Raw genomic sequence first — 72,089 nt, 5'->3', positions numbered from 1 at the left:
ATTGACTTACATTTGTGTAATTCTGTTTCATTTGTTCCCAGGGGGGAAGGGGAAGGCACCTAGGGAGTGTTTAGGCAAGAGGCCCGCGGGCATACATATACCCGTAGTAGTTTGCTGTCTATGCACACTAGGAAAGACCTGGGCGGACCATCCCCTGTATTTTGGTTAGTGCACCAGGTGGTGCTAGATAGGTAAGTAGTGGGTAGTCAGGTAAGGTAGGAGAGGGGGCTTTGATATTTACTTTCTTTGCTTTGGTTCCGTCCAGCCCCTTTTTCCCAAACCTTAACAGGGAATTTATTCCTTCACGTGATAACGGTATTCTCTGCCTATTCGTCATACTTGTTCACACCTACACTTCCCTACCTTATTCACAACAAGGAGAGTTGAGTTGTAGCAGGGTGTTGCGTTCCCTCTTTCTAGAGGCGTGCGTAACAAATCCCCAACATGATATAGAAGCATCACTGTAGAATCCCCAACATGATATAGAAGCATCACTGTAGAATCCCCAACATGATATATAAACATCACTGTAGAATCCCCAACATGATACAGAAACATCACTGTAGAATCCCCAACATGATATAGAAACGTCACTGTAGAATCCCCAACATGATATAGAAACATCACTGTAGAATCCCCAACATGATACAGAAACATCACTGTAGAATCCCCAACATGATACAGAAACATCACTGTAGAATCCCCAACATGATATAGAAGCATCACTGTAGAATCCCCAACATGATATAGAAGCATCACTGTAGAATCCCCAACATGATATAGAAGCATCACTGTAGAATCCCCAACATGATACAGAAGCATCACTGTAGAATCCCCAACATGATACAGAAACATCACTGTAGAATCCCCAACATGATATAGAAACATCACTGTAGAATCCCCAACATGATATATAAACATCACTGTAGAATCCCCAACATGATACAGAAACATCACTGTAGAATCCCCAACATGATATAGAAACATCACTGTAGAATCCCCAACATGATACAGAAACATCACTGTAGAATCCCCAACATGATACAGAAACATCACTGTAGAATCCCCAAAATGATACAGAAACATCACTCTAGAATCCCCAAAATGATATAGAAACATCACTGTAGAATCCCCAACATGATACAGAAACATCACTGTAGAATCCCCAACATGATACAGAAACATCACTGTAGAATCCCCAAACATGATACAGAAGCATCACTGTAGAATCCCCAAACATGATACACAAACATCACTGTAGAATCCCCAACATGATACAGAAACATCACTGTAGAATCCCCAACATGATATAGAAACATCACTGTAGAATGCCCAACATGATATAGAAGTATCACTGTAGAATCCCCAACATGATATAGAAGCATCACTGTAGAATCCCCAACATGATACAGAAACATCACTGTAGAATCCCCAACATGATACACAAACATCACTGTAGAATCCCCAACATGATATATAAACATCACTGTAGAATCCCCAACATGATATATAAACATCACTGTAGAATCCCCAACATGATACAGAAACATCACTGTAGAATCCCCAACATGATATAGAAACATCACTGTAGAATCCACAACATGATACAGAAACATCACTGTAGAATCCCCAACATGATACAGAAACATCACTGTAGAATCACCCAACATGATATAGAAACATCACTGTAGAATCCCCAACATGATACAGAAACATCACTGTAGAATCCCCAACATGATACACAAACATCACTGTAGAATCCCCAACATGATACAGAAGCATCACTGTAGAATCCCCAACATGATATAGAAGCATCACTGTAGAATCTCCAACATGATACACAAACATCACTGTAGAATCCCCAACATGATACAGAAACATCACTGTAGAATCCCCAACATGATATATAAACATCACTGTAGAATCCCCAACATGATACAGAAACATCACTGTAGAATCCCCAACATGATACAGAAACATCACTGTAGAATCCCCAACATGATACAGAAACATCACTGTAGAATCCCCAACATGATATAGAAACATCACTGTAGAATCCCCAACATGATATAGAAACATCACTGTAGAATCCCCAACATGATACAGAAACATCACTGTAGAATCCCCAACATGATACAGAAACATCACTGTAGAATCCCCAACATGATACAGAAACATCACTGTAGAATCCCCAACATGATACAGAAACATCACTGTAGAATCCCCAAAATGATACAGAAACATCACTGTAGAATCCCCAACATGATACAGAAACATCACTGTAGAATCCCCAACATGATACAGAAACATCACTGTAGAATCCCCAACATGATACAGAAACATCACTGTAGAATCCCCAACATGATACAGAAACATCACTGTAGAATCCCCAACATGATACATAAACATCACTGTAGAATCCCCAACATGATACAGAAACATCACTGTAGAATCCCCAACATGATACAGAAACATCACTGTAGAATCCCCAACATGATACAGAAACATCACTGTAGAATCCCCAACATGATACAGAAACATCACTGTAGAATCCCTAAAATGATATAGAAGCATCACTGTAGAATCCCCAAAATGATATAGAAGCATCACTGTAGAATCCCCAACATGATATAGAAACATCACTGTAGAATCCCCAACATGATATAGAAACATCACTGTAGAATCCCCAACATGATATAGAAACATCACTGTAGAATCCCCAACATGATATAGAAGCATCACTGTAGAATCCCGAACATGATATAGAAGCATCACTGTAGAATCCCCAACATGATACACAAACATCTCTGTAGAATCCCCAACATGATACAGAAACATCACAGTAGAATCCCCAACATGATACAGAAACATCACTGTAGAATCCCCAACATGATACAGAAACATCACTGTAGAATCCCCAACATGATACAGAAACATCACTGTAGAATCCCCAACATGATATATAAACATCACTGTTGAATCCCCAAAATGATATAGAAATGTCACTGTAGAATCCCCGACATGATATAGAAACGTCACTGTAGAATCCCCGACATGATACAGAAACATCACTGTCGAATCCCCAACATGATATAGAAACATCACTGTCGAATCCCCAACATGATACAGAAACATCACTGTCGAATCCCCAACATGATATAGAAACGTCACTGTAGAATCCCCAACATGATATAGAAACATCACTGTAGAATCCCCAACATGATATAGAAACATCACTGTAGAATCCCCAACATGATACAGAAACATCACTGTAGAATCCCCAACATGATATATAAACATCACTGTAGAATCCTGTTACGTTCCCCAGTTTCTGTTGTGGTTTGTGTATTATCATGTATGTATTTCAGGAGATGGATTCCTGAAGTTCTCAACGAGCAGCTGATTGGTCAATCAACATTGATTGTTTGGAGAGCTGACCCCGCCCCCCCTCATCAGGACGCAGCTGTCTCCAATTACTAACTTCTTCTGAAGCTATATAAGCCCCAGTTCTGTTGCTCAGAAGGGAGATGATTGCTGAGAGACAAGGCTAATGGCTGAGGGTTATAGCATGTTGGTTGTTTCCAAGAATTTTGGTATGTACTGTGTCCGTTGTTGCTGAGGGAGCTGATTGGTTGTGTGTGTCAATAGGATGCAGTGTTTTGATTATTGACTTACATTTGTGTAATTCTGTTTCATTTGTTCCCAGGGGGAAGGGGAAGGCACCTAGGGAGTGTTTAGGCAAGAGGCCCGCGGGCATACATATACCCGTAGTAGTTTGCTGTCTATGCACACTAGGAAAGACCTGGGCGGACCATCCCCTGTATTTTGGTTAGTGCACCAGGTGGTGCTAGATAGGTAAGTAGTGGGTAGTCAGGTAAGGTAGGAGAGGGGGCTTTGATATTTACTTTCTTTGCTTTGGTTCCGTCCAGCCCCTTTTTCCCAAACCTTAACAGGGAATTTATTCCTTCACGTGATAACGGTATTCTCTGCCTATTCGTCATACTTGTTCACACCTACACTTCCCTACCTTATTCACAACAAGGAGAGTTGAGTTGTAGCAGGGTGTTGCGTTCCCTCTTTCTAGAGGCGTGCGTAACAAATCCCCAACATGATATAGAAGCATCACTGTAGAATCCCCAACATGATATAGAAACATCACTGTAGAATCCCCAACATGATATATAAACATCACTGTAGAATCCCCAACATGATATAGAAACGTCACTGTAGAATCCCCAACATGATATAGAAACATCACTGTAGAATCCCCAACATGATATAGAAACATCACTGTAGAATCCCCAACATGATATAGAAACATCACTGTAGAATCCCCAACATGATACAGAAACATCACTGTAGAATCCCCAACATGATATAGAAACATCACTGTAGAATCCCCAACATGATACAGAAACATCACTGTAGAATCCCCAACATGATACAGAAACATCACTGTAGAATCCCCAAAATGATACAGAAACATCACTGTAGAATCCCCAACATGATACAGAAGCATCACTGTAGAATCCCCAACATGATACAGAAGCATCACTGTAGAATCCCCAACATGATACACAAGCATCACTGTAGAATCCCCAACATGATATAGAAACATCACTGTAGAATCCCCAACATGATACAGAAACATCACTGTAGAATCCCCAACATGATACAGAAACATCACTGTAGAATCCCCAACATGATATAGAAACATCACTGTAGAATCCCCAACATGATACAGAAACATCACTGTAGAATCCCCAAAATGATACAGAAACATCACTGTAGAATCCCCAAAATGATACAGAAACATCACTGTAGAATCCCCAACATGATACAGAAACATCACTGTAGAATCCCCAACATGATACAGAAACATCACTGTAGAATCCCCAACATGATACAGAAACATCACTGTAGAATCCCCAACATGATACAGAAACATCACTGTAGAATCCCCAACATGATATATAAACATCACTGTAGAATCCCCAAAATGATACAGAAACATCACTGTAGAATCCCCAACATGATACAGAAACATCACTGTAGAATCCCCAACATGATACAGAAACATCACTGTAGAATCCCCAACATGATACAGAAACATCACTGTAGAATCCCCAACATGATATAGAAACATCACTGTAGAATCCCCAACATGATACAGAAACATCACTGTAGAATCCCCAACATGATACAGAAACATCACTGTAGAATCCCCAACATGATACAGAAACATCACTGTAGAATCCCTAAAATGATAGAAGCATCACTGTAGAATCCCCAAAATGATATAGAAGCATCACTGTAGAATCCCCAACATGATACAGAAACATCACTGTAGAATCCCCAACATGATACAGAAACATCACTGTAGAATCCCCAACATGATACAGAAACATCACTGTAGAATCCCCAACATGATATAGAAGCATCACTTTAGAATCCCCAACATGATACACAAACATCTCTGTAGAATCCCCAACATGATACAGAAACATCACAGTAGAATCCCCAACATGATACAGAAACATCACTGTAGAATCCCCAACATGATATAGAAACATCACTGTAGAATCCCCAACATGATATAGAAACATCACTGTAGAATCCCCAACATGATATAGAAACATCACTGTAGAATCCCCAACATGATACAGAAACATCACTGTCGAATCCCCAACATGATATAGAAACATCACTGTCGAATCCCCAACATGATACAGAAACATCACTGTCGAATCCCCAACATGATATAGAAACGTCACTGTAGAATCCCCAACATGATATAGAAACGTCACTGTAGAATCCCCAACATGATATAGAAACGTCACTGTAGAATCCCCAACATGATACAGAAACGTCACTGTAGAATCCCCAACATGATATATAAACGTCACTGTAGAATCCCCAACATGATACAGAAACATCACTGTAGAATCCCCAACATGATACAGAAACATCACTGTAGAATCCCCAACATGATACAGAAGCATCACTGTAGAATCCCCAACATGATACAGAAGCATCACTGTAGAATCCCCAACATGATACAGAAACATCACTGTAGAATCCCCAACATGATACAGAAACATCACTGTAGAATCCCCAACATGATACAGAAACATCACTGTAGAATCCCCAACATGATATAGAAACATCACTGTAGAATCCCCAACATGATACAGAAACATCACTGTAGAATCCCCAACATGATACAGAAACATCACTGTAGAATCCCCAACATGATACAGAAACATCACTGTAGAATCCCTAAAATGATAGAAGCATCACTGTAGAATCCCCAAAATGATATAGAAGCATCACTGTAGAATCCCCAACATGATACACAAACATCACTGTAGAATCCCCAACATGATACACAAACATCACTGTAGAATCCCCAACATGATACAGAAACATCACTGTAGAATCCCCAACATGATATAGAAGCATCACTTTAGAATCCCCAACATGATACACAAACATCTCTGTAGAATCCCCAACATGATACAGAAACATCACAGTAGAATCCCCAACATGATACAGAAACATCACTGTAGAATCCCCAACATGATATAGAAACATCACTGTAGAATCCCCAACATGATATAGAAACATCACTGTAGAATCCCCAACATGATATAGAAACATCACTGTAGAATCCCCAACATGATACAGAAACATCACTGTCGAATCCCCAACATGATATAGAAACATCACTGTAGAATCCCCAACATGATACAGAAACATCACTGTAGAATCCCCAACATGATATAGAAACGTCACTGTAGAATCCCCAACATGATATAGAAACATCACTGTAGAATCCCCAACATGATATAGAAACGTCACTGTAGAATCCCCAACATGATACAGAAACGTCACTGTAGAATCCCCAACATGATATATAAACGTCACTGTAGTATCCCCAACATGATACAGAAACATCACTGTAGAATCCCCAACATGATACAGAAACATCACTGTAGAATCCCCAACATGATACAGAAGCATCACTGTAGAATCCCCAACATGATACAGAAGCATCACTGTAGAATCCCCAAAATGATACAGAAGCATCACTGTAGAATCCCCAACATGATACACAAACATCACTGTAGAATCCCAAACATGATACACAAACATCACTGTAGAATCCCCAACATGATACAGAAACATCACTGTAGAATCCCCAACATGATATAGAAGCATCACTGTAGAATCCCCAACATGATATAGAAGCATCACTGTAGAATCCCCAACATGATACAGAAACATCACTGTAGAATCCCCAACATGATATATAAACATCACTGTAGAATCCCCAACATGATATATAAACATCACTGTAGAATCCCCAACATGATACAGAAACATCACTGTAGAATCCCCAACATGATATAGAAACATCACTGTAGAATCCCCAACATGATACAGAAACATCACTGTAGAATCCCCAACATGATACAGAAACATCACTGTAGAATCACCAACATGATAGAAACATCACTGTAGAATCCCCAACATGATACACAAACATCACTGTAGAATCCCCAACATGATACAGAAACATCACTGTAGAATCCACAACATGATACAGAAATATCACTGTAGAATCCCCAACATGATATATAAACATCACTGTAGAATCTCCAACATGATATAGAAACATCACTGTAGAATCCCCAACATGATACAGAAACATCACTGTAGAATCCCCAACATGATATAGAAACATCACTGTAGAATCCCCAACATGATACAGAAACATCACTGTAGAATCCCCAACATGATATAGAAACATCACTGTAGAATCCCCAACATGATATAGAAACATCACTGTAGAATCCCCAACATGATACAGAAACATCACTGTAGAATCCCCAAATGATATAGAAGCATCACTGTAGAATCCCCAACATGATACAGAAACATCACTGTAGAATCCCCAACATGATACAGAAACATCACTGTAGAATCCCCAACATGATACAGAAACATCACTGTAGAATCCCCAAAATGATACAGAAACATCACTGTAGAATCCCCAAAATGATATAGAAACATCACTGTAGAATCCCCAACATGATACAGAAACATCACTGTAGAATCCCCAACATGATACAGAAACATCACTGTAGAATCCCCAACATGATACAGAAACATCACTGTAGAATCCCCAACATGATATAGAAGCATCACTGTAGAATCCCCAACATGATACAGAAACATCACTGTAGAATCCCCAACATGATATAGAAACATCACTGTAGAATCCCCAACATGATATATAAACATCACTGTAGAATCCCCAACATGATACAGAAACATCACTGTAGAATCCCCAACATGATACAGAAACATCACTGTAGAATCCCCAACATGATACAGAAACATCACTGTAGAATCCCCAACATGATACAGAAACATCACTGTAGAATCACCAACATGATAGAAACATCACTGTAGAATCCCCAACATGATACACAAACATCACTGTAGAATCCCCAACATGATACACAAACATCACTGTAGAATCCACAACATGATACAGAAACATCACTGTAGAATCCCCAACATGATATAGAAACATCACTGTAGAATCCCCAACATGATATAGAAACATCACTGTAGAATCCCCAACATGATACAGAAACATCACTGTAGAATCCCCAACATGATATATAAACATCACTGTAGAATCCCCAACATGATACAGAAACATCACTGTAGAATCCCCAACATGATATAGAAACATCACTGTAGAATCCCCAACATGATACAGAAACATCACTGTAGAATCCCCCAAATGATATAGAAGCATCACTGTAGAATCCCCAACATGATACAGAAACATCACTGTAGAATCCCCAACATGATACAGAAACATCACTGTAGAATCCCCAACATGATACAGAAACATCACTGTAGAATCCCCAACATGATACAGAAACATCACTCTAGAATCCCCAAAATGATATAGAAACATCACTGTAGAATCCCCAACATGATACAGAAACATCACTGTAGAATCCCCAACATGATACAGAAACATCACTGTAGAATCCCCAACATGATACAGAAACATCACTGTAGAATCCCCAACATGATACAGAAATATCACTGTAGAATCCCCAACATGATACAGAAACATCATTGTAGAATCCCCAACATGATACAGAAACATCACTGTAGAATCCCCAACATGATACAGAAACATCACTGTAGAATCCCCAACATGATACAGAAACATCACTGTAGAATCCCCAACATGATACAGAAACATCACTGTAGAATCCCCAACATGATACAGAAACATCACTGTAGAATCCCCAACATGATACAGAAACATCACTGTAGAATCCCCAACATGATATAGAAACATCACTGTAGAATCCCCAACATGATATAGAAACATCACTGTAGAATCCCCAACATGATACAGAAACATCACTGTAGAATCCCCAACATGATACAGAAACATCACTGTAGAATCCCCAACATGATACAGAAACATCACTGTAGAATCCCCAACATGATATAGAAGCATCACTGTAGAATCCCCAACATGATACAGAAACATCACTGTAGAATCCCCAACATGATACAGAAACATCACTGTAGAATCCCCAACATGATATAGAAACATCACTGTAGAATCCCCAACATGATACAGAAACATCACTGTAGAATCCCCAACATGATAGAAACATCACTGTAGAATCCCCAACATGATACAGAAACATCACTGTAGAATCCCCAACATGATATAGAAACATCACTGTAGAATCCCCAACATGATACAGAAACATCACTGTAGAATCCCCAACATGATACAGAAACATCACAGTAGAATCCCCAACATGATACAGAAACATCACTGTAGAATCCCCAACATGATACAGAAACATCACTGTAGAATCCCCAACATGATACAGAAACGTCACTGTAGAATCCCCAACATGATACAGAAACATCACTGTAGAATCCCCGACATGATATATAAACATCACTGTTGAATCCCCAAAATGATATAGAAACGTCACTGTAGAATCCCCGACATGATATATAAACATCACTGTTGAATCCCCAAAATGATATAGAAACGTCACTGTAGAATCCCCGACATGATATAGAAACGTCACTGTAGAATCCCCGACATGATACAGAAACGTCACTGTCGAATCCCCGACATGATACAGAAACGTCACTGTCGAATCCCCGACATGATACAGAAACGTCACTGTCGAATCCCCGACATGATACAGAAACATCACTGTAGAATCCCCAACATGATATAGAAACGTCACTGTAGAATCCCCAACATGATATAGAAACATCACTGTAGAATCCCCAACATGATATAGAAACATCACTGTAGAATCCCCAACATGATACAGAAACATCACTGTAGAATCCCCAACATGATATATAAACATCACTGTAGAATCCTGTTACGTTCCCCAGTTTCTGTTGAGATTTGTGTATTATCATGTATGTATTTCAGGAGATGGATTCCTGAAGTTCTCAACGAGCAGCTGATTGGTCAATCAACATTGATTGTTTGGAGAGCTGACCCCGCCCCCCCTCATCAGGACGCAGCTGTCTCCAATTACTAACTTCTTCTGAAGCTATATAAGCCCCAGTTCTGTTGCTCAGAAGGGAGATGATTGCTGAGAGACAAGGCTAATGGCTGAGGGTTATAGCATGTTGGTTGTTTCCAAGAATTTTGCTATGTACTGTGTCCGTTGTTGCTGAGGGAGCTGATTGGTTGTGTGTGTCAATAGGATGCAGTGTTTTGATTATTGACTTACATTTGTGTAATTCTGTTTCATTTGTTCCCAGGGGGAAGGGGAAGGCACCTAGGGAGTGTTTAGGCAAGAGGCCCGCGGGCATACATATACCCGTAGTAGTTTGCTGTCTATGCACACTAGGAAAGACCTGGGCGGACCATCCCCTGTATTTTGGTTAGTGCACCAGGTGGTGCTAGATAGGTAAGTAGTGGGTAGTCAGGTAAGGTAGGAGAGGGGGCTTTGATATTTACTTTCTTTGCTTTGGTTCCGTCCAGCCCCTTTTTCCCAAACCTTAACAGGGAATTTATTCCTTCACGTGATAACGGTATTCTCTGCCTATTCGTCATACTTGTTCACACCTACACTTCCCTACCTTATTCACAACAAGGAGAGTTGAGTTGTAGCAGGGTGTTGCGTTCCCTCTTTCTAGAGGCGTGCGTAACAAATCCCCAACATGATATAGAAGCATCACTGTAGAATCCCCAACATGATATAGAAACATCACTGTAGAATCCCCAACATGATACAGAAACATCACTGTAGAATCCCCAACATGATATAGAAACGTCACTGTAGAATCCCCAACATGATATAGAAACATCACTGTAGAATCCCCAACATGATACAGAAACATCACTGTAGAATCCCCAACATGATACAGAAACATCACTGTAGAATCCCCAACATGATACAGAAACATCACTGTAGAATCCCCAACATGATATAGAAACATCACTGTAGAATCCCCAACATGATACAGAAACATCACTGTAGAATCCCCAAAATGATACAGAAACATCACTGTAGAATCCCCAAAATGATACAGAAACATCACTGTAGAATCCCCAACATGATACAGAAACATCACTGTAGAATCCCCAACATGATACAGAAACATCACTGTAGAATCCCCAACATGATACAGAAACATCACTGTAGAATCCCCAACATGATACAGAAACATCACTGTAGAATCCCCAACATGATACAGAAACATCACTGTAGAATCCCCAACATGATACAGAAACATCACTGTAGAATCCCCAACATGATACAGAAACATCACTGTAGAATCCCCAACATGATACAGAAACATCACTGTAGAATCCCCAACATGATACAGAAACATCACTGTAGAATCCCCAACATGATACAGAAACATCACTGTAGAATCCCCAACATGATACAGAAGCATCACTGTAGAATCCCCAAAATGATATAGAAGCATCACTGTAGAATCCCCAACATGATACAGAAACATCACTGTAGAATCCCCAACATGATACAGAAACATCACTGTAGAATCCCCAACATGATACAGAAACATCACTGTAGAATCCCCAACATGATACAGAAGCATCACTGTAGAATCCCCAACATGATATAGAAGCATCACTGTAGAATCCCCAACATGATATAGAAGCATCACTGTAGAATCCCCAACATGATACAGAAACATCACTGTAGAATCCCCAACATGATACAGAAACATCACTTTAGAATCCCCAACATGATACAGAAACATCACTGTAGAATCCCCAACATGATACAGAAACATCACTGTAGAATCCCCAACATGATATAGAAACATCACTGTAGAATCCCCAACATGATACAGAAACATCACTGTAGAATCCCCAACATGATACAGAAGCATCACTGTAGAATCCCCAACATGATACAGAAGCATCACTGTAGAATCCCCAAAATGATATAGAAGCATCACTGTAGAATCCCAAACATGATACACAAACATCACTGTAGAATCCCCAACATGATACAGAAACATCACTGTAGAATCCCCAACATGATACAGAAACATCACTGTAGAATCCCCAACATGATATAGAAGCATCACTGTAGAATCCCCAACATGATACAGAAACATCACTGTAGAATCCCCAACATGATACAGAAACATCACTGTAGAATCCCCAACATGATACAGAAACATCACTGTAGAATCCCCAACATGATACAGAAACATCACTGTAGAATCCCCAACATGATACAGAAACATCACTGTAGAATCCCCAACATGATACAGAAACATCACTGTAGAATCCCCAACATGATATAGAAACATCACTGTAGAATCCCCAACATGATACAGAAGCATCACTGTAGAATCCCCAACATGATACAGAAGCATCACTGTAGAATCCCCAACATGATACAGAAACATCACTGTAGAATCCCCAAAATGATATAGAAGCATCACTGTAGAATCCCAAACATGATACAGAAACATCACTGTAGAATCCCCAACATGATACAGAAACATCACTGTAGAATCCCCAACATGATACAGAAACATCACTGTAGAATCCCCAACATGATACAGAAGCATCACTGTAGAATCCCCAACATGATACAGAAGCATCACTGTAGAATCCCCAACATGATACAGAAGCATCACTGTAGAATCCCCAACATGATACAGAAACATCACTGTAGAATCCCCAACATGATATAGAAACATCACTGTAGAATCCCCAACATGATATAGAAACATCACTGTAGAATCCCCAACATGATACAGAAACATCACTGTAGAATCCCCAACATGATATAGAAACATCACTGTAGAATCCCCAACATGATACAGAAACATCACTGTAGAATCCCCAACATGATACAGAAACATCACTGTAGAATCACCAACATGATATAGAAACATCACTGTAGAATCCCCAACATGATACAGAAACATCACTGTAGAATCCCCAACATGATACAGAAACATCACTGTAGAATCCCCAACATGATACAGAAACATCACTGTAGAATCCCCAACATGATATAGAAACATCACTGTAGAATCCCCAACATGATATAGAAACATCACTGTAGAATCCCCAACATGATACAGAAACATCACTGTAGAATCCCCAACATGATATATAAACATCACTGTAGAATCCCCAACATGATACAGAAACATCACTGTAGAATCCCCAACATGATATAGAAACATCACTGTAGAATCCCCAACATGATACAGAAACATCACTGTAGAATCCCCAACATGATATAGAAGCATCACTGTAGAATCACCAAAATGATATAGAAGCATCACTGTAGAATCCCCAACATGATACAGAAACATCACTGTAGAATCCCCAACATGATACAGAAACATCACTGTAGAATCCCCAACATGATATAGAAACATCACTGTAGAATCCCCAACATGATACAGAAACATCACTGTAGAATCCCCAACATGATACAGAAACATCACTGTAGAATCCCCAACATGATACAGAAACATCACTGTAGAATCCCCAACATGATACAGAAACATCACTGTAGAATCCCCAAAATGATATAGAAGCATCACTGTAGAATCCCCAAAATGATATAGAAGCATCACTGTAGAATCCCCAACATGATACAGAAACAACACTGTAGAATCCCCAACATGATACAGAAACATCACTGTAGAATCCCCAACATGATACAGAAACATCACTGTAGAATCCCCAAAATGATATAGAAGCATCACTGTAGAATCCCCAACATGATACAGAAACATCACTGTAGAATCCCCAACATGATACAGAAACATCACTGTAGAATCCCCAACATGATACACAAACATCACTGTAGAATCCCCAACATGATACACAAACATCACTGTAGAATCCCCAACATGATACACAAACATCACTGTAGAATCCCCAACATGATATAGAAACATCACTGTAGAATCCCCAACATGATACAGAAACATCACTGTAGAATCCCCAACATGGTACAGAAACATCACTGTAGAATCCCCAACATGATACAGAAACATCACTGTAGAATCCCCAACATGATACAGAAACATCACTGTAGAATCCCCAACATGATACAGAAACATCACTGTAGAATCCCCAACAAGATATAGAAAAATCACTGTAGAATCCCCAACATGATACAGAAACATCACTGTAGAATCCCCAACATGATATAGAAACATCACTGTAGAATCCCCAACATGATACAGAAACATCACTGTAGAATCCCCAAAATGATACAGAAACATCACTGTAGAATCCCCAACATGATACAGAAACATCACTGTAGAATCCCCAACATGATACAGAAACATCACTGTAGAATCCCCAACATATTACAGAAACATCACTGTAGAATCCCCAACATGATACAGAAACATCACTGTAGAATCCCCAAAATGATACAGAAACATCACTGTAGAATCCCCAACATGATACAGAAACATCACTGTAGAATCCCCAACATGATACAGAAACATCACTGTAGAATCCCCAACATGATACAGAAACATCACTGTAGAATCCCCAACATGATACAGAAACATCACTGTAGAATCCCCAACATGATATATAAACATCACTGTAGAATCCCCAACATGATACAGAAACATCACTGTAGAATCCCCAACATGATACAGAAACATCACTGTAGAATCCCCAACATGATATAGAAACATCACTGTAGAATCCCCAACATGATACAGAAACATCACTGTAGAATCCCCAACATGATACAGAAACATCACTGTAGAATCCCCAACATGATGCAGAAACATCACTGTAGAATCCCCAACATGATACAGAAACATCACTGTAGAATCCCCAACATGATACAGAAACATCACTGTAGAATCCCCAACATGATATATAAACATCACTGTAGAATCCCCAACATGATATAGAAGCATAACTGTAGAATCCCCAACATGATATAGAAGCATAACTGTAGAATCCCCAACATGATACACAAACATCACTGTAGAATCCCCAACATGATACACAAACATCACTGTAGAATCCCCAACATGATACAGAAACATCACTGTAGAATCCCCAACATGATACAGAAACATCACTGTAGAATCCCCAACATGATACAGAAACATCACTGTAGAATCCCCAACATGATACAGAAACATCACTGTAGAATCCCCAACATGATACAGAAACATCACTGTAGAATCCCCAACATGATACAGAAACATCACTGTAGAATCCCCAACATGATACAGAAACATCACTGTAGAATCCCCAACATGATACAGAAACATCACTGTAGAATCCCCAACATGATATAGAAACATCACTGTAGAATCCCCAACATGATACAGAAACATCACTGTAGAATCCCCAACATGATATAGAAACATCACTGTAGAATCCCCAACATGATATAGAAACATCACTGTAGAATCCCCAACATGATATAGAAACATCACTGTAGAATCCCCAACATGATACAGAAACATCACTGTAGAATCCCCAACATGATATAGAAACATCACTGTAGAATCCCCAACATGATACAGAAACATCACTGTAGAATCCCCAACATGATACAGAAACATCACTGTAGAATCCCCAACATGATACAGAAACATCACTGTAGAATCCCCAACATGATACAGAAACATCACTGTAGAATCCCCAACATGATATAGAAACATCACTGTAGAATCCCCAACATGATACAGAAACATCACTGTAGAATCCCCAACATGATACAGAAACATCACTGTAGAATCCCCAACATGATACAGAAACATCACTGTAGAATCCCCAACATGATATAGAAACATCACTGTAGAATCCCCAACATGATATAGAAACATCACTGTAGAATCCCCAACATGATACAGAAACATCACTGTAGAATCCCCAACATGATACAGAAACATCACTGTAGAATCCCCAACATGATACAGAAACATCACTGTAGAATCCCCAAAATGATATAGAAACATCACTGTAGAATCCCCAACATGATATAGAAACATCACTGTAGAATCCCCAACATGATACAGAAACATCACTGTAGAATCCCCAACATGATATAGAAACATCACTGTAGAATCCCCAACATGATACAGAAACATCACTGTAGAATCCCCAACATGATACAGAAACATCACTGTAGAATCCCCAACATGATACAGAAACATCACTGTAGAATCCCCAACATGATACAGAAACATCACTGTAGAATCCCCAAAATGATATAGAAACATCACTGTAGAATCCCCAAAATGATACAGAAGCATCACTGTAGAATCCCCAACATGATACACAAACATCACTGTAGAATCCCCAACATGATACAGAAACATCACTGTAGAATCCCCAACATGATATAGAAACATCACTGTAGAATCCCCAACATGATACAGAAACATCACTGTAGAATCCCCAAAATGATATAGAAGCATCACTGTAGAATCCCCAACATGATACAGAAACATCACTGTAGAATCCCCAACATGATACAGAAACATCACTGTAGAATCCCCAACATGATATAGAAACATCACTGTAGAATCCCCAACATGATACAGAAACATCACTGTAGAATCCCCAACATGATATATAAACATCACTGTAGAATCCCCAACATGATATAGAAACATCACTGTAGAATCCCCAACATGATACAGAAACATCACTGTAGAATCCCCAACATGATACAGAAACATCACTGTAGAATCCCCAACATGAATACAGAAACATCACTGTAGAATCCCCAACATGATATAGAAACATCACTGTAGAATCCCCAACATGATATAGAAACATCACTGTAGAATCCCCAACATGATACAGAAACATCACTGTAGAATCCCCAAAATGATATAGAAACATCACTGTAGAATCCCCAAAATGATATATAAACATCACTGTAGAATCCCCAACATGATACAGAAACATCACTGTAGAATCCCCAACATGATACAGAAACATCACTGTAGAATCCCCAACATGATATAGAAACATCACTGTAGAATCCCCAAAATGATATAGAAACATCACTGTAGAATCCCCAAAATGATATAGAAACATCACTGTAGAATCCCCAACATGATACAGAAACATCACTGTAGAATCCCCAACATGATACAGAAACATCACTGTAGAATCCCCAACATGATATAGAAACATCACTGTAGAATCCCCAACATGATACAGAAACATCACTGTAGAATCCCCAAAATGATACAGAAACATCACTGTAGAATCCCCAACATGATACAGAAACATCACTGTAGAATCCCCAACATGATACAGAAACATCACTGTAGAATCCCCAACATGATACAGAAACATCACTGTAGAATCCCCAACATGATATAGAAACATCACTGTAGAATCCCCAACATGATACACAAACATCACTGTAGAATCCCCAACATGATACAGAAACATCACTGTAGAATCCCCAACATGATACAGAAACATCACTGTAGAATCCCCAACATGATACAGAAACATCACTGTAGAATCCCCAACATGATATAGAAACATCACTGTAGAATCCCCAACATGATACAGAAACATCACTGTAGAATCCCCAACATGATACAGAAACATCACTGTAGAATCCCCAACATGATATAGAAAAATCACTGTAGAATCCCCAACATGATACAGAAACATCACTGTAGAATCCCCAACATGATACAGAAACATCACTGTAGAATCCCCAACATGATACAGAAACATCACTGTAGAATCCCCAACATGATATAGAAACATCACTGTAGAATCCCCAACATGATATAGAAACATCACTGTAGAATCCCCAACATGATATAGAAACATAACTGTAGAATCCCCAACATGATACACAAACATCACTGTAGAATCCCCAACATGATACAGAAACATCACTGTAGAATCCCCAACATGATATAGAAACATCACTGTAGAATCCCCAACATGATATAGAAACATCACTGTAGAATCCCCAACATGATATAGAAACATCACTGTAGAATCCCCAACATGATACAGAAACATCACTGTAGAATCCCCAACATGATATAGAAACATCACTGTAGAATCCCCAACATGATATAGAAACATCACTGTAGAATCCCCAACATGATATAGAAACATCACTGTAGAATCCCCAACATGATATAGAAACATCACTGTAGAATCCCCAACATGATACAGAAACATCACTGTAGAATCCCCAACATGATATAGAAACATCACTGTAGAATCCCCAACATGATATAGAAACATCACTGTAGAATCCCCAACATGATATAGAAACATCACTGTAGAATCCCCAACATGATATAGAAACATCACTGTAGAATCCCCAACATGATATAGAAACATCACTGTAGAATCCCCAACATGATATAGAAACATCACTGTAGAATCCCCAAAATGATATAGAAACATCACTGTAGAATCCCCAACATGATACAGAAACATCACTGTAGAATCCCCAACATGATACAGAAACATCACTGTAGAATCCCCAACATGATACAGAAACATCACTGTAGAATCCCCAACATGATATAGAAACATCACTGTAGAATCCCCAACATGATACAGAAACATCACTGTAGAATCCCCAACATGATATAGAAACATCACTGTAGAATCCCCAACATGATATAGAAACATCACTGTAGAATCCCCAACATGATATAGAAACGTCACTGTAGAATCCCCAACATGATACAGAAACATCACTGTAGAATCCCCAACATGATATAGAAACATCACTGTAGAATCCCCAACATGATATAGAAACATCACTGTAGAATCCCCAACATGATATAGAAACATCACTGTAGAATCCCCAACATGATACAGAAACATCACTGTAGAATCCCCAACATGATACAGAAACATCACTGTAGAATCCCCAACATGATATAGAAACATCACTGTAGAATCCCCAACATGATATAGAAACATCACTGTAGAATCCCCAACATGATACAGAAACATCACTGTAGAATCCCCAAAATGATATAGAAACATCACTGTAGAATCCCCAACATGATACAGAAACATCACTGTAGAATCCCCAACATGATACAGAAACATCACTGTAGAATCCCCAACATGATATAGAAACATCACTGTAGAATCCCCAACATGATATAGAAACATCACTGTAGAATCCCCAACATGATATAGAAACATCACTGTAGAATCCCCAACATGATATAGAAACATCACTGTAGAATCCCCAACATGATACAGAAACATCACTGTAGAATCCCCAACATGATATAGAAACATCACTGTAGAATCCCCAACATGATATATAAACATCACTGTAGAATCCCCAACATGATACAGAAACATCACTGTAGAATCCCCAACATGATACAGAAACATCACTGTAGAATCCCCAAAATGATATAGAAACATCACTGTAGAATCCCCAACATGATATAGAAACATCACTGTAGAATCCCCAACATGATATAGAAACATCACTGTAGAATCCCCAACATGATATAGAAACATCACTGTAGAATCCCCAACATGATACAGAAACATCACTGTAGAATCCCCAACATGATATAGAAACATCACTGTAGAATCCCCAACATGATACAGAAACATCACTGTAGAATCCCCAACATGATACAGAAACATCACTGTAGAATCCCCAACATGATACAGAAACATCACTGTAGAATCCACAAAATGATATAGAAACATCACTGTAGAATCCCCAACATGATATATAAACATCACTGTAGAATCCCCAACATGATACAGAAACATCACTGTAGAATCCCCAACATGATACAGAAACATCACTGTAGAATCCCCAAAATGATATAGAAACATCACTGTAGAATCCCCAACATGATACAGAAACATCACTGTAGAATCCCCAACATGATACAGAAACATCACTGTAGAATCCCCAACATGATATAGAAACATCACTGTAGAATCCCCAACATGATATAGAAACATCACTGTAGAATCCCCAACATGATATAGAAACATCACTGTAGAATCCCCAACATGATATAGAAACATCACTGTAGAATCCCCAACATGATACAGAAACATCACTGTAGAATCCCCAACATGATATAGAAACATCACTGTAGAATCCCCAACATGATATAGAAACATCACTGTAGAATCCCCAACATGATACAGAAACATCACTGTAGAATCCCCAACATGATATAGAAACATCACTGTAGAATCCCCAACATGATACAGAAACATCACTGTAGAATCCCCAACATGATACAGAAACATCACTGTAGAATCCCCAACATGATATAGAAACATCACTGTAGAATCCCCAACATGATATAGAAACATCACTGTAGAATCCCCAACATGATATAGAAACATCACTGTAGAATCCCCAACATGATACAGAAACATCACTGTAGAATCCCCAACATGATATAGAAACATCACTGTAGAATCCCCAACATGATATAGAAACATCACTGTAGAATCCCCAACATGATATAGAAACATCACTGTAGAATCCCCAACATGATATAGAAACATCACTGTAGAATCCCCAACATGATACAGAAACATCACTGTAGAATCCCCAACATGATACAGAAACATCACTGTAGAATCCCCAACATGATATAGAAACATCACTGTAGAATCCCCAACATGATATAGAAACATCACTGTAGAATCCCCAAAATGATATAGAAACATCACTGTAGAATCCCCAACATGATATAGAAACATCACTGTAGAATCCCCAACATGATATAGAAACATCACTGTAGAATCCCCAACATGATATAGAAACATCACTGTAGAATCCCCAACATGATACAGAAACATCACTGTAGAATCCCCAACATGATATATAAACATCACTGTAGAATCCCCAACATGATACAGAAACATCACTGTAGAATCCCCAACATGATACAGAAACATCACAGTAGAATCCCCAAAATGATATAGAAGCATCACTGTAGAATCCCCAAAATGATATATAAACATCACTGTTGAATCCCCAACATGATACAGAAACATCACTGTAGAATCCCCAACATGATATAGAAACATCACTGTAGAATCCCCAACATGATATAGAAACATCACTGTAGAATCCCCAAAATGATATAGAAGCATCACTGTAGAATCCCCAACATGATACAGAAACATCACTGTAGAATCCCCAACATGATATAGAAACATCACTGTAGAATCCCCAACATGATACAGAAACATCACTGTAGAATCCCCAACATGATACAGAAACATCACTGTAGAATCCCCAACATGATACAGAAACATCACTGTAGAATCCCCAACATGATATAGAAACATCACTGTAGAATCCCCAACATGATATAGAAACATCACTGTAGAATCCCCAACATGATATAGAAACATCACTGTAGAATCCCCAACATGATATAGAAACATCACTGTAGAATCCCCAACATGATATAGAAACATCACTGTAGAATCCCCAACATGATATAGAAACATCACTGTAGAATCCCCAACATGATATAGAAACATCACTGTAGAATCCCCAACATGATACAGAAACATCACTGTAGAATCCCCAACATGATATAGAAACATCACTGTAGAATCCCCAACATGAATACAGAAACATCACTGTAGAATCCCCAAAATGATACAGAAACATCACTGTAGAATCCCCAACATGATATAGAAACATCACTGTAGAATCCCCAACATGATATAGAAACATCACTGTAGAATCCCCAACATGATACAGAAACATCACTGTAGAATCCCCAACATGATATAGAAACATCACTGTAGAATCCCCAACATGATATAGAAACATCACTGTAGAATCCCCAACATGATACAGAAACATCACTGTAGAATCCCCAACATGATATAGAAACATCACTGTAGAATCCCCAACATGATACAGAAACATCACTGTAGAATCCCCAACATGATATAGAAACATCACTGTAGAATCCCCAACATGATACAGAAACATCACTGTAGAATCCCCAACATGATACAGAAACATCACTGTAGAATCCCCAACATGATACAGAAACATCACTGTAGAATCCCCAACATGATACAGAAACATCACTGTAGAATCCCCAACATGATATAGAAACATCACTGTAGAATCCCCAACATGATACAGAAACATCACTGTAGAATCCCCAACATGATATAGAAACATCACTGTAGAATCCCCAACATGATACAGAAACATCACTGTAGAATCCCCAACATGATATAGAAACATCACTGTAGAATCCCCAACATGATATAGAAACATCACTGTAGAATCCCCAACATGATATAGAACCATAACTGTAGAATCCCCAACATGATACACAAACATCACTGTAGAATCCCCAACATGATACAGAAACATCACTGTAGAATCCCCAACATGATATAGAAACATCACTGTAGAATCCCCAACATGATATAGAAACATCACTGTAGAATCCCCAACATGATACACAAACATCACTGTAGAATCCCCAACATGATACAGAAACATCACTGTAGAATCCCCAACATGATATAGAAACATCACTGTAGAATCCCCAACATGATATAGAAACATCACTGTAGAATCCCCAACATGATATAGAAACATCACTGTAGAATCCCCAACATGATATAGAAACATCACTGTAGAATCCCCAACATGATATAGAAACATCACTGTAGAATCCCCAACATGATATAGAAACATCACTGTAGAATCCCCAACATGATATAGAAACATCACTGTAGAATCCCCAACATGATATAGAAACATCACTGTAGAATCCCCAACATGATATAGAAACATCACTGTAGAATCCCCAACATGATATAGAAACATCACTGTAGAATCCCCAACATGATATAGAAACATCACTGTAGAATCCCCAACATGATATAGAAACATCACTGTAGAATCCCCAACATGATATAGAAACATCACTGTAGAATCCCCAACATGATATAGAAACATCACTGTAGAATCCCCAACATGATATAGAAACATCACTGTAGAATCCCCAACATGATATAGAAACATCACTGTAGAATCCCCAACATGATATAGAAGCATCACTGTAGAATCCCCAACATGATACACAAACATCACTGTAGAATCCCCAACATGATATAGAAACATCACTGTAGAATCCCCAACATGATATAGAAACATCACTGTAGAATCCCCAACATGATACAGAAACATCACTGTAGAATCCCCAACATGATATAGAAACATCACTGTAGAATCCCCAACATGATACAGAAACATCACTGTAGAATCCCCAAAATGATATAGAAACATCACTGTAGAATCCCCAACATGATATAGAAACATCACTGTAGAATCCCCAACATGATACAGAAACATCACTGTAGAATCCCCAACATGATACAGAAACATCACTGTAGAATCCCCAACATGATATAGAAACATCACTGTAGAATCCCCAACATGATACAGAAACATCACTGTAGAATCCCCAACATGATATAGAAACATCACTGTAGAATCCCCAACATGATACAGAAACATCACTGTAGAATCCCCAAAATGATATAGAAACATCACTGTAGAATCCCCAACATGATATAGAAACATCACTGTAGAATCCCCAACATGATACAGAAACATCACTGTAGAATCCCCAACATGATACAGAAACATCACTGTAGAATCCCCAACATGATATAGAAACATCACTGTAGAATCCCCAACATGATACAGAAACATCACTGTAGAATCCCCAAAATGATATAGAAGCATCACTGTAGAATCCCCAACATGATACAGAAACATCACTGTAGAATCCCCAACATGATATAGAAACATCACTGTAGAATCCCCAACATGATATAGAAACATCACTGTAGAATCCCCAACATGATATAGAAACATCACTGTAGAATCCCCAACATGATACAGAAACATCACTGTAGAATCCCCAACATGATATAGAAACATCACTGTAGAATCCCCAACATGATATAGAAACATCACTGTAGAATCCCCAACATGATATAGAAACATCACTGTAGAATCCCCAACATGATATAGAAACATCACTGTAGAATCCCCAACATGATATAGAAACATCACTGTAGAATCCCCAACATGATATAGAAACATCACTGTAGAATCCCCAACATGATACAGAAACATCACAGTAGAATCCCCAAAATGATATAGAAACATCACAGTAGAATCCCCAAAATGATATAGAAGCATCACTGTAGAATCCCCAAAATGATATATAAACATCACTGTTGAATCCCCAACATGATACAGAAACATCACTGTAGAATCCCCAACATGATATAGAAACATCACTGTAGAATCCCCAACATGATACAGAAACATCACTGTAGAATCCCCAAAATGATATAGAAACATCACTGTAGAATCCCCAACATGATACAGAAACATCACTGTAGAATCCCCAACATGATACAGAAACATCACTGTAGAATCCCCAACATGATATAGAAACATCACTGTAGAATCCCCAACATGATACAGAAACATCACTGTAGAATCCCCAAAATGATATAGAAACATCACTGTAGAATCCCCAACATGATACAGAAACATCACTGTAGAATCCCCAACATGATACAGAAACATCACTGTAGAATCCCCAACATGATATAGAAACATCACTGTAGAATCCCCAACATGATATAGAAACATCACTGTAGAATCCCCAACATGATACAGAAACATCACTGTAGAATCCCCAACATGATATAGAAACATCACTGTAGAATCCCCAACATGATATAGAAACATCACTGTAGAATCCCCAACATGATACAGAAACATCACTGTAGAATCCCCAACATGATATAGAAACATCACTGTAGAATCCCCAACATGATATAGAAACATCACTGTAGAATCCCCAACATGATATAGAAACATCACTGTAGAATCCCCAACATGATATAGAAACATCACTGTAGAATCCCCAACATGATACAGAAACATCACTGTAGAATCCCCAACATGATATAGAAACATCACTGTAGAATCCCCAACATGATATAGAAACATCACTGTAGAATCCCCAACATGATATAGAAACATCACTGTAGAATCCCCAACATGATATAGAAACATCACTGTAGAATCCCCAACATGATATAGAAACATCACTGTAGAATCCCCAACATGATACAGAAACATCACTGTAGAATCCCCAACATGATACAGAAACATCACTGTAGAATCCCCAACATGATATAGAAACATCACTGTAGAATCCCCAACATGATATAGAAACATCACTGTAGAATCCCCAACATGATACAGAAACATCACTGTAGAATCCCCAACATGATACAGAAACATCACTGTAGAATCCCCAACATGATATAGAAACATCACTGTAGAATCCCCAACATGATACAGAAACATCACTGTAGAATCCCCAACATGATATAGAAACATCACTGTAGAATCCCCAACATGATATAGAAACATCACTGTAGAATCCCCAACATGATATAGAAACATCACTGTAGAATCCCCAACATGATATAGAAACATCACTGTAGAATCCCCAACATGATATAGAAACATCACTGTAGAATCCCCAACATGATATAGAAACATCACTGTAGAATCCCCAACATGATATAGAAACATCACTGTAGAATCCCCAACATGATACAGAAACATCACTGTAGAATCCCCAACATGATATAGAAACATCACTGTAGAATCCCCAACATGATATAGAAACATCACTGTAGAATCCCCAACATGATATAGAAACATCACTGTAGAATCCCCAACATGATATAGAAACATCACTGTAGAATCCCCAACATGATATAGAAACATCACTGTAGAATCCCCAACATGATATAGAAACATCACTGTAGAATCCCCAACATGATACAGAAACATCACTGTAGAATCCCCAACATGATATAGAAACATCACTGTAGAATCCCCAACATGATATAGAAACATCACTGTAGAATCCCCAACATGATACAGAAACATCACTGTAGAATCCCCAACATGATATAGAAACATCACTGTAGAATCCCCAACATGATACAGAAACATCACTGTAGAATCCCCAAAATGATACAGAAACATCACTGTAGAATCCCCAAAATGATATAGAAACATCACTGTAGAATCCCCAACATGATATAGAAACATCACTGTAGAATCCCCAACATGATACAGAAACATCACTGTAGAATCCCCAACATGAAACAGAAACATCACTGTAGAATCCCCAACATGATATAGAAACATCACTGTAGAATCCCCAACATGATATAGAAACATCACTGTAGAATCCCCAACATGATATAGAAACATCACTGTAGAATCCCCAACATGATATAGAAACATCACTGTAGAATCCCCAACATGATATAGAAACATCACTGTAGAATCCCCAACATGATACAGAAACATCACTGTAGAATCCCCAACATGATATAGAAACATCACTGTAGAATCCCCAACATGATACAGAAACATCACTGTAGAATCCCCAACATGATATAGAAACATCACTGTAGAATCCCCAACATGATACAGAAACATCACTGTAGAATCCCCAAAATGATATAGAAGCATCACTGTAGAATCCCCAACATGATACAGAAACATCACTGTAGAATCCCCAACATGATACAGAAACATCACTGTAGAATCCCCAACATGATATAGAAACATCACTGTAGAATCCCCAACATGATATAGAAACATCACTGTAGAATCCCCAACATGATACAGAAACATCACTGTAGAATCCCCAACATGATACAGAAACATCACTGTAGAATCCCCAACATGATATAGAAACATCACTGTAGAATCCCCAACATGATACAGAAACATCACTGTAGAATCCCCAAAATGATATAGAAACATCACTGTAGAATCCCCAACATGATACAGAAACATCACTGTAGAATCCCCAACATGATACAGAAACATCACTGTAGAATCCCCAACATGATACAGAAACATCACTGTAGAATCCCCAACATGATATAGAAACATCACTGTAGAATCCCCAACATGATATAGAAACATCACTGTAGAATCCCCAACATGATATAGAAACATCACTGTAGAATCCCCAACATGATATAGAAACATCACTGTAGAATCCCCAACATGATACAGAAACATCACTGTAGAATCCCCAACATGATATAGAAACATCACTGTAGAATCCCCAACATGATATAGAAACATCACTGTAGAATCCCCAACATGATACAGAAACATCACTGTAGAATCCCCAACATGATATAGAAACATCACTGTAGAATCCCCAACATGATACAGAAACATCACTGTAGAATCCCCAACATGATACAGAAACATCACTGTAGAATCCCCAACATGATACAGAAACATCACTGTAGAATCCCCAAAATGATACAGAAACATCACTGTAGAATCCCCAACATGATATAGAAACATCACTGTAGAATCCCCAACATGATATATAAACATCACTGTAGAATCCCCAACATGATATAGAAACATCACTGTAGAATCCCCAACATATTACAGAAACATCACTGTAGAATCCCCAAAATGATACACAATCATCACAGTAGAATCCCCAACATGATACAGAAACATCACTGTAGAATCCCCAACATGATACAGAAACATCACTGTAGAATCCCCAACATGATACAGAAACATCACTGTAGAATCCCCAACATGATATAGAAACATCACTGTAGAATCCCCAACATGATACAGAAACATAACTGTTGAATCCCCAACATGATACAGAAACATCACTGTAGAATCCCCAACATGATATAGAAACATCACTGTAGAATCCCCAACATGATACAGAAACATCACTGTAGAATCCCCAACATGATATAGAAACATCACTGTAGAATCCCCAACATGATACAGAAACATCACTGTAGAATCCCCAACATGATATAGAAACATCACTGTAGAATCCCCAACATGATACAGAAACATCACTGTAGAATCCCCAACATGATATATAAACATCACTGTAGAATCCCCAACATGATATAGAAGCATAACTGTAGAATCCCCAACATGATATAGAAGCATAACTGTAGAATCCCCAACATGATACACAAACATCACTGTAGAATCCCCAACATGATATAGAAACATCACTGTAGAATCCCCAACATGATATAGAAACATCACTGTAGAATCCCCAACATGATATAGAAACATCACTGTAGAATCCCCAACATGATACACAAACATCACTGTAGAATCCCCAACATGATACAGAAACATCACTGTAGAATCCCCAACATGATACAGAAACATCACTGTAGAATCCCCAACATGATATAGAAACATCACTGTAGAATCCCCAACATGATACAGAAACATCACTGTAGAATCCCCAACATGATATAGAAACATCACTGTAGAATCCCCAACATGATACAGAAACATCACTGTAGAATCCCCAACATGATACAGAAACATCACTGTAGAATCCCCAACATGATATAGAAACATCACTGTAGAATCCCCAACATGATATAGAAACATCACTGTAGAATCCCCAACATGATATAGAAACATCACTGTAGAATCCCCAACATGATACAGAAACATCACTGTAGAATCCCCAACATGATATAGAAACATCACTGTAGAATCCCCAACATGATACAGAAACATCACTGTAGAATCCCCAACATGATATAGAAACATCACTGTAGAATCCCCAACATGATATAGAAACATCACTGTAGAATCCCCAACATGATATAGAAACATCACTGTAGAATCCCCAACATGATACAGAAACATCACTGTAGAATCCCCAACATGATATAGAAACATCACTGTAGAATCCCCAACATGATACAGAAACATCACTGTAGAATCCCCAACATGATATAGAAACATCACTGTAGAATCCCCAACATGATATAGAAACATCACTGTAGAATCCCCAACATGATATAGAAACATCACTGTAGAATCCCCAACATGATACAGAAACATCACTGTAGAATCCCCAACATGATATAGAAACATCACTGTAGAATCCCCAACATGATACAGAAACATCACTGTAGAATCCCCAAAATGATACAGAAACATCACTGTAGAATCCCCAACATGATATAGAAACATCACTGTAGAATCCCCAACATGATACAGAAACATCACTGTAGAATCCCCAACATGATACAGAAACATCACTGTAGAATCCCCAACATGATATAGAAACATCACTGTAGAATCCCCAACATGATATAGAAACATCACTGTAGAATCCCCAACATGATACAGAAACATCACTGTAGAATCCCCAACATGATACAGAAACATCACTGTAGAATCCCCAACATGATATAGAAACATCACTGTAGAATCCCCAACATGATACAGAAACATCACTGTAGAATCCCCAACATGATATAGAAACATCACTGTAGAATCCCCAACATGATATAGAAACATCACTGTAGAATCCCCAACATGATACAGAAACATCACTGTAGAATCCCCAACATGATATAGAAACATCACTGTAGAATCCCCAACATGATACAGAAACATCACTGTAGAATCCCCAACATGATACAGAAACATCACTGTAGAATCCCCAACATGATACAGAAACATCACTGTAGAATCCCCAACATGATACAGAAACATCACTGTAGAATCCCCAACATGATACAGAAACATCACTGTAGAATCCCCAACATGATACAGAAACATCACTGTAGAATCCCCAACATGATACAGAAACATCACTGTAGAATCCCCAAAATGATATAGAAGCATCACTGTAGAATCCCCAACATGATACACAAACATCACTGTAGAATCCCCAACATGATACACAAACATCACTGTAGAATCCCCAACATGATACAGAAACATCACTGTAGAATCCCCAACATGATACAGAAACATCACTGTAGAATCCCCAACATGATATAGAAACATCACTGTAGAATCCCCAACATGATACACAAACATCACTGTAGAATCCCCAACATGATATACAAACATCACTGTAGAATCCCCAACATGATACAGAAACATCACTGTAGAATCCCCAAAATGATATACAAACATCACAGTAGAATCCCCAACATGATACAGAAACATCACTGTAGAATCCCCAACATGATACAGAAACATCACTGTAGAATCCCCAACATGATACAGAAACATCACTGTAGAATCCCCAACATGATATAGAAACATCACTGTAGAATCCCCAACATGATATAGAAACATCACTGTAGAATCCCCAACATGATACAGAAACATCACTGTAGAATCCCCAACATGATACAGAAACATCACTGTAGAATCCCCAACATGATACAGAAACATCACTGTAGAATCCCCAACATGATATAGAAACATCACTGTAGAATCCCCAACATGATGCAGAAACATCACTGTATAATCCCCAACATGATACAGAAACATCACTGTAGAATCCCCAACATGATACAGAAACATCACTGTAGAATCCCCAACATGATACAGAAACATCACTGTAGAATCCCCAACATGATACAGAAACATCACTGTAGAATCCCCAACATGATACAGAAACATCACTGTAGAATCCCCAACATGATACAGAAGCATAACTGTAGAATCCCCAACATGATACACAAACATCACTGTAGAATCCCCAACATGATACACAAACATCACTGTAGAATCCCCAACATGATACAGAAACATCACTGTAGAATCCCCAACATGATACAGAAACATCACTGTAGAATCCCCAACATGATACACAAACATCACTGTAGAATCCCCAACATGATACAGAAACATCACTGTAGAATCCCCAACATGATACAGAAACATCACTGTAGAATCCCCAACATGATATAGAAACATCACTGTAGAATCCCCAACATGATATAGAAACATCACTGTAGAATCCCCAACATGATACACAAACATCACTGTAGAATCCCCAACATGATACAGAAACATCACTGTAGAATCCCCAACATGATATAGAAACATCACTGTAGAATCCCCAACATGATACAGAAACATCACTGTAGAATCCCCAAAATGATATAGAAACATCACTGTAGAATCCCCAAAATGATATAGAAACATCACTGTAGAATCCCCAACATGATATAGAAACATCACTGTAGAATCCCCAACATGATATAGAAACATCACTGTAGAATCCCCAACATGATATAGAAACATCACTGTAGAATCCCCAACATGATACACAAACATCACTGTAGAATCCCCAACATGATATAGAAACATCACTGTAGAATCCCCAACATGATACAGAAACATCACTGTAGAATCCCCAACATGATACAGAAACATCACTGTAGAATCCCCAACATGATACAGAAACATCACTGTAGAATCCCCAACATGATACAGAAACATCACTGTAGAATCCCCAACATGATACAGAAACATCACTGTAGAATCCCCAACATGATACAGAAACATCACTGTAGAATCCCCAACATGATACAGAAACATCACTGTAGAATCCCCAACATGATATAGAAACATCACTGTAGAATCCCCAACATGATACAGAAACATCACTGTAGAATCCCCCAAATGATATAGAAGCATCACTGTAGAATCCCCAACATGATACACAAACATCACTGTAGAATCCCCAACATGATACACAAACATCACTGTAGAATCCCCAACATGATACAGAAACATCACTGTAGAATCCCCAACATGATACAGAAACATCACTGTAGAATCCCCAACATGATACAGAAACATCACTGTAGAATCCACAACATGATATAGAAACATCACTGTAGAATCCCCAACATGATATAGAAACATCACTGTAGAATCCCCAACATGATACAGAAACATCACTGTAGAATCCCCAACATGATATAGAAACATCACTGTAGAATCCCCAACATGGTACAGAAACATCACTGTAGAATCCCCAACATGATATATAAACATCACTGTAGAATCCCCAACATGATACAGAAAAATCACTGTAGAATCCCCAACATGATACAGAAACATCACTGTAGAATCCCCAACATGATATAGAAACATCACTGTAGAATCCCCAACATGATACAGAAACATCACTGTAGAATCCCCAACATGATACAGAAACATAACTGTAGAATCCCCAACATGATATAGAAACATCACTGTAGAATCCCCAACATGATACAGAAACATCACTGTAGAATCCCCAACATGATATAGAAACATCACTGTAGAATCCCCAACATGATACAGAAACATCACTGTAGAATCCCCAACATGATATAGAAACATAACTGTAGAATCCCCAACATGATATATAAACATAACTGTAGAATCCCCAACATGATACAGAAACATCACTGTAGAATCCCCAACATGATATAGAAACATCACTGTAGAATCCCCAACATGATACAGAAACATCACTGTAGAATCCCCAACATGATACAGAAACATCACTGTAGAATCCCCAACATGATACAGAAACATCACTGTAGAATCCCCAACATGATATAGAAACATCACTGTAGAATCCCCAACATGATACAGAAACATCACTGTAGAATCCCCAACATGATACAGAAACATCACTGTAGAATCCCCAACATGATACAGAAACATAACTGTAGAATCCCCAACATGATATAGAAGCATAACTGTAGAATCCCCAACATGATACACAAACATCACTGTAGAATCCCCAACATGATACAGAAACATCACTGTAGAATCCCCAACATGATACAGAAACATCACTGTAGAATCCCCAACATGATACAGAAACATCACTGTAGAATCCCCAACATGATACAGAAACATCACTGTAGAATCCCCAACATGATAAAGAAACATCACTGTAGAATCCCCAACATGATACAGAAACATCACTGTAGAATCCCCAACATGATATAGAAACATCACTGTAGAATCCCCAACATGATACAGAAACATCAGTAGAATCCCCAACATGATATAGAAACATCACTGTAGAATCCCCAACATGATACAGAAACATCACTGTAGAATCCCCAACATGATACAGAAACATCACTGTAGAATCCCCAACATGATATAGAAACATCACTGTAGAATCCCCAACATGATACAGAAACATCACTGTAGAATCCCCAACATGATACAGAAACATCACTGTAGAATCCCCAACATGATACAGAAACATCACTGTAGAATCCCCAACATGATACAGAAACATCACTGTAGAATCCCCAACATGATACAGAAACATCACTGTAGAATCCCCAACATGATACAGAAACATCACTGTAGAATCCCCAACATGATACAGAAACATCACTGTAGAATCCCCAACATGATACAGAAACATCACTGTAGAATCCCCAACATGATATAGAAACATCACTGTAGAATCCCCAACATGATACAGAAACATCACTGTAGAATCCCCAACATGATACAGAAACATCACTGTAGAATCCCCAACATGATACAGAAACATCACTGTAGAATCCCCAACATGATATAGAAACATCACTGTAGAATCCCCAACATGATACAGAAACATCACTGTAGAATCCCCAACATGATACAGAAACATCACTGTAGAATCCCCAACATGATATAGAAACATCACTGTAGAATCCCCAACATGATACAGAAACATCACTGTAGAATCCCCAAAATGATACAGAAACATCACTCTAGAATCCCCAACATGATATAGAAACATCACTGTAGAATCCCCAACATGATATAGAAACATCACTGTAGAATCCCCAACATGATACAGAAACATCACTGTAGAATCCCCAACATGATAGAAACATCACTGTAGAATCCCCAACATGATACACAAACATCACTGTAGAATCCCCAACATGATACAGAAACATCACTAGAATCCCCAACATGATACAGAAACATCACTGTAGAATCCCCAACATGATATAGAAACATCACTGTAGAATCCCCAACATGATACAGAAACATCACTGTAGAATCCCCAACATGATACAGAAACATCACTGTAGAATCCCCAACATGATACAGAAACATCACTGTAGAATCCCCAACATGATACAGAAACATCACTGTAGAATCCCCAACATGATACAGAAACATCACTGTAGAATCCCCAACATGATACAGAAACATCACTGTAGAATCCCCAACATGATACAGAAACATCACTGTAGAATCCCCAACATGATACAGAAACATCACTGTAGAATCCCCAACATGATACAGAAACATCACTGTAGAATCCCCAACATGATATAGAAACATCACTGTAGAATCCCCAACATGATACAGAAACATCACTGTAGAATCCCCAAAATGATATAGAAGCATCACTGTAGAATCCCCAACATGATACACAAACATCACTGTAGAATCCCCAACATGATACAGAAACATCACTGTAGAATCCCCAACATGATACAGAAACATCACTGTAGAATCCCCAACATGATACAGAAACATCACTGTAGAATCCCCAACATGATACAGAAACATCACTGTAGAATCCCCAACATGATACAGAAACATCACTGTAGAATCCCCAACATGATACAGAAACATCACTGTAGAATCCCCAACATATTACAGAAACATCACTGTAGAATCCCCAAAATGATACACAATCATCACAGTAGAATCCCCAACATGATACAGAAACATCACTGTAGAATCCGCAACATGATACAGAAACATCACTGTAGAATCCCCAACATGATACAGAAACATCACTGTAGAATCCCCAACATGATATATAAACATCACTGTAGAATCCCCAACATGATACAGAAACATCACTGTTGAATCCCCAACATGATACAGAAACATCACTGTAGAATCCCCAACATGATATATAAACATCACTGTAGAATCCCCAACATGATACAGAAACATCACTGTAGAATCCCCAACATGATATAGAAACATCACTGTAGAATCCCCAACATGATGCAGAAACATCACTGTATAATCCCCAACATGATACAGAAACATCACTGTAGAATCCCCAACATGATATAGAAACATCACTGTAGAATCCCCAACATGATACAGAAACATCACTGTAGAATCCCCAACATGATACAGAAACATCACTGTAGAATCCCCAACATGATACAGAAACATCACTGTAGAATCCCCAACATGATATAGAAACATCACTGTAGAATCCCCAACATGATACAGAAACATCACTGTAGAATCCCCAACATGATACAGAAACATCACTGTAGAATCCCCAACATGATACAGAAACATCACTGTAGAATCCCCAACATGATACAGAAACATCACTGTAGAATCCCCAACATGATACAGAAACATCACTGTAGAATCCCCAACATGATACACAAACATCACTGTAGAATCCCCAACATGATACAGAAACATCACTGTAGAATCCCCAACATGATACAGAAACATCACTGTAGAATCCCCAACATGATACAGAAACATCACTGTAGAATCCCCAACATGATAAAGAAACATCACTGTAGAATCCCCAACATGATACAGAAACATCACTGTAGAATCCCCAACATGATACAGAAACATCACTGTAGAATCCCCAACATGATATAGAAACATCACTGTAGAATCCCCAACATGATACAGAAACATCACTGTAGAATCCCCAAAATGATACAGAAACATCACTGTAGAATCCCCAAAATGATATAGAAACATCACTGTAGAATCCCCAAAATGATATAGAAACATCACTGTAGAATCCCCAACATGATACAGAAACATCACTGTAGAATCCCCAACATGATATAGAAACATCACTGTAGAATCCCCAACATGATACAGAAACATCACTGTAGAATCCCCAACATGATATAGAAACATCACTGTAGAATCCCCAACATGATACAGAAACATCACTGTAGAATCCCCAACATGATACAGAAACATCACTGTAGAATCCCCAACATGATACAGAAACATCACTGTAGAATCCCCAACATGATACAGAAACATCACTGTAGAATCCCCAACATGATACAGAAACATCACTGTAGAATCCCCAACATGATACAGAAACATCACTGTAGAATCCCCAACATGATACAGAAACATCACTGTAGAATCCCCAACATGATATAGAAACATCACTGTAGAATCCCCAACATGATACAGAAACATCACTGTAGAATCCCCAAAATGATACAGAAGCATCACTGTAGAATCCCCAACATGATACAGAAACATCACTGTAGAATCCCCAACATGATACAGAAACATCACTGTAGAATCCCCAACATGATATAGAAACATCACTGTAGAATCCCCAACATGATACAGAAACATCACTGTAGAATCCCCAACATGATATAGAAACATCACTGTAGAATCCCCAACATGATATAGAAACATCACTGTAGAATCCCCAACATGATACAGAAACATCACTGTAGAATCCCCAACATGGTACAGAAACATCACTGTAGAATCCCCAACATGATACAGAAACATCACTGTAGAATCCCCAACATGGTACAGAAACATCACTGTAGAATCCCCAACATGATACACAAACATCACTGTAGAATCCCCAACATGATATATAAAAATCACTGTAGAATCCCCAACATGATACAGAAACATCACTGTAGAATCCCCAACATGATACAGAAACATCACTGTAGAATCCCCAACATGATACAGAAACATCACTGTAGAATCCCCAACATGATACAGAAGCATAACTGTAGAATCCCCAACATGATACAGAAACATCACTGTAGAATCCCCAACATGATACAGAAACATCACTGTAGAATCCCCAACATGATACAGAAACATCACTGTAGAATCCCCAACATGATACAGAAGCATCACTGTAGAATCCCCAACATGATACAGAAGCATCACTGTAGAATCCCCAACATGATAAAGAAACATCACTGTAGAATCCCCAACATGATACGGAAACATCACTGTAGAATCCCCAACATGATACAGAAACATCACTGTAGAATCCCCAACATGATACAGAAACATCACTGTAGAATCCCCAACATGATACAGAAACATCACTGTAGAATCCCCAACATGATACAGAAACATCACTGTAGAATCCCCAACATGATATAGAAACATCACTGTAGAATCCCCAACATGATACAGAAACATCACTTTAGAATCCCCCAAATGATACAGAAGCATCACTGTAGAATCCCCAACATGATACACAAACATCACTGTAGAATCCCCAACATGATACACAAACATCACTGTAGAATCCCCAACATGATATAGAAACATCACTGTAGAATCCCCAACATGATACAGAAACATCACTGTAGAATCCACAACATGATAAAGAAACATCACTGTAGAATCCACAACATGATATAGAAACATCACTGTAGAATCCCCAACATGATATAGAAACATCACTGTAGAATCCCCAACATGGTACAGAAACATCACTGTATAATCCCCAACATGATATAGAAACATCACTGTAGAATCCCCAACATGGTACAGAAACATCACTGTAGAATCCCCAACATGATACACAAACATCACTGTTGAATCCCCAACAAGATATATAAAAATCACTGTAGAATCCCCAACATGATACAGAAACATCACTGTAGAATCCCCAACATGATATAGAAACATCACTGTAGAATCCCCAACATGATACAGAAACATCACTGTAGAATCCCCAACATGATACAGAAGCATAACTGTAGAATCCCCAACATGATACAGAAACATCACTGTAGAATCCCCAACATGATACAGAAACATCACTGTAGAATCCCCAACATATTACAGAAACATCACTGTAGAATCCCCAAAATGATACAGAAGCATCACTGTAGAATCCCCAACATGATACAGAAGCATCACTGTAGAATCCCCAACATGATAAAGAAACATCACTGTAGAATCCCCAACATGATACGGAAACATCACTGTAGAATCCCCAACATGATACGGAAACATCACTGTAGAATCCCCAACATGATACGGAAACATCACTGTAGAATCCCCAACATGATATGGAAACATCACTGTAGAATCCCCAACATGATACAGAAACATCACTGTAGAATCCCCAACATGATACAGAAACATCACTGTAGAATCCCCAACATGATACAGAAACATCACTGTAGAATCCCCAACATGATACAGAAACATCACTGTAGAATCCCCAACATGATACAGAAACATCACTGTAGAATCCCCAACATGATACAGAAACATCACTGTAGAATCCCCAACATGATACAGAAACATCACTGTAGAATCCCCAACATGATACAGAAACATCACTGTAGAATCCCCAACATGATACAGAAACATCACTGTAGAATCCCCAACATGATACACAAACATCACTGTAGAATCCCCAACATGATACAGAAACATCACTGTAGAATCCCCAACATGATACAGAAACATCACTGTAGAATCCCCAACATGATACAGAAACATCGCTGTAGAATCCCCAACATGATACAGAAACATCACTGTAGAATCCCCAACATGATACAGAAACATCGCTGTAGAATCCCCAACATGATACAGAAACATCGCTGTAGAATCCCCAACATGATACAGAAACATCGCTGTAGAATCCCCAACATGATACACAAACATCACTGTAGAATCCCCAACATGATACACAAACATCACTGTAGAATCCCCAACATGATAAAGAAACATCACTGTAGAATCCCCAACATGATACAGAAACATCACTGTAGAATCCCCAACATGATACAGAAACATCACTGTAGAATCCCCAACATGATACAGAAACATCACTGTAGAATCCCCAAAATGATACAGAAACATCACTCTAGAATCCCCAAAATGATATAGAAACATCACTGTAGAATCCCCAACATGATACAGAAACATCACTGTAGAATCCCCAACATGATACAGAAACATCACTGTAGAATCCCCAACATGTATAGAAACATCACTGTAGAATCCCCAACATGATACAGAAACATCACTGTAGAATCCCCAACATGATACAGAAACATCACTGTAGAATCCCCAACATGATACAGAAACATCACTGTAGAATCCCCAACATGATACAGAAACATCACTGTAGAATCCCCAACATGATACAGAAACATCACTGTAGAATCCCCAACATGATACAGAAACATCACTGTAGAATCCCCAACATGATACAGAAACATCACTGTAGAATCCCCAACATGATACAGAAACATCACTGTAGAATCCCCAACATGATACAGAAACATCACTGTAGAATCCCCAACATGATACAGAAACATCACTGTAGAATCCCCAACATGATACAGAAACATCACTGTAGAATCCCCAAAATGATACAGAAGCATCACTGTAGAATCCCCAACATGATACACAAACATCACTGTAGAATCCCCAACATGATACAGAAACATCACTGTAGAATCCCCAACATGATATAGAAACATCACTGTAGAATCCCCAACATGATACAGAAACATCACTGTAGAATCCACAACATGATACAGAAACATCACTGTAGAATCCCCAACATGATATAGAAACATCACTGTAGAATCCCCAACATGATATAGAAACATCACTGTAGAATCCCCAACATGGTACAGAAACATCACTGTAGAATCCCCAACATGATATAGAAACATCACTGTAGAATCCCCAACATGGTACAGAAACATCACTGTAGAATCCCCAACATGATACAGAAACATCACTGTTGAATCCCCAACAAGATATATAAAAATCACTGTAGAATCCCCAACATGATACAGAAACATCACTGTAGAATCCCCAACATGATATAGAAACATCACTGTAGAATCCCCAACATGATACAGAAACATCACTGTAGAATCCCCAACATGATACAGAAACATCACTGTAGAATCCCCAACATGATACAGAAACATCACTGTAGAATCCCCAACATGATACAGAAACATCACTGTAGAATCCCCAACATGATACAGAAACATCACTGTAGAATCCCCAAAATGATACAGAAGCATCACTGTAGAATCCCCAACATGATACAGAAGCATCACTGTAGAATCCCCAACATGATACAGAAGCATCACTGTAGAATCCCCAACATGATAAAGAAACATCACTGTAGAATCTCCAACATGATACGGAAACATCACTGTAGAATCCCCAACATGATACGGAAACATCACTGTAGAATCCCCAACATGATACGGAAACATCACTGTAGAATCCCCAACATGATATAGAAACATCACTGTAGAATCCCCAACATGATACAGAAACATCACTGTAGAATCCCCAACATGATATAGAAACATCACTGTAGAATCCCCAACATGATACAGAAACATCACTGTAGAATCCCCAACATGATACAGAAACATCACTGTAGAATCCCCAACATGATACAGAAACATCACTGTAGAATCCCCAACATGATACAGAAACATCACTGTAGAATCCCCAACATGATACAGAAACATCACTGTAGAATCCCCAACATGATACAGAAACATCACTGTAGAATCCCCAACATGATACAGAAACATCACTGTAGAATCCCCAACATGATACAGAAACATCACTGTAGAATCCCCAACATGATACAGAAACATCACTGTAGAATCCCCAACATGATACAGAAACATCACTGTAGAATCCCCAACATGATACACAAACATCACTGTAGAATCCCCAACATGATACAGAAACATCGCTGTAGAATCCCCAACATGATACACAAACATCGCTGTAGAATCCCCAACATGATACAGAAACATCGCTGTAGAATCCCCAACATGATACAGAAACATCGCTGTAGAATCCCCAACATGATACAGAAACATCGCTGTAGAATCCCCAACATGATACAGAAACATCGCTGTAGAATCCCCAACATGATACAGAAACATCGCTGTAGAATCCCCAACATGATACAGAAACATCGCTGTAGAATCCCCAACATGATACACAAACATCGCTGTAGAATCCCCAACATGATACAGAAACATCACTGTAGAATCCCCAACATGATACACAAACATCACTGTAGAATCCCCAACATGATACACAAACATCACTGTAGAATCCCCAACATGATACAGAAACATCACTGTAGAATCCCCAACATGATACGGAAACATCACTGTAGAATCCCCAACATGATACGGAAACATCACTGTAGAATCCCCAACATGATACGGAAACATCACTGTAGAATCCCCAACATGATACGCAAACATCACTGTAGAATCCCCAACATGATACGCAAACATCACTGTAGAATCCCCAACATGATACGGAAGCATCACTGTAGAATCCCCAAAATGATACGGAAGCATCACTGTAGAATCCCCAAAATGATACGGAAGCATCACTGTAGAATCCCCAAAATGATACGGAAGCATCACTGTAGAATCCCCAACATGATACGGAAGCATCACTGTAGAATCCCCAACATGATACAGAAACATCACTGTAGAATCCCCAACATGATACAGAAACATCACTGTAGAATCCCCAACATGATATAGAAACATCACTGTAGAATCCCCAACATGATATAGAAACATCACTGTAGAATCCCCAACATGATACAGAAACATCACTGTAGAATCCCCAACATGATACAGAAACATCACTGTAGAATCCCCAACATGATACAGAAACATCACTGTAGAATCCCCAACATGATACAGAAACATCACTGTAGAATCCCCAAAATGATACAGAAGCATCACTGTAGAATCCCCAACATGATACAGAAACATCACTGTAGAATCCCCAACATGATATAGAAACATCACTGTAGAATCCCCAACATGATACAGAAACATCACTGTAGAATCCCCAACATGATACACAAACATCACTGTTGAATCCCCAACAAGATATATAAAAATCACAGTAGAATCCCCAACATGATACAGAAACATCACTGTAGAATCCCCAACATGATACACAAACATCACTGTAGAATCCCCAACATGATATAGAAACATCACTGTAGAATCCCCAACATGATAAAGAAACATCACTGTAGAATCCCCAACATGATACAGAAACATCACTGTAGAATCCCCAACATGATATAGAAACATCACTGTAGAATCCCCAACATGATACAGAAACATCACTGTAGAATCCCCAAAATGATACAGAAACATCACTGTAGAATCCCCAAAATGATATAGAAACATCACTGTAGAATCCCCAACATGATACAGAAACATCACTGTAGAATCCCCAACATGATACAGAAACATCACTGTAGAATCCCCAACATGATCAGAAACATCACTGTAGAATCCCCAACATGATACAGAAACATCACTGTAGAATCCCCAACATGATACAGAAACATCACTGTAGAATCCCCAACATGATACAGAAACATCACTGTAGAATCCCCAACATGATACAGAAACATCACTGTAGAATCCCCAACAAGATATATAAAAATCACAGTAGAATCCCCAACATGATACAGAAACATCACTGTAGAATCCCCAACATGATACACAATCATCACTGTAGAATCCCCAACTTGATATAGAACATCACTGTAGAATCCCCAACATGATAAAGAAACATCACTGTAGAATCCCCAACATGATACAGAAACATCACTGTAGAATCCCCAACATGATATAGAAACATCACTGTAGAATCCCCAACATGATACAGAAACATCACTGTAGAATCCCCAAAATGATACAGAAACATCACTCTAGAATCCCCAAAATGATATAGAAACATCACTGTAGAATCCCCAACATGATACAGAAACATCACTGTAGAATCCCCAACATGATACAGAAACATCACTGTAGAATCCCCAACATGATAGAAACATCACTGTAGAATCCCCAACATGATACAGAAACATCACTGTAGAATCCCCAACATGATACACAAACATCACTGTAGAATCCCCAACATGATACACAAACATCACTGTAGAATCCCCAACATGATACAGAAACATCACTGTAGAATCCCCAACATGATATAGAAACATCACTGTAGAATCCCCAACATGATATAGAAACATCACTGTAGAATCCCCAACATGATACAGAAACATCACTGTAGAATCCCCAACATGATACAGAAACATCACTGTAGAATCCCCAACATGATACAGAAACATCACTGTAGAATCCCCAACATGATACAGAAACATCACTGTAGAATCCCCAACATGATACAGAAACATCACTGTAGAATCCCCAACATGATACAGAAACATCACTGTAGAATCCCCCAAATGATACAGAAACATCACTGTAGAATCCCCAACATGATACACAAACATCACTGTAGAATCCCCAACATGATACAGAAACATCACTGTAGAATCCCCAACATGATACAGAAACATCACTGTAGAATCCCCAACATGATACAGAAACATCACTGTAGAATCCACAACATGATAAAGAAACATCACTGTAGAATCCCCAACATGATATAGAAACATCACTGTAGAATCCCCAACATGATACAGAAACATCACTGTAGAATCCCCAACATGGTACAGAAACATCACTGTATAATCCCCAACATGATATAGAAACATCACTGTAGAATCCCCAACATGGTACAGAAACATCACTGTAGAATCCCCAACATGGTACACAAACATCACTGTTGAATCCCCAACAAGATATATAAAAATCACTGTAGAATCCCCAACATGATACAGAAACATCACTGTAGAATCCCCAACATGATACAGAAACATCACTGTAGAATCCCCAACATGATACAGAAACATCACTGTAGAATCCCCAACATGATACAGAAGCATAACTGTAGAATCCCCAACATGATACAGAAACATCACTGTAGAATCCCCAACATGATACAGAAACATCACTGTAGAATCCCCAACATATTACAGAAACATCACTGTAGAATCCCCAAAATGATACAGAAGCATCACTGTAGAATCCCCAACATGATATATAAACATCACTGTAGAATCCCCAACATGATATAGAAACATCACTGTAGAATCCCCAACATGATACAGAAACATCACTGTAGAATCCCCAACATGATACAGAAACATCACTGTAGAATCCCCAACATGATACAGAAACATCACTGTAGAATCCCCAAAATGATACAGAAGCATCACTGTAGAATCCCCAACATGATACAGAAACATCACTGTAGAATCCCCAACATTATACAGAAACATCACTGTAGAATCCCCAACATGATACAGAAACATCACTGTAGAATCCCCAACATGATACACAAACATCACTGTTGAATCCCCAACAAGATATATAAAAATCACAGTAGAATCCCCAACATGATACAGAAACATCACTGTAGAATCCCCAACATGATACACAATCATCACTGTAGAATCCCCAACTTGATATAGAACATCACTGTAGAATCCCCAACATGATAAAGAAACATCACTGTAGAATCCCCAACATGATACAGAAACATCACTGTAGAATCCCCAACATGATACACAAACATCACTGTAGAATCCCCAACATGATACAGAAACATCACTGTAGAATCCCCAACATGATACAGAAACATCACTGTAGAATCCCCAACATGATACGGAAACATCACTGTAGAATCCCCAAAATGATACGGAAGCATCACTGTAGAATCCCCAAAATGATACAGAAGCATCACTGTAGAATCCCCAACATGATACAGAAGCATCACTGTAGAATCCCCAACATGATACAGAAACATCACTGTAGAATCCCCAACATGATACAGAAACATCACTGTAGAATCCCCAACATGATATAGAAACATCACTGTAGAATCCCCAACATGATACAGAAACATCACTGTAGAATCCCCAACATGATACAGAAGCATCACTGTAGAATCCCCAACATGATACAGAAGCATCACTGTAGAATCCCCAACATGATACAGAAACATCACTGTAGAATCCCCAACATGATATAGAAACATCACTGTAGAATCCCCAACATGATACAGAAACATCACTGTAGAATCCCCAACATGATATAGAAGCATCACTGTAGAATCCCCAACATGATACAGAAACATCACTGTAGAATCCCCAACATGATATAGAACATCACTGTAGAATCCCCAACATGATACAGAAACATCACTGTAGAATCCCCAAAATGATATAGAAGCATCACTGTAGAATCCCCAACATGATATATAAACATCACTGTAGAATCCCCAACATGATACAGAAACATCACTGTAGAATCCCCAACATGATACAGAAACATCACTGTAGAATCCCCAACATGATGTATAAACATCACTGTAGAATCCCCAACATGATGTATAAACATCACTGTAGAATCCCCAACATGATACAGAAACATCACTGTAGAATCCCCAACATGATACAGAAACATCACTGTAGAATCCCCAACATGATATAGAAACATCACTGTAGAATCCCCAACATGATACAGAAACATCACTGTAGAATCCCCAACATGATACAGAAACATCACTGTAGAATCCCCAACATGATACAGAAACATCACTGTAGAATCCCCAACATGATACAGAAACATCACTGTAGAATCCCCAACATGATACAGAAACATCACTGTAGAATCCCCAAAATGATACAGAAGCATCACTGTAGAATCCCCAACATGATACACAAACATCACTGTAGAATCCCCAACATGATACAGAAACATCACTGTAGAATCCCCAACATGATACAGAAACATCACTGTAGAATCCCCAACATGATAAAGAAACATCACTGTAGAATCCCCAACATGATATAGAAACATCACTGTAGAATCCCCAACATGGTACAGAAACATCACTGTAGAATCCCCAACATGATATATAAACATCACTGTAGAATCCCCAACATGATACAGAAACATCACTGTAGAATCCCCAACATGATACACAAACATCACTGTTGAATCCCCAACAAGATATATAAAAATCACTGTAGAATCCCCAACATGATACATAAACATCACTGTAGAATCCCCAACAAGATATATAAAAATCACTGTAGAATCCCCAACATGATACAGAAACATCACTGTAGAATCCCCAACATGATACAGAAACATCACTGTAGAATCCCCAACATGATACAGAAACATCACTGTAGAATCCCCAACATGATACAGAAACATCACTGTAGAATCCCCAACATGATATAGAAACATCACTGTAGAATCCCCAACATGATACAGAAACATCACTGTAGAATCCCCAACATGATACAGAAACATCACTGTAGAATCCCCAACATGATACAGAAACATCACTGTAGAATCCCCAACATGATACAGAAACATCACTGTAGAATCCCCAAAATGATACAGAAGCATCACTGTAGAATCCCCAACATGATACAGAAACATCACTGTAGAATCCCCAACATGATATAGAAACATCACTGTAGAATCCCCAACATGATACAGAAAAATCACTGTAGAATCCCCAACATGATACAGAAACATCACTGTAGAATCCCCAACAAGATATAGAAAAATCACAGTAGAATCCCCAACATGATACACAAACATCACTGTAGAATCCCCAACATGATACACAAACATCACTGTAGAATCCCCAACATGATACAGAAACATCACTGTAGAATCCCCAACATGATAAAGAAACATCACTGTAGAATCCCCAACATGATACAGAAACATCACTGTAGAATCCCCAACATGATACAGAAACATCACTGTAGAATCCCCAACATGATACAGAAACATCACTGTAGAATCCCCAACATGATACAGAAACATCACTGTAGAATCCCCAACATGATACAGAAACATCACTGTAGAATCCCCAAAATGATATAGAAGCATCACTGTAGAATCCCCAACATGATACAGAAACATCACTGTAGAATCCCCAACATGATACAGAAACATCACTGTAGAATCCCCAACATGATACAGAAACATCACTGTAGAATCCCCAACATGATACACAAACATCACTGTTGAATCCCCAACAAGATATATAAAAATCACAGTAGAATCCCCAACATGATACAGAAACATCACTGTAGAATCCCCAACATGATACACAATCATCACTGTAGAATCCCCAACATGATATAGAACATCACTGTAGAATCCCCAACATGATAAAGAAACATCACTGTAGAATCCCCAACATGATACAGAAACATCACTGTAGAATCCCCAACATGATACAGAAACATCACTGTAGAATCCCCAACATGATACAGAAACATCACTGTAGAATCCCCAACATGATACGGAAGCATCACTGTAGAATCCCCAAAATGATACGGAAGCATCACTGTAGAATCCCCAAAATGATACAGAAGCATCACTGTAGAATCCCCAACATGATACAGAAACATCACTGTAGAATCCCCAACATGATATAGAAACATCACTGTAGAATCCCCAACATGATACAGAAGCATCACTGTAGAATCCCCAACATGATACAGAAACATCACTGTAGAATCCCCAACATGATACACAAACATCACTGTAGAATCCCCAACATGATATAGAAGCATCACTGTAGAATCCCCAACATGATATAGAAGCATCACTGTAGAATCCCCAACATGATACAGAAACATCACTGTAGAATCCCCAACATGATACAGAAACATCACTGTAGAATCCCCAACATGATATAGAAACATCACTGTAGAATCCCCAACATGATACAGAAACATCACTGTAGAATCCCCAAAATGATATAGAAACATCACTGTAGAATCCCCAACATGATACAGAAACATCACTGTAGAATCCCCAACATGATATAGAAACATCACTGTAGAATCCCCAACATGATACAGAAACATCACTGTAGAATCCCCAACATGATACAGAAACATCACTGTAGAATCCCCAACATGATACAGAAACATCACTGTAGAATCCCCAACATGATACAGAAACATCACTGTAGAATCCCCAACATGATACAGAAACATCACTGTAGAATCCCCAACATGATACAGAAACATCACTGTAGAATCCCCAACATGATACAGAAACATCACTGTAGAATCCCCAACATGATACAGAAACATCACTGTAGAATCCCCAAAATGATACAGAAGCATCACTGTAGAATCCCCAACATGATACACAAACATCACTGTAGAATCCCCAACATGATACACAAACATCACTGTAGAATCCCCAACATGATACAGAAACATCACTGTAGAATCCCCAACATGATAAAGAAACATCACTGTAGAATCCCCAACATGATATAGAAACATCACTGTAGAATCCCCAACATGGTACAGAAACATCACTGTAGAATCCCCAACATGATATATAAACATCACTGTAGAATCCCCAACATGATACAGAAACATCACTGTAGAATCCCCAACATGATACAGAAACATCACTGTAGAATCCCCAACATGATATAGAAACATCACTGTAGAATCCCCAACATGATACAGAAACATCACTGTAGAATCCCCAACATGATACAGAAACATCACTGTAGAATCCCCAACATGATATAGAAACATCACTGTAGAATCCCCAACATGATACAGAAACATCACTGTAGAATCCCCAACATGATACAGAAACATCACTGTAGAATCCCCAACATGATACAGAAACATCACTGTAGAATCCCCAACATGATACAGAAACATCACTGTAGAATCCCCAACATGATACAGAAACATCACTGTAGAATCCCCCAACATGATACAGAAGCATCACTGTAGAATCCCCAACATGATACAGAAACATCACTGTAGAATCCCCAACATGATACAGAAACATCACTGTAGAATCCCCAACATGATACAGAAACATCACTGTAGAATCCCCAACATGATAAAGAAACATCACTGTAGAATCCCCAACATGATACAGAAACATCACTGTAGAATCCCCAACATGGTACAGAAACATCACTGTAGAATCCCCAACATGATATAGAAACATCACTGTAGAATCCCCAACATGATACAGAAACATCACTGTAGAATCCCCAACATGATACAGAAACATCACTGTAGAATCCCCAACATGATACAGAAACATCACTGTAGAATCCCCAACATGATACAGAAACATCACTGTAGAATCCCCAACATGATACAGAAACATCACTGTAGAATCCCCAACATGATACAGAAACATCACTGTAGAATCCCCAACATGATACAGAAACATCACTGTAGAATCCCCAACATGATACAGAAACATCACTGTAGAATCCCCAACATGATACAGAAACATCACTGTAGAATCCCCAACATGATACAGAAACATCACTGTAGAATCCCCAACATGATATAGAAACATCACTGTAGAATCCCCAACATGATACAGAAACATCACTGTAGAATCCCCAACATGATACAGAAACATCACTGTAGAATCCCCAACATGATACAGAAACATCACTGTAGAATCCCCAAAATGATACAGAAGCATCACTGTAGAATCCCCAACATGATACAGAAACATCACTGTAGAATCCCCAACATGATATAGAAACATCACTGTAGAATCCCCAACATGATACAGAAACATCACTGTAGAATCCCCAACATGATATAGAAACATCACTGTAGAATCCCCAACATGATACAGAAACATCACTGTAGAATCCCCAACATGATACAGAAACATCACTGTAGAATCCCCAACATGATATAGAAACATCACTGTAGAATCCCCAACATGATACAGAAACATCACTGTAGAATCCCCAACATGATACAGAAGCATCACTGTAGAATCCCCAACATGATACACAAACATCACTGTAGAATCCCCTACATGATACAGAAACATCACTGTAGAATCCCCAACATGATACAGAAACATCACTGTAGAATCCCCAACATGATACAGAAGCATCACTGTAGAATCCCCAACATGATACAGAAACATCACTGTAGAATCCCCAACATGATACAGAAACATCACTGTAGAATCCCCAACATGATACAGAAACATCACTGTAGAATCCCCAACATGATACAGAAACATCACTGTAGAATCCCCAACATGATATAGAAACATCACTGTAGAATCCCCAACATGATAAAGAAACATCACTGTAGAATCCCCAACATGATACACAAACATCACTGTAGAATCCCCAACATGATACAGAAACATCACTGTAGAATCCCCAACATGATACAGAAACATCACTGTAGTATCCCCAACATGATACAGAAACATCACTGTAGAATCCCCAACATGATACAGAAACATCACTGTAGAATCCCCAACATGATACAGAAACATCACTGTAGAATCCCCAACATGATACAGAAACATCACTGTAGAATCCCCAACATGATACAGAAACATCACTGTAGAATCCCCAACATGATACAGAAACATCACTGTAGAATCCCCAACATGATACAGAAACATCACTGTAGAATCCCCAACATGATACAGAAACATCACTGTAGAATCCCCAACATGATACAGAAACATCACTGTAGAATCCCCAACATGATACAGAAACATCACTGTAGAATCCCCAACATGATACAGAAACATCACTGTAGAATCCCCAACATGATACAGAAACATCACTGTAGAATCCCCAACATGATACAGAAACATCACTGTAGAATCCCCAACATGATACAGAAACATCACTGTAGAATCCCCAACATGATACAGAAACATCACTGTAGAATCCCCAACATGATACAGAAACATCACTGTAGAATCCCCAACATGATACAGAAACATCACTGTAGAATCCCCAACATGATACAGAAACATCACTGTAGAATCCCCAACATGATACAGAAACATCACTGTAGAATCCCCAACATGATACAGAAACATCACTGTAGAATCCCCAACATGATACAGAAACATCACTGTAGAATCCCCAACATGATATAGAAACATCACTGTAGAATCCCCAACATGATATAGAAACATCACTGTAGAATCCCCAACATGATACAGAAACATCACTGTAGAATCCCCAACATGATACAGAAACATCACTGTAGAATCCCCAACATGATACAGAAACATCACTGTAGAATCCCCAACATGATACAGAAACATCACTGTAGAATCCCCAACATGATACAGAAACATCACTGTAGAATCCCCAACATGATACAGAAACATCACTGTAGAATCCCCAACATGATACAGAAACATCACTGTAGAATCCCCAACATGATACAGAAACATCACTGTAGAATCCCCAACATGATACAGAAACATCACTGTAGAATCCCCAACATGATACAGAAACATCACTGTAGAATCCCCAACATGATACAGAAACATCACTGTAGAATCCCCAACATGATACAGAAACATCACTGTAGAATCCCCAACATGATACAGAAACATCACTGTAGAATCCCCAACATGATACAGAAACATCACTGTAGAATCCCCAACATGATACAGAAACATCACTGTAGAATCCCCAACATGATACAGAAACATCACTGTAGAATCCCCAACATGATACAGAAACATCACTGTAGAATCCCCAACATGATACAGAAACATCACTGTAGAATCCCCAACATGATACAGAAACATCACTGTAGAATCCCCAACATGATACAGAAACATCACTGTAGAATCCCCAACATGATACAGAAACATCACTGTAGAATCCCCAACATGATACAGAAACATCACTGTAGAATCCCCAACATGATACAGAAACATCACTGTAGAATCCCCAACATGATACAGAAACATCACTGTAGAATCCCCAACATGATACAGAAACATCACTGTAGAATCCCCAACATGATACAGAAACATCACTGTAGAATCCCCAACATGATACAGAAACATCACTGTAGAATCCCCAACATGATACAGAAACATCACTGTAGAATCCCCAACATGATACAGAAACATCACTGTAGAATCCCCAACATGATACAGAAACATCACTGTAGAATCCCCAACATGATATAGAAACATCACTGTAGAATCCCCAACATGATATAGAAACATCACTGTAGAATCCCCAACATGATACAGAAACATCACTGTAGAATCCCCAACATGATACAGAAACATCACTGTAGAATCCCCAACATGATACATAAACATCACTGTAGAATCCCCAACATGATACAGAAACATCACTGTAGAATCCCCAACATGATACAGAAACATCACAGTAGAATCCCCAACATGATACAGAAACATCACTGTAGAATCCCCAACATGATACAGAAACATCACTGTAGAATCCCCAACATGATACAGAAACATCACTGTAGAATCCCCAACATGATATAGAAACATCACTGTAGAATCCCCAACATGATACAGAAACATCACTGTAGAATCCCCAACATGATACAGAAACATCACTGTAGAATCCCCAACATGATACAGAAACATCACTGTAGAATCCCCAACATGATACAGAAACATCACTGTAGAATCCCCAACATGATACAGAAACATCACTGTAGAATCCCCAAAATGATACAGAAGCATCTCTGTGGAATCCCCAAAATGATACAGAAGCATCTCTGTGGAATCCCCAACATGATACAGAAACATCACAGTGGAATCCCCAACATGATACAGAAACATCACTGTAGAATACCCAACATGATACAGAAACATCACTGTAGAATCCCCAACATGATACAGAAACATCACTGTAGAATCCTCAACATGATATATAAACATCACTGTAGAATCCCCAACATGATATAGAAACATCACTGTAGAATCCTCAACATGATATATAAACATCACTGTAGAATCCCCAACATGATACAGAAACATCACTGTAGAATCCCCAACATGATATAGAAACATCACTGTAGAATCCCCAACATGATACAGAAACATCACTGTAGAATCCCCAACATGATACAGAAACATCACTGTAGAATCCCCAACATGATACAGAAACATCACTGTAGAATCCCCAAAATGATACAGAAGCATCTCTGTGGAATCCCCAACATGATACAGAAACATCACAGTGGAATCCCCAACATGATACAGAAACATCACTGTAGAATCCCCAACATGATACAGAAACATCACTGTAGAATCCCCAACATGATATAGAAACATCACTGTAGAATCCCCAACATGATACAGAAACATCACTGTAGAATCCCCAACATGATACAGAAACATCACTGTAGAATCCCCAACATGATACAGAAACATCACTGTAGAATCCCCAACATGATACAGAAACATCACTGTAGAATCCCCAACATGATACAGAAACATCACTGTAGAATCCCCAACATGATACAGAAACATCACTGTAGAATCCCCAACATGATACAGAAACATCACTGTAGAATCCCCAACATGATACAGAAACATCACTGTAGAATCCCCAACATGATACAGAAACATCACTGTAGAATCCCCAACATGATACAGAAACATCACTGTAGAATCCCCAACATGATACAGAAACATCACTGTAGAATCCCCAACATGATACAGAAACATCACTGTAGAATCCCCAACATGATACAGAAACATCACTGTAGAATCCCCAACATGATACAGAAACATCACGGTAGAATCCCCAACATGATACAGAAACATCACTGTAGAATCCCCAACATGATACAGAAACATCACAGTAGAATCCACAACATGATATATAAACATCACTGTAGAATCCCCAACATGATATATAAACATCACTGTAGAATCCCCAACATGATACATAAACATCACTGTAGAATCCCCAACATGATACAGAAACATCACTGTAGAATCCCCAACATGATACAGAAACATCACTGTAGAATCCCCAACATGATATAGAAACATCACTGTAGAATCCCCAACATGATACAGAAACATCACTGTAGAATCCCCAACATGATACAGAAACATCACTGTAGAATCCCCAACATGATACAGAAACATCACTGTAGAATCCCCAACATGATATAGAAACATCACTGTAGAATCCCCAACATGATACAGAAACATCACTGTAGAATCCCCAACATGATACAGAAACATCACTGTAGAATCCCCAACATGATACAGAAACATCACTGTAGAATCCCCAACATGATACAGAAACATCACTGTAGAATCCCCAACATGATACAGAAACATCACTGTAGAATCCCCAACATGATACAGAAACATCACTGTAGAATCCACAACATGATATAGAAACATCACTGTAGAATCCCCAACATGATACAGAAACATCACTGTAGAATCCCCAACATGATACAGAAACATCACTGTAGAATCCCCAACATGATACAGAAACATCACTGTAGAATCCCCAACATGATACATAAACATCACTGTAGAATCCCCAACATGATATATAAACATCACTGTAGAATCCCCAACATGATACAGAAACATCACTGTAGAATCCCCAACATGATACAGAAACATCACTGTAGAATCCCCAACATGATACAGAAACATCACTGTAGAATCCCCAACATGATATATAAACATCACTGTAGAATCCCCAACATGATATAGAAACATCACTGTAGAATCCCCAACATGATACATAAACATCACTGTAGAATCCCCAACATGATACAGAAACATCACTGTAGAATCACCAACATGATAAAGAAACATCACTGTAGAATCCCCAACATGATACAGAAACATCACTGTAGAATCCCCAACATGATATATAAACATCACTGTAGAATCCCCAACATGATACAGAAACATCACTGTAGAATCCCCAACATGATATAGAAACATCACTGTAGAATCCCCAACATGATACAGAAACATCACTGTAGAATCCCCAACATGATACAGAAACATCACTGTAGAATCCCCAACATGATACAGAAACATCACAGTAGAATCCCCAACATGATATAGAAACATCACTGTAGAATCCCCAACATGATACAGAAACATCACTGTAGAATCCCCAACATGATACAGAAACATCACTGTAGAATCCCCAACATGATACAGAAACATCACTGTAGAATCCCCAACATGATACAGAAACATCACTGTAGAATCCCCAACATGATACATAAACATCACTGTAGAATCCCCAACATGATATAGAAACATCACTGTAGAATCCCCAACATGATATAGAAACATCACTGTAGAATCCCCAACATGATACAGAAACATCACTGTAGAATCCCCAACATGATACAGAAACATCACTGTAGAATCCCCAACATGATACAGAAACATCACTGTAGAATCCCCAAAATGATACAGAAGCATCTCTGTGGAATCCCCAACATGATACAGAAACATCACAGTAGAATCCCCAACATGATACAGAAACATCACTGTAGAATCCCCAACATGATACAGAAACATCACTGTAGAATCCCCAACATGATATAGAAACATCACTGTAGAATCCCCAACATGATATAGAAACATCACTGTAGAATCCCCAACATGATACAGAAACATCACTGTAGAATCCCCAACATGATACAGAAACATCACTGTAGAATCCCCAACATGATACAGAAACATCACTGTAGAATCCCCAACATGATACAGAAACATCTCTGTGGAATCCCCAACATGATACAGAAACATCTCTGTGGAATCCCCAACATGATACAGAAACATCACTGTGGAATCCCCAACATGATACAGAAACATCACTGTAGAATCCCCAACATGATATATAAACATCACTGTAGAATCCCCAACATGATACATAAACATCACTGTAGAATCCCCAACATGATACAGAAACATCACTGTAGAATCCCCAACATGATACAGAAACATCACTGTAGAATCCCCAACATGATACAGAAACATCACTGTAGAATCCCCAACATGATACAGAAACATCACTGTAGAATCCCCAACATGATACATAAACATCACTGTAGAATCCCCAACATGATATAGAAACATCACTGTAGAATCCCCAACATGATATAGAAACATCACTGTAGAATCCCCAACATGATACAGAAACATCACTGTAGAATCCCCAACATGATACAGAAACATCACTGTAGAATCCCCAACATGATACAGAAACATCACTGTAGAATCCACAACATGATACATAAACATCACTGTAGAATCCCCAACATGATACAGAAACATCACTGTAGAATCCCCAACATGATACAGAAACATCACTGTAGAATCCCCAACATGATACAGAAACATCACTGTAGAATCCCCAACATGATATAGAAACATCACTGTAGAATCCCCAACATGATACAGAAACATCACTGTAGAATCCCCAACATGATACAGAAACATCACTGTAGAATCCCCAACATGATACAGAAACATCACTGTAGAATCCCCAAAATGATACAGAAGCATCTCTGTGGAATCCCCAACATGATACAGAAGCATCACAGTAGAATCCCCAACATGATACAGAAACATCACTGTAGAATCCCCAACATGATACAGAAACATCACTGTAGAATCCCCAACATGATACATAAACATCACTGTAGAATCCCCAACATGATATATAAACATCACTGTAGAATCCCCAACATGATATATAAACATCACTGTAGAATCACCAACATGATAAAGAAACATCACTGTAGAATCCCCAACATGATACAGAAACATCACTGTAGAATCCCCAACATGATATATAAACATCACTGTAGAATCCCCAACATGATACAGAAACATCACTGTAGAATCCCCAACATGATACAGAAACATCACGGTAGAATCCCCAACATGATACAGAAACATCACGGTAGAATCCCCAACATGATACAGAAACATCACGGTAGAATCCCCAACATGATACAGAAACATCACTGTAGAATCCCCAACATGATACAGAAACATCACGGTAGAATCCCCAACATGATACAGAAACATCACTGTAGAATCCCCAACATGATACAGAAACATCACGGTAGAATCCCCAACATGATACAGAAACATCACGGTAGAATCCCCAACATGATACAGAAACATCACGGTAGAATCCCCAACATGATACAGAAACATCACGGTAGAATCCCCAACATGATACAGAAACATCACTGTAGAATCCCCAACATGATACAGAAACATCACTGTAGAATCCCCAACATGATACAGAAACATCACTGTAGAATCCCCAACATGATACAGAAACATCACAGTAGAATCCACAACATGATACAGAAACATCACTGAAGAATCCCCAACATGATACAGAAACATCACTGTAGAATCCCCAACATGATACAGAAACATCACTGTAGAATCCCCAACATGATACAGAAACATCACTGTAGAATCCCCAACATGATATAGAAACATCACTGTAGAATCCCCAACATGATACAGAAACATCACTGTAGAATCCCCAACATGATATAGAAACATCACTGTAGAATCCCCAACATGATACAGAAACATCACTGTAGAATCCCCAACATGATACATAAACATCACTGTAGAATCCCCAACATGATACAGAAACATCACTGTAGAATCCCCAACATGATACAGAAACATCACTGTAGAATCCCCAACATGATACAGAAACATCACTGTAGAATCCCCAACATGATACAGAAACATCACTGTAGAATCCTCAACATGATATATAAACATCACTGTGGAATCCCCAACATGATGCAGAAACATCTCTGTGGAATCCCCAACATGATGCAGAAACATCACAGTAGAATCCCCAACATGATACAGAAACATCACTGTAGAATCCCCAACATGATATATAAACATCACTGTAGAATCCCCAACATGATATAGAAACATCACTGTAGAATCCCCAACATGATACAGAAACATCACTGTAGAATCCCCAACATGATACAGAAACATCACTGTAGAATCCCCAACATGATACAGAAACATCACTGTAGAATCCCCAACATGATATATAAACATCACTGTAGAATCCCCAACATGATATATAAACATCACTGTAGAATCCCCAACATGATACATAAACATCACTGTAGAATCCCCAACATGATACAGAAACATCACTGTAGAATCCCCAACATGATACATAAACATCACTGTAGAATCACCAACATGATAAAGAAACATCACTGTAGAATCCCCAACATGATACAGAAACATCACTGTAGAATCCTCAACATGATATATAAACATCACTGTAGAATCCCCAACATGATATATAAACATCACTGTAGAATCCCCAACATGATACAGAAACATCACGGTAGAATCCCCAACATGATACAGAAACATCACGGTAGAATCCCCAACATGATACAGAAACATCACTGTAGAATCCCCAACATGATACAGAAACATCACGGTAGAATCCCCAACATGATACAGAAACATCACGGTAGAATCCCCAACATGATACAGAAACATCACGGTAGAATCCCCAACATGATACAGAAACATCACTGTAGAATCCCCAACATGATATATAAACATCACTGTAGAATCCCCAACATGATACAGAAACATCACTGTAGAATCCCCAACATGATATATAAACATCACTGTAGAATCCCCAACATGATATAGAAACATCACTGTAGAATCCCCAACATGATATAGAAACATCACTGTAGAATCCCCAACATGATACAGAAACATCACTGTAGAATCCCCAACATGATATAGAAACATCACTGTAGAATCCCCAACATGATACAGAAACATCACTGTAGAATCCCCAACATGATACAGAAACATCACTGTAGAATCCCCAACATGATACAGAAACATCACTGTAGAATCCCCAACATGATACATAAACATCACTGTAGAATCCCCAACATGATACAGAAACATCACTGTAGAATCCCCAACATGATACAGAAACATCACTGTAGAATCCCCAACATGATACAGAAACATCACTGTAGAATCCCCAACATGATATAGAAACATCACTGTAGAATCCCCAACATGATACAGAAACATCACTGTAGAATCCCCAACATGATACAGAAACATCACTGTAGAATCCCCAACATGATACAGAAACATCACTGTAGAATCCCCAAAATGATACAGAAGCATCTCTGTGGAATCCCCAACATGATACAGAAGCATCACAGTAGAATCCCCAACATGATACAGAAACATCACTGTAGAATCCCCAACATGATACAGAAACATCACTGTAGAATCCCCAACATGATATATAAACATCACTGTAGAATCCCCAACATGATATATAAACATCACTGTAGAATCCCCAACATGATACAGAAACATCACTGTAGAATCCCCAACATGATACAGAAACATCACTGTAGAATCCCCAACATGATATATAAACATCACTGTAGAATCCCCAACATGATACATAAACATCACTGTAGAATCCCCAACATGATATATAAACATCACTGTAGAATCCCCAACATGATACAGAAACATCACTGTAGAATCCCCAACATGATATATAAACATCACTGTAGAATCCCCAACATGATAAAGAAACATCACTGTAGAATCCCCAACATGATACAGAAACATCACTGTAGAATCCCCAACATGATATATAAACATCACTGTAGAATCCCCAACATGATATATAAACATCACTGTAGAATCCCCAACATGATACAGAAACATCACGGTAGAATCCCCAACATGATACAGAAACATCACGGTAGAATCCCCAACATGATACAGAAACATCACGGTAGAATCCCCAACATGATACAGAAACATCACTGTAGAATCCCCAACATGATACAGAAACATCACGGTAGAATCCCCAACATGATACAGAAACATCACTGTAGAATCCCCAACATGATACAGAAACATCACTGTAGAATCCCCAACATGATACAGAAACATCACTGTAGAATCCCCAACATGATACAGAAACATCACTGTAGAATCCCCAACATGATACATAAACATCACTGTAGAATCCCCAACATGATACATAAACATCACTGTAGAATCCCCAACATGATACAGAAACATCACTGTAGAATCCCCAACATGATACAGAAACATCACTGTAGAATCCCCAACATGATACAGAAACATCACTGTAGAATCCCCAACATGATACAGAAACATCACTGTAGAATCCACAACATGATATATAAACATCACTGTAGAATCCCCAACATGATACAGAAACATCACTGTAGAATCCCCAACATGATACAGAAACATCACTGTAGAATCCCCAACATGATACAGAAACATCACTGTAGAATCCCCAACATGATACATAAACATCACTGTAGAATCCCCAACATGATACAGAAACATCACTGTAGAATCCCCAACATGATACAGAAACATCACTGTAGAATCCCCAACATGATACAGAAACATCACTGTAGAATCCCCAAAATGATATAGAAGCATCTCTGTGGAATCCCCAACATGATACAGAAGCATCACAGTAGAATCCCCAACATGATACAGAAACATCACTGTAGAATCCCCAACATGATACAGAAACATCACTGTAGAATCCCCAACATGATATATAAACATCACTGTAGAATCCCCAACATGATACAGAAACATCACTGTAGAATCCCCAACATGATATATAAACATCACTGTAGAATCACCAACATGATAAAGAAACATCACTGTAGAATCCCCAACATGATACAGAAACATCACTGTAGAATCCTCAACATGATATATAAACATCACTGTAGAATCCCCAACATGATACAGAAACATCACTGTAGAATCCCCAACATGATACAGAAACATCACTGTAGAATCCCCAACATGATACAGAAACATCACGGTAGAATCCCCAACATGATACAGAAACATCACTGTAGAATCCCCAACATGATACAGAAACATCACTGTAGAATCCCCAACATGATACAGAAACATCACTGTAGAATCCTCAACATGATATATAAACATCACTGTAGAATCCCCAACATGATACATAAACATCACTGTAGAATCCCCAACATGATACAGAAACATCACTGTAGAATCCCCAACATGATACAGAAACATCACTGTAGAATCCCCAACATGATACAGAAACATCACTGTAGAATCCCCAACATGATACAGAAGCATCTCTGTGGAATCCCCAACATGATACAGAAACATCACAGTAGAATCCCCAACATGATATAGAAACGTCACTGTAGAATCCCCAACATGATACAGAAACGTCACTGTAGAATCCCCAACATGATACAGAAGCGTCACTGTAGAATCCCCAAAATGATACAGAAGCATCACTGTAGAATCCCCAACATGATACACAAACATCACTGTAGAATCCCCAACATGATACAGAAACATCACTGTAGAATCCCCAAAATGATACAGAAGCGTCACTGTAGAATCCCCAACATGATACACAAGCGTCACTGTAGAATCCCCAACATGATACAGAAACGTCACTGTAGAATCCTCAACATGATACAGAAACGTCACTGTAGAATCCCCAAAATGATACAGAAGCGTCACTGTAGAATCCCCAAAATGATACAGAAGCGTCACTGTAGAATCCCCAACATGATACACAAGCGTCACTGTAGAATCCCCAACATGATACAGAAACATCACTGTAGAATCCCCAAAATGATATAGAAGCATCACTGTAGAATCCCCAAAATGATACAGAAGCATCACTGTAGAATCCCCAACATGATACACAAACATCACTGTAGAATCCCCAACATGATACACAAACATCACTGTAGAATCCCCAACATGATACAGAAACATCACTGTAGAATCCCCAACATGATACAGAAACATCACTGTAGAATCCCCAACATGATACAGAAGCATCACTGTAGAATCCCCAACATGATACAGAAACATCACTGTAGAATCCCCAACATGATACAGAAACATCACTGTAGAATCCCCAACATGATACAGAAACATCACTGTAGAATCCCCAACATGATACAGAAACATCACTGTAGAATCCCCAACATGATACACAAACATCATTGTAGAATCCCCAACATGATACAGAAACATCACTGTAGAATCCCCAACATGATACAGAAACATCACTGTAGAATCCCCAACATGATACAGAAACATCACTGTAGAATCCCCAACATGATACAGAAACATCACTGTAGAATCCCCAACATGATACAGAAACATCACTGTAGAATCCCCAACATGATACAGAAACATCACTGTAGAATCCCCAACATGATATATAAACATCACTGTAGAATCCCCAACATGATATATAAACATCACTGTAGAATCCCCAACATGATATAGAAACATCACTGTAGAATCCCCAACATGATATAGAAACATCACTGTAGAATCCCCAACATGATACAGAAACATCACTGTAGAATCCCCAACATGATATATAAACATCACTGTAGAATCCCCAACATGATATAAAAACATCACTGTAGAATCCCCAACATGATACAGAAACATCACTGTAGAATCCCCAACATGATACAGAAACATCACAGTAGAATCCACAACATGATATATAAACATCACTGTAGAATCCCCAACATGATACAGAAACATCACTGTAGAATCCCCAACATGATACAGAAACATCACTGTAGAATCCCCAACATGATATAGAAACATCACTGTAGAATCCCCAACATGATATAGAAACATCACTGTAGAATCCCCAACATGATACAGAAACATCACTGTAGAATCCCCAACATGATACAGAAACATCACTGTAGAATCCCCAACATGATACAGAAACATCACTGTAGAATCCCCAACATGATACAGAAACATCACTGTAGAATCCCCAACATGATATATAAACATCACTGTAGAATCCACAACATGATACAGAAACATCACTGTAGAATCCCCAACATGATACAGAAACATCACTGTAGAATCCCCAACATGATATATAAACATCACTGTAGAATCCCCAACATGATATAGAAACATCACTGTAGAATCCCCAACATGATACAGAAACATCACTGTAGAATCCCCAACATGATACAGAAACATCACTGTAGAATCCCCAACATGATACAGAAACATCACTGTAGAATCCCCAAAATGATATAGAAGCATCTCTGTGGAATCCCCAACATGATACAGAAACATCACAGTAGAATCCCCAACATGATACAGAAACATCACTGTAGAATCCCCAACATGATACAGAAACATCACTGTAGAATCCTCAACATGATATATAAACATCACTGTAGAATCCCCAACATGATATAGAAACATCACTGTAGAATCCCCAACATGATACAGAAACATCACTGTAGAATCCCCAACATGATACACAAACATCACTGTAGAATCCCCAACATGATACAGAAACATCACTGTAGAATCCCCAACATGATACATAAACATCACTGTAGAATCCCCAACATGATATATAAACATCACTGTAGAATCCCCAACATGATAAAGAAACATCACTGTAGAATCCCCAACATGATACAGAAACATCACTGTAGAATCCTCAACATGATATATAAACATCACTGTAGAATCCCCAACATGATATATAAACATCACTGTAGAATCCCCAACATGATATATAAACATCACTGTAGAATCCCCAACATGATACAGAAACATCACTGTAGAATCCCCAACATGATACAGAAACATCACTGTAGAATCCCCAACATGATACAGAAACATCACTGTAGAATCCCTAAATGATACAGAAACATCACAGTGGAATCCCCAACATGATACAGAAACATCACTGTAGAATCCCCAACATGATACAGAAACATCACTGTAGAATCCCCAACATGATACAGAAACATCACTGTAGAATCCCCAAAATGATACAGAAACATCACAGTGGAATCCCCAACATGATACAGAAACATCACTGTAGAATCCCCAACATGATACACAAACATCACTGTAGAATCCCCAACATGATACAGAAACATCACTGTAGAATCCCCAACATGATATAGAAACATCACTGTAGAATCCCAAACATGATACAGAAACATCACTGTAGAATCCCCAAAATGATACAGAAACATCACTGTAGAATCCCCAACATGATACACAAACATCACTGTAGAATCCCCAACATGATACAGAAACATCACTGTAGAATCCCCAACATGATATATAAACATCACTGTAGAATCCCCAACATGATATAGAAACATCACTGTAGAATCCCCAACATGATATATAAACATCACTGTAGAATCCCCAACATGATACAGAAACATCACTGTAGAATCCCCAACATGATACAGAAACATCACTGTAGAATCCCCAACATGATACAGAAACATCACTGTAGAATCCCCAACATGATACAGAAACATCACTGTAGAATCCCCAACATGATACAGAAACATCACTGTAGAATCCCCAACATGATACAGAAACATCACTGTAGAATCCCCAAAATGATATAGAAGCATCTCTGTGGAATCCCCAACATGATACAGAAACATCACTGTAGAATCCCCAACATGATACAGAAACATCACTGTAGAATCCCCAACATGATACAGAAACATCACTGTAGAATCCCCAACATGATACAGAAACATCACTGTAGAATCCCCAACATGATATAGAAACATCACTGTAGAATCCCCAACATGATACAGAAACATCACTGTAGAATCCCCAACATGATACACAAACATCACTGTAGAATCCCCAACATGATATATAAACATCACTGTAGAATCCCCAACATGATATAGAAACATCACTGTAGAATCCCCAACATGATACAGAAACATCACTGTAGAATCCCCAACATGATACAGAAACATCACTGTAGAATCCCCAACATGATACAGAAACATCACTGTAGAATCCCCAACATGATACAGAAACATCACTGTAGAATCCCCAACATGATACAGAAACATCACTGTAGAATCCCCAACATGATACAGAAACATCACTGTAGAATCCCCAAAATGATATAGAAGCATCTCTGTGGAATCCCCAACATGATACAGAAACATCACAGTAGAATCCCCAACATGATACAGAAACATCACTGTAGAATCCCCAACATGATACAGAAACATCACTGTAGAATCCCCAACATGATATATAAACATCACTGTAGAATCCCCAACATGATATAGAAACATCACTGTAGAATCCCCAACATGATACAGAAACATCACTGTAGAATCCCCAACATGATACAGAAACATCACTGTAGAATCCCCAACATGATATAGAAACATCACTGTAGAATCCCCAACATGATATATAAACATCACTGTAGAATCCCCAACATGATATATAAACATCACTGTAGAATCACCAACATGATAAAGAAACATCACTGTAGAATCCCCAACATGATACAGAAACATCACTGTAGAATCCCCAACATGATATAGAAACATCACTGTAGAATCCCCAACATGATATATAAACATCACTGTAGAATCCCCAACATGATATATAAACATCACTGTAGAATCCCCAACATGATACAGAAACATCACTGTAGAATCCCCAACATGATACAGAAACATCACTGTAGAATCCCCAACATGATACAGAAACATCACTGTAGAATCCCCAACATGATACAGAAACATCACTGTAGAATCCCCAAAATGATACAGAAACATCACTGTAGAATCCCCAACATGATACAGAAACATCACTGTAGAATCCCCAACATGATACAGAAACATCACTGTAGAATCCCCAACATGATACAGAAACATCACTGTAGAATCCCTAAAATGATATAGAAGCATCACTGTAGAATCCCCAACATGATACAGAAACATCACTGTAGAATCCCCAACATGATACAGAAACATCACTGTAGAATCCCCAACATGATACAGAAACATCACTGTAGAATCCCCAACATGATATATAAACATCACTGTAGAATCCCCAACATGATACAGAAACATCAATGTAGAATCCCCAAAATGATACAGAAGCATCACTGTAGAATCCCCAACATGATACAGAAACATCACTGTAGAATCCCCAACATGATACAGAAACATCACTGTAGAATCCCCAACATGATACAGAAGCATCACTGTAGAATCCCCAACATGATACAGAAGCATCACTGTAGAATCCCCAACATGATACAGAAACATCACTGTAGAATCCCCAACATGATACACAAACATCACTGTAGAATCCCCAACATGATACACAAACATCACTGTAGAATCCCCAACATGATACACAAACATCACTGTAGAATCCCCAACATGATACAGAAGCATCACTGTAGAATCCCCAACATGATACAGAAGCATCACTGTAGAATCCCCAACATGATACACAAACATCACTGTAGAATCCCCAACATGATACAGAAACATCACTGTAGAATCCCCAACATGATATAGAAACATCACTGTAGAATCCCCAACATGATACAGAAACATCACTGTAGAATCCCCAACATGATACAGAAACATCACTGTAGAATCCCCAACATGATACAGAAACATCACTGTAGAATCCCCAACATGATACAGAAACATCACTGTAGAATCCCCAACATGATACAGAAACATCACTGTAGAATCCCCAACATGATATAGAAACATCACTGTAGAATCCCCAACATGATACAGAAACATCACTGTAGAATCCCCAACATGATATAGAAACATCACTGTAGAATCCCCAACATGATACAGAAACATCACTGTAGAATCCCCAACACGATACAGAAACATCACTGTAGAATCCCCAAAATGATATAGAAGCATCACTGTAGAATCCCCAAAATGATATAGAAGCATCACTGTAGAATCCCCAACATGATACACAAACATCACTGTAGAATCCCCAACATGATACACAAACATCACTGTAGAATCCCCAACATGATATAGAAACATCACTGTAGAATCCCCAACATGATATAGAAGCATCACTTTAGAATCCCCAACACGATACACAAACATCTCTGTAGAATCCCCAACACGATACACAAACATCTCTGTAGAATCCCCAACACGATACACAAACATCACTGTAGAATCCCCAACACGATACAGAAACATCACTGTAGAATCCCCAACACGATATAGAAACATCACTGTAGAATCCCCAACATGATATAGAAGCATCACTGTAGAATCCCCAACATGATATAGAAACATCACTGTAGAATCCCCAACATGATATACAAACATCACTGTAGAATCCCCAACATGATACAGAAACATCACTGTAGAATCCCCAACATGATACAGAAACATCACTGTAGAATCCCCAACATGATACAGAAACATCACTGTAGAATCCCCAACATGATACAGAAACATCACTGTAGAATCCCCAAAATGATATAGAAGCATCACTGTAGAATCCCCAACATGATACAGAAACATCACTGTAGAATCCCCAACATGATACAGAAACATCACTGTAGAATCCCCAAAATGATATAGAAGCATCACTGTAGAATCCCCAACATGATACACAAACATCACTGTAGAATCCCCAACATGATATAGAAACATCACTGTAGAATCCCCAACATGATATAGAAGCATCACTGTAGAATCCCCAACACGATACAGAAACATCACTGTAGAATCCCCAACACGATACAGAAACATCACTGTAGAATCCCCAACACGATATAGAAACATCACTGTAGAATCCCCAACACGATACAGAAACATCACTGTAGAATCCCCAACACGATATAGAAACATCACTGTATAATCCCCAACATGATATATAAACATCACTATAGAATCCCCAACATGATACAGAAACATCACTGTAGAATCCCCAACATGATACAGAAACATCACTGTAGAATCCCCAACATGATATAGAAACATCACTGTAGAATCCCCAACATGATACAGAAACATCACTGTAGAATCCCCAACATGATATAGAAACATCACTGTAGAATCCCCAACATGATACAGAAACATCACTGTAGAATCCCCAACATGATACACAAACATCACTGTAGAATCCCCAACATGATACAGAAACATCACTGTAGAATCCCCAACATGATACAGAAACATCACTGTAGAATCCCCAACATGATACAGAAACATCACTGTAGAATCCCCAACATGATACAGAAACATCACTGTAGAATCCCCAACATGATACAGAAACATCACTGTAGAATCCCCAACATGATACAGAAACATCACTGTAGAATCCCCAACATGATATATAAACATCACTGTAGAATCCCCAACATGATACAGAAACATCACTGTAGAATCCCCAACATGATATATAAACATCACTGTAGAATCCCCAACATGATACAGAAACATCACTGTAGAATCCCCAACATGATATAGAAACATCACTGTAGAATCCCCAACATGATACAGAAACATCACTGTAGAATCCCCAACATGATATAGAAGCATCACTGTAGAATCCCCAAAATGATACAGAAGCATCACTGTAGAATCCCCAACATGATACAGAAACATCACTGTAGAATCCCCAAAATGATATAGAAGCATCACTGTAGAATCCCCAACATGATACAGAAACATCACTGTAGAATCCCCAACATGATACAGAAACATCACTGTAGAATCCCCAACATGATATAGAAACATCACTGAAGAATCCCCAACATGATATAGAAGCATCACTGTAGAATCCCCAACATGATACAGAAGCATCACTGTAGAATCCCCAACATGATACAGAAGCATCACTGTAGAATCCCCAACATGATACACAAACATCACTGTAGAATCCCCAACATGATATAGAAACATCACTGTAGAATCCCCAACATGATACAGAAACATCACTGTAGAATCCCCAACATGATATAGAAACATCACTGTAGAATCCCCAACATGATACAGAAACATCACTGTAGAATCCCCAAAATGATACAGAAACATCACTCTAGAATCCCCAAAATGATATAGGAACATCACTGTAGAATCCCCAACATGATACAGAAACATCACTGTAGAATCCCCAACATGATACAGAAACATCACTGTAGAATCCCCAACATGATACAGAAACATCACTGTAGAATCCCCAACATGATATAGAAACATCACTGTAGAATCACCAACATGATACAGAAACATCACTGTAGAATCCCCAACATGATATAGAAACATCACTGTAGAATCCCCAACATGATAAAGAAACATCACTGTAGAATCCCCAACATGATAAAGAAACATCACTGTAGAATCCCCAAAATGATATAGAAGCATCACTGTAGAATCCCCAACATGATACAGAAACATCACTGTAGAATCCCCAACATGATATAGAAACATCACTGTAGAATCCCCAACATGATACAGAAACATCACTTTAGAATCCCCAACATGATATAGAAACATCACTGTAGAATCCCCAACATGATACAGAAACATCACTGTAGAATCCCCAAAATGATACAGAAGCATCACTGTAGAATCCCCAACATGATACAGAAACATCACTGTAGAATCCCCAACATGATACAGAAACATCACTGTAGAATCCCCAACATGATACAGAAACATCACTGTAGAATCCCCAACATGATATAGAAGCATCACTGTAGAATCCCCAACATGATACAGAAACATCACTGTAGAATCCCCAACATGATACAGAAACATCACTGTAGAATCCCCAACATGATACAGAAACATCACTGTAGAATCCCCAACATGATACAGAAACATCACTGTAGAATCCCCAACATGATATAGAAACATCACTGTAGAATCCCCAACATGATACAGAAACATCACTGTAGAATCCCCAACATGATATAGAAACATCACTGTAGAATCCCCAACATGATATAGAAACATCACTGTAGAATCCCCAACATGATATAGAAACATCACTGTAGAATCCCCAACATGATACAGAAACATCACTGTAGAATCCCCAACATGATATAGAAACATCACTGTAGAATCCCCAACATGATACAGAAACATCACTGTAGAATCCCCAACATGATACAGAAACATCACTGTAGAATCCCCAAAATGATATAGAAGCATCACTGTAGAATCCCCAAAATGATATAGAAGCATCACTGTAGAATCCCCAACATGATACAGAAACATCACTGTAGAATCCCCAAAATGATATAGAAGCATCACTGTAGAATCCCCAACATGATACAGAAACATCACTGTAGAATCCCCAACATGATACAGAAACATCACTGTAGAATCCCCAACATGATACAGAAACATCACTGAAGAATCCCCAACATGATATAGAAACATCACTGTAGAATCCCCAACATGATACAGAAGCATCACTGTAGAATCCCCAACATGATACAGAAGCATCACTGTAGAATCCCCAACATGATACAGAAACATCACTGTAGAATCCCCAACATGATATAGAAACATCACTGTAGAATCCCCAACATGATATAGAAGCATCACTGTAGAATCCCCAACATGATATAGAAGCATCACTGTAGAATCCCCAACATGATACAGAAGCATCACTGTAGAATCCCCAACATGATACACAAACATCACTGTAGAATCCCCAACATGATATATAAACATCACTGTTGAATCCCCAACATGATACAGAAACATCACTGTAGAATCCCCAACATGATATAGAAACATCACTGTAGAATCCCCAACATGATACAGAAACATCACTGTAGTATCCCCAAAATGATACAGAAACATCACTCTAGAATCCCCAAAATGATACAGGAACATCACTGTAGAATCCCCAACATGATACAGAAACATCACTGTAGAATCCCCAACATGATACAGAAACATCACTGTAGAATCCCCAACATGATACAGAAACATCACTGTAGAATCCCCAACATGATATAGAAACATCACTGTTGAATCCCCAACATGATACAGAAACATCACTGTAGAATCCCCAACATGATATAGAAACATCACTGTAGAATCCCCAACATGATAAAGAAACATCACTGTAGAATCCCCAAAATGATATAGAAGCATCACTGTAGAATCCCCAACATGATACAGAAACATCACTGTAGAATCCCCAACATGATACAGAAACATCACTGTAGAATCCCCAACATGATACAGAAACATCACTTTAGAATCCCCAACATGATACAGAAACATCACTGTAGAATCCCCAAAATGATACAGAAGCATCACTGTAGAATCCCCAACATGATACACAAACATCACTGTAGAATCCCCAACATGATACAGAAACATCACTGTAGAATCCCCAACATGATACAGAAACATCACTGTAGAATCCCCAACATGATATAGAAACATCACTGTAGAATCCCCAACATGATACAGAAACATCACTGTAGAATCCCCAAAATGATACAGAAGCATCACTGTAGAATCCCCAACATGATACACAAACATCACTGTAGAATCCCCAACATGATACAGAAACATCACTGTAGAATCCCCAACATGATACAGAAACATCACTGTAGAATCCCCAACATGATATAGAAACATCACTGTAGAATCCCCAACATGATATAGAAACATCACTGTAGAATCCCCAACATGATACAGAAACATCACTGTAGAATCCCCAACATGATATAGAAACATCACTGTAGAATCCCCAACATGATACAGAAACATCACTGTAGAAT

The sequence above is a fragment of the Salmo salar genome, chromosome ssa06 (genome assembly GCF_905237065.1).
Source record: "Salmo salar chromosome ssa06, Ssal_v3.1, whole genome shotgun sequence".
Lineage (NCBI taxonomy): Eukaryota > Metazoa > Chordata > Actinopteri > Salmoniformes > Salmonidae > Salmo > Salmo salar.
The sequence above is the reverse complement of the archived record's forward strand: the minus strand, read 5'-3'. Positions refer to the sequence as shown.